The sequence below is a fragment of the Miscanthus floridulus genome, chromosome 17 (assembly GCF_019320115.1).
Source record: "Miscanthus floridulus cultivar M001 chromosome 17, ASM1932011v1, whole genome shotgun sequence".
NCBI classification, from domain to species: Eukaryota; Viridiplantae; Streptophyta; class Magnoliopsida; order Poales; family Poaceae; genus Miscanthus; species Miscanthus floridulus.
This window is the reverse complement of record NC_089596.1, coordinates 56,879,522-56,951,610: the sequence shown is the minus strand read 5'-3', so window position 1 is coordinate 56,951,610 and position 72,089 is coordinate 56,879,522. Positions and strand designations below refer to the sequence as shown.

Genomic DNA, 72,089 nt, shown 5'->3' with positions numbered 1-72,089 from the left:
CAACTCTCCCCTCCAACCTCCTTAATTTGAAGATAATGTGAGACGGACGGGACTGGACCGGCCTAGCATGTCATGCCAACCGACAAATCCGCCATACAGTAGAACCAACAGTGCTTTCTAGCTTATTACCAAGTATCAGCATAGCATATTCAGGTGTGAAAAAGACGCCATGATACTTGTCAGTTGGATCGGAGTTGCTAATAACTTGCTGTACGTACGTAGACCAAATCCAGTACACAAGTTAAGCTATGAACGAACGAACGAAGAGGAAGTCAGAGATGCAAGATACATATATATACGAGATAGATAGCATCGTCAATCGGTATATATGTTTAGCTTGCGAAGCGAGAACCGCTGGCTAATTAGGGATGAGAGCTAGCTATTAGGATTAGGATGAAGAGGAACTCAACTAGCTCGATCGATCGGCAGCGACGAGACGCCGGCGGTGAGGATTAATTAGGCAGTAGGCACGCACCACACCTGATGTCCTGAACTCCTGATGATGATAAGGTATGTAAGGCACGCCGCCGATTGAGACAGTTTGTGCTCGGTGGAGAAGATGGGCACATGAAGAACCATCCATCCACCCACCAACCCATGCATGCAGCCATGGTTGGCGAGCTGATGGAGCGAGCTAGCTCAGAGGAGGAGGAGCTTGGCGGCATTGGATGGTAATGCACGTGCCCTGCTTCTCCACCATGCACACCCACCATCTATCTATCTATCTATCGCTCTGTTAGTTATCTACATCTCTCTCAAGTGACAGAAAGGAGCTAGCCATGGATCGGATCGGGCACTTGTACTCAGCTTCTCAATCCTCAAATTGGTTCCATCCCCTTAGCCTGTATTTATAGCAGAGCAGCAATGGTGGTTTACTCCCGTCCCGTGGGTGCTACTACAGGACTACTACAGGAGTACCCAGTAATATGCATACACGCGTGCCAGTTTGTCACTTCACTGTTCATCTATAGCTGCGACTGCGACTGCGACTGCGAGGGGTTGTTGCGCGGTACTAGCAAGCAACTAATTTCCAACAGCGCTGCGGACTGCACGTACCACGTAGAGATGTCGTTGAAAAACGTAACTTGACTTGGGACCGCTGCTTAATTTCTACACAAATAGTATCTCTCTATATGAAGTCCAGTAATACATATAAAAAACTACCCTATGTCCACAAAAGGAAACAATTTTATCTTCCTACGATAAAACTAGTGATTAAGTAAAACAAACCTACCATATCATCCTTCCTCGCGGTCCACATGACTAAGTAAAACTAACTACCATATATATCACCCTTCCTCGCAATCCACCTTGTCTTAACCTCCATCCTCAAACCCCCTTTGTGCTGCCTGCACATATATCACTACTGCCACCTGACATCGACAACCCTAAATCCCCTATGTCCTCGAAGCTGCCGACACAAATGGAGAACTCGACGGGCGATGTCGTCTTCAAAGCTGCCCACACCGGCATCTGTGGCAGAATCGCCCGAAATAACATACCTTCGGAGGCGCTCGTCTTCCACCAGACACTAAACACCTCGAAAGCAAGCCACATCGGGTGGATTCCGTCGAGCACACCCCAAGAGAGAACTCGAATAATCCACGTTTTCCTCCAGGATCCAATAATGATAACGAGTTTACAATACTTAGTTCATTTTATACGACCAGAGTTCTTAGAAATACATTATTACAGTACTAAGTTCAGAGTGCGGAATTTAAACAGCGGAATTACAATAAACATCTAACGGTAGAATACAAGGATCCATCTGTGCCCACCAGAAGAATCCTCCACACAACAGCTACTCTTCAAGCTGCACCTGCAACAGGGTAAATAACCCCTGAGTACACAATGTACTTGCAAGACTTACCCAACTAGTGGGAATAACTTACCGACTCCAAAGGATATGATAAGTTTTATGGGTTGCTGGGTTTTCTTTTCGCAAAAAACATTACTAGTAGTGAGTCCTTATGTATGTTTCTTATTAGCAGTCATGATTAGTTCATTATCTAACCATTCTATGTAAGCACTTGTTCTACTTTCAAGCAAGAGTTGAGCAAACAGATCCATTTCACCATCTTTCATCTTTCAGTTCTTACTATAGTGCTAGACTGTAGACAAGTCATACCGGATTACCCGACGATTCGCGAATCAATGTGCCCAGCTGGGTACCTCAAAACACATGCCCCGCTTGTACCCCAGGCACAAGCAGGACTAACCCACCACTCTCCTGTCAAGGGGTCCAGGTCCCCGTCCAAACTTGGACTCCAAGCCCCTACACATGAGTCCCGGACTCAGTGCGGTGCTTAGACCTCCACCATCCCCACCTCCAATCAGTCGGTCTGGAAAGAGCCAGAACCCATGACAAGAGAGCAGTGAGCCTTCCCTGCTCCCATAAACAAGTATGTGCTCAGGATAATAAGTGTCGGGTTCATAAACCCGGGGTCCCTGGTGGACCGGCTTCCCAACAAAGGCTCGGCCCAACAGATAACGTTGCAAGCAACGCGCAACTCGTGGGCCAGCCCAAAAACCTAGATGGCAGGCCAGAAGGACAATCCAATCTCCGACCAGAAGGCCTGGCCGAGGAGGAATGGCACCCGCTTCCGACTCCAACCCACCTCTCCGACTGGAGCACTCTCTTCGGTCTCCAGCCCGCCTCCGGACGATCTCTCCGACCGGAAGGCCTGGCCAAAACGCCACTTCCGACTTTGGCCCGTTTCTTCGACCGGGAATGCATCGGACCCCTGCCTATGGCTCCTCTCCGACTGGCACAATCAGAGCCGACTAGGACCAACCGACCGGGGATGCCCGCTCGGTAAGGACTACGAAACAGACGGAGAAAGTAAGGCAGCACACTCAAGTCAACCGCAATACCAAGGACCATACCCTGTACACCTGCAGGACAGTACCCTACGACCTCCCTGGCATGACAGAACGCAAGCAGTGTTGTAGGCGCTGATATTTTCCCTATAGTGTTGTGGGCGCCATCAACTCCCATACCAGACAAATACGGTAAGGCTCCCCCCACGTGCCTCTAAGGCATTGATAGTGTTATGGGCGCCGGCATTTACCGTACCAGACGAACATGGTAAAACCCCCTGCATGCCTCTCGACATCAACAGTATAGCAGGTACCGACATCTGCCATACCTGAAGAAGACGACACAACCTCCCACTTGCATCTGACATTCAACGGTATTGTGGGCGCCTACCATCATCTTGTACCCGCCGGCGTGGGCAGCAAGACTTAGCAGCGAACATACTCCCTCCCTCTTACTTGTAAGGCCATCCCCTTCATCCATAAAAGGGGATGCACTCTCTTCCAACAGATAAGTTCATTTAGATCGATCAAGTTCACTAGTACACAACAGCAGAACCACCAGGTTCAAACCACGAGCACATGCTCGAACACTTAGCACATAACGGAGCTCCCGTCGCTCTCGATCCCTTTGACCAGAGTCCGACCGGACCTCTTATACCCCCCATCTTTCTCCTTCTTGTTTGTAACCCCACTACAAACTTTGAGCACCTGGGCTCAGGAATAAAGTCACCGACCGACTCAAACTGGACGTAGGGCACGTTGCCTGAACCAGTATAAACCCTATGTCATTGAGTGCTAGGCCACCTCCGATCACAACATATGATAAAACTATAAATATTTACATGTTGGTCACTTTCTGCACCGGTAGTTGGCGCCATCCGTGGGGAAGACACTGTACGTTCAACACTTTTGGTCATCGGATGGCCCACTTTTCCGCCACCTTCACCATGACGGGCTCAAGCGATACGACTCGCTTCAGCTCACTGGAGTTTCCCGCACTCCCACCTGTTGGGATGCGGGTTCCACCCGTCTTCGAGCCATTCCAGGCCTTCCTCTTTGGAAGCCTAGACTTCGTCGCCAACCGACTCGACATACTACACCTCCACAAGCAGGCACTCGTTCCGATGCCCGTCGAAGGGGCGCCCTCCATCAGCTCCGGGAAGCATGACGACTTCAATGATGAGGCGCTTGCGATTCATTCCGAGCAAACTCTCTGCTCAAACCCCACTGTAAGTAATGTACATGTTGTTATTTTCTTGCTATTCTCTATCTTCCGCCGATTATCCGAAGGAACCCCGTTGTCCCTGTCGTGATCTCCATGTGATCGGTTCCCCTATGGCCTCACATACCCCACAGATGCATACGTCCAGGGGTTCCAAAGGATGCCGGCGCCGCCCCGTCTCATGTTCGAATTCGTGGGGATGGTGAGCTATGCTCCCACCTGTTTCCTCGACCTCATGGATGACGATGTTGAGAGTGATGGCTCCAGCATCTGTGATGTGGCGTCTAGCCACCGTTCATCCTGGGAGTGCGCTATGGCGGACGCTCTGGGACAGCCACCGGTGGTAGCGGAGTCCTTGCAGACTCACAACCCTCCGGACCCTCGTGCGGAGACCCCCGCGCTCACATGGGAGCATGGCGAGGAGCTACGACAACAGCAGCTGAACCAACCACCGCTTGCGCCAGCGTGCTCGGCGCACCACACTGCGCCCCGTGCGCATAAACCGGTGAGCGGTGCCCGGGGTCATGCCCGTCGGGTATAGCGCAACACCATGGATAGGGGGAACGATCCCCCACAGTTCGCTCTAGCCGATCAGAACATCGCCGCTGCGGCAATGCTTCTACGCGGCCTTCCCGAGCCGAATGACGCCCAGGAACTAGCGATCCACCGGAACCTCCGGGCACTGGTGGAGACCGTCGTCATTCAACAGGCAGAGAGCTCCGCATCATGACACTGACCCGCGGCTTCTCTCCCCACTAGGGGAGTGGGGACACACCAGATGAATCACTCCACCCACTCACCGCTACAGCCTCCGAGCGTGGCACAGGAGGCTGCATTTGCGTCTCAGTCTGACCTGGCGCCCGCTCCACACCGACCGCCTATACACGAGTGGCTCGGGACGAACCAAGACGCTTGTAGCATCATCAGCGACCGGCGTCAGTCCCAACAGGATGATGGCATCCATCGAGCGGTATAATGGCAGGCGACATAGACCCTGACCGGACCATCGCGAGGAGTGGTGAAACACACCCCAGGCGCGGTCGCTGGCCGGACGACCGAAGTCCCAGCCCGGATAGTCCGGGACCATGGGCCTTTGCCCGATGCATCTAGAGAGCGCCGCTCCCGCAACGCTTCAACGGAGGCCGAGGTAAAGGCAAGGCCAAGCACGACGATCAGGACGAGGGCCCCTCCACGTAGAGGGGCAAAAAGAACAGAAAAGATCACCGCCGACCGACCAACTCCATGTTGGTCGCCACGACTGATCTCACAGGCAAGCAGCCCCAGTAGGGTCTTCTGGACCACTTCAACGAGCTCATGGAGAGCCCGTGCACCAACCACACCTACCCCGTCAAACACCTCTATAAGGACTGCAAGCTCCTCAAGCGCCTTCTACGACAGGCCAGCGGGCCAAAGGAAGAAACAGGCGAAGAAGCAGCGGCCAGGAAAGGGGGTGCAGCGGGCAAGGATCTGGACGACTGAAGGTCGAGGTGATCCGACCAGATGCCTACCGACTGAAGGAAGACAACAACAACGTTCTCACCAACACTTGGAACAACTATGTCATTTCTTCCCCTAAAATTTAGTCTTACCATTGTTTACTTAACGTTTGCTCCTATAAAAGAGCCCTGACCCGAACACTTTCGGCTCGGGTCGCTCGGGGGGCCCCACGAGGGTGCACTACCACCTCTCTTTTTTATTATCATATGGTAAAACTCCTTCCTACCCGAACGAAAGGGTACTTCGTTCCTTTAATTTACCTTACGTAGCTTTGCTTCAAATATTCTGACTGATCGCCACTGCCTATGGTTACGAGCAGCTGAGCCTCGTAGTCCACGCCTAGGCTCCTAAGGTTGCAGCCTACGGGATGAACGGGCAAGTGCGTAAAAGAAAGAATAAAAAACAAAATTATGCTAAGGTAAAACAAGGAACGAATGGGACAAGCTTCCCCGAATGGAGTGATTCCATCACAAAAAACGAAACTGATTCATTAAGTACACAAAAAATGTTTGCACGGGGGCTCCCCCACGAACTTAACTTTTTACATCTGCTACACTACTTCTACTCTAGAAAATTCCATTGTGGCTCCCCGGCGACATTGGCTGTCGGTGCGACCGGCAAGGACACGGACTGCTCACTCTCCGGCGGGACGACACTCCGCTCTATCGGAAGTGGGGCAATGTTCATCTCCAACCCGGGCTCCACTCCATCTGCAGGATGGGCGATGTCCTCTTGATGCGCGCCATCGGCCAGGTCTGCACGGCGGGCATGCATCACCCACTACGTGGAGACTTGCTCTGCCACCAACCTTGCGTGCAGCAGCAAGCTCTCCCCGAGCGATTGGATGTCCTTCATGCTCAAGCCATCGGCATACCCGCTGTAGATGGTGGCCAAGTCCAGGTCTGGGTGGTACGTCGCCACCAAAGTCAACACCACTGATGCTCCATAGAACAGCCCGTGTGTAATGAGGGCCCCGACCTCATCCAGAACCTCCGCCTACCCGATGGCGGGCACACTGGTACTTGGCGCCGACCCGAAGACCTCCGAGACAACGAGGTGGGAAACATTGTGTATCTGGTCAAGTTCCCCCTCAAGAGCATGTCGCTCTTCAAGGGCCTTGGTCAGCGCCTCCACATTCCAGCCAGTCATCACCTTGGCTATCTCTAGGTCCCGCTCCAATGACTCCACCTTTCCACCTAGCTCTAGAAAAAGGATGACAAGCTCAGAATCAAGCTAAAGGAAGAAACCAACACGTCGAAAGCAAAAAAGGTACTTACCAAGGTGGGTGTTCTTGAGGACAGAGAGTCCCTCCACCTATCGGGTCACCTACTCATGCAGCCGGGCATTCACCTGCTCTGTCCCCATCACTCGGCCCCAAAGCGCGAGCACTTCCTGGTCTGCCTCTGACCGAGCCTTTTGCTCCGACTCTAAGGCATTCCGCTCTGACTCTAGGGCATTCTGCTCTGACTCAAGGGTCTCTAGGGATTTTTGGAGCACCACCTCGGTGTCCACTAGGGACTTCCGCAGCTCTGCCTCGGTCTCTGCCTGATGGGCCTTCGCCGCCTCAAGCCCATGCTCGACGGCGGTCGCCCGCTCTACCATGAGCTACTCCACCGTCCGTGCCTCGGTCGTCTCCGCCACCCAGTCCTAGGACTCATGGCGGGCGGACTCCAGCTGACGCTCAAGCTTGACCATTCGGGCATGCTCCATCCGGAGGAAATGGGACTTGCGGCTTGACATCTCCTACAGACCCTACAAAAACAAAAAGCAAACATGCTGAGGCAACCAACGAGAGACCAAGGGGTCAAGGACAAGCGCGGGAAACTCACCTCCGCGGCATGCTGCAGGTTGACCTTGACCAACCGCTAGACAGACTTAACCCGCTCCTGGGCATCCTCAAGCTTCACCGATAGCTTGGCAAGATTGGACTCCATGGCAAGTCCTCTCCCCTCGAGGATGTCCTAGAGCTGGCACTCCTACGAATCCCGAAGGATGAACTAGACCTTCATCGGGTCCTCAGGATAGGGCCACACCAGGTCAGTCTCCTCCAGCCCACTGGAGGGTCTAGGCTCTGACCAGACAACCGCCAGCTCCCGCGACGGCACCGACAGCTCCACCACATCATCCGCTTTGTCGTCGGAGGGGATCTCCACCACCTCGTCTTCGTAGGCCACCAGTAGATGTTCCGGTTCTGGCCCGGCCGCATCTCCCGACGCCTCCAGCGCTGACCGGGAAGGTGAGCCTTGCAGCCCTCCACCCAGCGAGGCAGGGAACCCGATCTCCCTCTCCTCTTCCACCACAGCTAGCGGAGGAGGGGCCACAAGGGTTACCTCTGACGCAACCTCTACCGTCACCATCAGGATCGCCGCCAACACCGTCGTCGCTGCTGCCGCCATGCTAGCAACTGACCCAGGGAGCACCACCCTCGGAATGGAAGGACCCGCCGCCACCACCCTGCTCTCCCCGCCGCTTGCCGTGGCATGCTGCAAGGTGGGCCTCCAAACCTCCTGCACAGGAGTTGGGGCGATGCTCAACCCCGTCAGCATCCGGCCATTGTCAAAAAGTACAGGTTAGTCATACTCCAAAAAGGACTCAACAGCAAGATCAAAGAGAAATAAAGAAAAACATACCAGGAGGTAAGCGGTACGACTCTGAAACCAAGACCCAACATCGATGGGCCCGCAGGGCGAGGACCTCCCCCTCACTTCAGTCGAAGGCGGAGTCAACCCAACCGGCTCCTGCCTGGCTTGTGAGTCACCATGACCTTCGGCTTGGGGCATGCTGATCGGAGCAGCAGGTGGGGCATCCTCCTGTTGTGAGTCACGTGCGGGCACCGACCCTGGCGATGCATGGGTGCAAGCCCACTCCTCTAATCGCCTGGCTTGCTCGGCCACGCCCATGGCAGGTGGGGACAAGACCAGTGATGCCACCAAAGGGCGCGGTGATCGCGTCCGCTTTGCCTCCCATTCACCAGCGGCATCTGCGCTCGCAGCATGCTTCCTCGGCATAGGAACATAGCCACACCTCTCCGCCTCCTGCTCACCGCTAGTGGACACGGCTGTAGGATCATGATGCTTCGCAGAGGTCACAATGACCTCCTGGCTTTCCTCCTCCTCGAAGAAAATCATGTCATCCACCTCTGTGGGATCCTCCGACTCGAGCTCTGACTCAACGTCACTCCTATTTTCCCCGGCCTTCATGTGCCAGGTGATCTCCTTCTCATTCTCATACTTCCACCGAGCCTCCTCAGCTTTCTTCTTCTTCTTGGCATCCACCGCCTCCTTCTAGGCGACCTACCGAGCCATGCCCTCCGACCCCTTCGGAAGGTGCAACCGAGACTTATAAGCTTCAAGTCCCTACAAAACAAGCGACTCAAAATAAAAAAAGCAGGAAAGCAAAGGGGAAAAGAACACAGAGTAAAGAGAGGGGAGCATACCAGTTTGGACATCACCAAGGCATTAAGGGGTCCAGGCTTTCCATCGACCTTCTCTTTGGGCTTTAGCTGCAACACCTGGTCGAGGCGACTCTAGACCTCGTCGTTCGGTATCTCCTCCGGCAATGCACGATCAGGGTTCGTTGGGCCACCGTACTTCCACATCGGTAGCGCCCCCTCCGCCAATGGAGCAACCTGATGGCAGTAGAGGGTGTGGAACACCCACACCCCATCAAGGCCATGCCGCATGAGCTTCTAGAGCTCCGCCTCGATGATCTCCACCTTCTTCTTCTCTCGACTAGAAGGGCCCCATGACCAACTTTCCTGCCTCTCTGGCCTTTCACCGGTGAACATCGGGAATGGCGCCTCCACTGGGTTCCTCATATAGAACCACTCGCCGTGCCACCCCTAGTTGGAGTCACTGGGGATGTACGTGGGATATGAGCCCCCCACACTCGGTTTCTTCTGTAGGCCAAAGCTCCCCACCGGTGTAGCCTCAAGCGGATTCCCCACCAACAAAGTTCGCCCATAGAACAGCCACCGGAAGAAGTCTGCACGCGGCTCCATCTCGAGGAAGGCCTCATAGACGGTGACAAAGCCAGTGATATGCAGCACCCCAGTCGGATTGAGGTGTTGTGACTCCAAACCCCACTCATTGAGGAGCCCGTGCAGGAACTAGTGCGCGGGGTATCCTAACCCACGCTCGTGGAAGGTGAGGAAGGAAACGACCTCGCCAGGCCGAGGTTGCGGGAAATCCTCCCTCCCAGGAGCCCTCCAATGCACCACCTCCTTCGGTGGTAGAAACCCCTTCGTGGCGAAGGCCTCCAGCACTGACTTCCTCATAGTGGATGACCTCCAGCCCGACATTTCGCTTCGGTTGCGCGAATGAATTTGTGAGTTTTCTCCTCTCCCTCGCTCTCTCCCTTTTCTCTCCCAGGAACCGCCATGGCTCTCAAACGCTCTCGGCAAGAAGGATGATGAGACGAGGCGGCAGATGAGGAATAGGCAAAGGAATGGGGCAAAAAGCCTTCTCCCTTCTCCTACTTAAGGAAAAAGGATGCAATAGTTGGGGAAGGCGTGCCGATCGTGGAAAGGTGAAACGACGGTCGAAAAACCTTCTCCCTTCCCCATTTAATGCAGATGGGATACGATGGGGCGCGCCCTGACCGATGAGACACGCCCTGACCGATGGAACGGTGCCTGATTAGATGGGATGTGGTCTGGGTATGGCCCACCACTACCACACGCCGGGCATAAGAACCAAAGCGTCACCACGCGTAGGCAGCTCTCCACCTCCCCAAGCGGGACTTCAAAAAATCCAAACAACGGGATCTCCACTAGGAGAGACCATCGGGCTTCCTAAGTCGATCGAACGGCTCAGGAAAACACCGAGAGATAGGTAAGGAGCAAAGGGACGCCCCATGTAGGCCATGCCAACTCTGTCACGAACGACGAGCACAGGTCTCGGTCGGACATTTCTGATTAGAGCTCTTCAAACCCCGTCACTCGAGTCATCAAGGTAACACTACCAACCCCTACTATTTCTTTATATAATCATTCATACATTTGTACACGCATTCATTCCATACGCTCGTGCCCCCCGGACGATTCAGGCCCTAAATCACCCGAGGGCTCGGGAACTAAGGCATCGCACATGTGGCGAAATGCATCACAACGCTCCGTGTTGCATCATGAAGCAGCAGTTGCCTCATTTAACATGAGCAACGACCGACCGGGTTCGAAGGCCAGCCCACGAAGGGCTCGAGGCCACCTCATGTCGAACAGAGCCAGGGGAGAAAACATAGATGAGCCTCATGCGGCCCTCACCCAGTTTGCCCCAAAGCAACAGGGTTATCTCAACCTTGTCGTTCGATCCTAAACCTCTCGCCAAACCCACAGAATCTCCATCAAGGGGAGGCTAGTGGGCCACCCCAGTCGGTCTTTAGAATGACCTAGGCATCTACCGGGTTATAGGTAAAGGAGCAGTGGAATGCCACAAGAGGGCTATGCCGACCTCGTCACGAATGATGGACCTAGATTCCATTCGATCATACCCGTGAGTGAGCTCACCGAGTGCGTCACTCAAGCCCGAGCGATCGAGGCAAGTGACAAAACTTAGCCCCTCTGGTTGTGAGAAACCGAGGACGGGGTAACGCACAAAACTCAAATCGACCCCTACCAAGCCCAACGGGGCTCGAGGGCTCAAGACACCTAAAACTAATAGCCTTGGCTGCGCGGGCTGCACCAACGCTAGGATCCGCAAGCTCTGTCTCGCCCAATCCCTAAACTAACTGCCTTGGCTATGCGGGCTGCACCGAGGCCAGGATCCACGACTCTGACTCGCCCGATCCCACAACGCGCACAGACACCAGGACCCACGAGCTCCGTCTCGTCCGATCCCTAAACTAACTGCCTTGGCTACGCGGGCTGCACCGATGCTAGGATCCACGAGTCCATCTCGCACGATCCCTAAAACTAACTACCTTGGCTGCGTGGACTGCATCGAGGCCAGGATCCATGAGCTTCGACTCGCCTGATCCCTAAACTAACTGCCTCGGCTGCGCGGGTTGCACCGAGGCCAGGATCCATGACTACGACTCGCCCGATACCACGGCGCGCATTGACGCCAGGACCCACGAGCTCCGTCTCGTCTGATCCCTAAACTACATTGCCTCAGCTATGCGGGCTGCACCAATGTCAGGATCCACGACTCTGACTCGCCCAATCCCACGGCGCGCACCGACGCCAAGATCCACGAGCTCCACCTCGCCCGATCCCAAAACTAATCGCCGACTCTGTCTCGACTAAAATAAACATGCACACACCCGCTAACAAAACCCCCAGGCGATTCTGTCTGAATCACCCGGGGGCTCGGGGGCTACACCCATGGGTGCGCTCGCGCGCACCCACTAACAAAACGAAAACTTCCCCCGCAGACAACACGAAAAAACCCCCAGACGATTCTGCCTAAATCGCCCAGGGCTCGGGGGCTACACCCGTGGGTGCGCTCGCGCGCACCTACCGTCAAGACAAAAATCGCCCAAACGATTCTACCCGAATCGCCCGAGGGCTTAGGGGCTCCTGCCGGGTTCATAAACCCGAGGTCCCTCATGGACCGACTTCCCAACAAAGGCTCGGCCCAACAGACAACATTGCAAGCAACACGCAACTCATGGGCTGGCCCAAAAACCTAGACGACAGGCCAGAAGGACGATCCAATCTCCGACCGGAAGGCCTGGCCGAGGAGGAACGGCACCCGCTTTCAACTCCGACCCACCTCTCCGACCGGAGCACTCTCTTCGGTCTCTAGCCCACCTCCAGACGATCTCTCCGACTGAAAGGCCTGGCCAAAACGCCACTTCCGACTCCGACCTATTTCTCCGATCGGGAATGCGCCGAATCCCTGCCTACAGCTCCTCTCCGACTGGCGCAATCAGAGCCGACTAGGACCAACCGACCGGGGATGCCCACTCGATAAGGACCAGGAAACAAACAGAGAAAGTAAGGCAGCACACTCAAGTCAACCGCAATACCAAGGGCCATACCCTATACACCTGTAGGACAGTACCCTACGACCTCCCTGACATGATAGAACGCAAGCAGTGTTGTAGGCACCGATATTTCTCCTACAGTGTTGTGGGCGCCATCAACTCCCATACCATACAAATATAGTAAGGCTCCCCCACGTGTCTCTGAGGCATCGACAGTGTTGTGGGTGCCGACATTTACCGTGCTAGGTGAACATGGTAAAACCCCCTGCATGCCTCTCGGCATCAATAGTATAGCAGGTACCGACATCTGCCATACCTGAAGAAGACGACGCAACCTCCCACGTACATCTGACATTCAACAGTATTGTGGGCGCCTACCATCATCTTGTACCTACCGGTGTGGGCAGCAAGACTTAGTAGCGAACATACTCCCTCCCTCTCACTTGTAAGGCCATCCCCTTCATCTATAAAAGGGGATGTGCTATCTTCCAACAGATAAGTTCATTCAAATCGATCAAGTTCACTAGTACACAATAGCAAAGCCACCAGGTTTAAACCACGAGCACATGCTCGAACACTTAGCACATAGTGGAGCTCCTATCGCTCTCGGCCCCTGTGACTAGAGTCCGATCGGACCTCTTGTACCCCACATCTTTCTCCTTCTCGTTTGTAACCCCACTACAAACTTTAAGCACCTGGGCTCAGGAATGAAGTCACCGATCGACTCAAACTGGACGTAGGGCACGTTGTCTGAACTAGTATAAACCCTGTGTCATTGAGTGCTAGGCCACTTCCGATCATAACGTACGGCAAACCTACAAATATTTATATGTTGGTCACATTCTGCACCGACAATAAGTCTATGACTTGCCTAGAACCCAATGCAACGGCCGGTCCTTAACCGACACAGATAGAGAAAATAGTGTAACCAAGCTATGCCCCATTGGCCACGGGACACAACCTCTTACACCCATCAATACCCGTACCATATCCCTGCCCGGTCTCTATTTTTCCTTTCACCATTTTATCATGAGAGTGGTAATAATAATCACCTATTGTGAGTAACGGCAGGTTACTCACGCTACCAAAAAACCTAAGCATAGCAGCTACTCGACCTAAGCTAGTAGGACTCATAGGTAGATATATCTATGCATGTAGTTTCAATATAACTCCTATAACGTAAATGCACATCATATATATATTTCCAGTGATTATTAAAAATAAGGGTTATGCACCGGGGCTTGCCTTGGGCAAGTGGGGTGTTAGCTCAGTTAGTTCGTGGTGGCTCTGGGACCTCCTCCTGCATGAGGATCTCCTCATCGTACTCTTCAATCACCTCCTCGTACTCCTGCTCACCCTCGGTCACAAACTCCACCAACTCGTTTTCTACATGCTTGCAATGACGATGCAATGCTCAATATTAAGGCAACAACAGTTCTTAAAATAAGAATGCATCTACTAAGCCACTAAGCTAGCTCTAATGATGAAGATACCAAGCTAATCATTATTCCCATCAAACCAACAGGGTTTTGCCTACAAGTGCTACTTAGCAACTAAAATATATTCTTACTCTTATTAATGATTTCCTATATACTACAACAAGGAGTACTTAGCTACCATATTTCTCAACATATTCTAAGGCTACAAAAATTACAGTGAGCACATAATAATACAATGAACCTACTGTAAAAATTTCATGGACAAAACAATTACCCATTTGCCACAAAAATTCCTACAAATATTAACCTAATAGTACTAAGCTCTTTCAAATGAATTAATATACCTAAGCATCAAGTCAAACATGTATCCACTAATCATACCATCAGATAGACAATATTTTTAGGAACTAAACATAATTTATTTCATCATTTTTGGACGTCTATGTGAATTGATATGATTTTTCAAAGCCTAGCTCATAATCTAAAAATAAAACCTATTTCTATTTTCTAGAAAAAGGAAAAATGAATTCAACCCGCGCGGCCCACTAACGAATGGCGCGGCCCACACACACGCGAAGGCGGCCCGCAGCGGGGGAGCCCGCGCGCATCGACTAACTTGTAAAAATGCCCTCACGTTCTCCAATAATACTACTAACACTATGTGCATTATTTCAATAGACTACAACTTTGCAACAAAACACTCGCCCCTTCTCTCCTTCGCAACAGAGAGGTCCACGCCCTGGCCGCACACGCCGATGTGGCGGCTGATGACACTGGCGACCTTCGTTGGCTAACCGACACCTTCCCCGCCCTATCTACCAGACCGATGCTCACCTAGGTGCAGACGTGAATCAATGGGCGGTGAAGAGATGAGCAGGGGCACGCCCAGGAGCTCCCTTTGCGGCGACGGCCAACCTGCGATGGCAGCAACCCCGTTCAAGCGAGCTCTACCACCGGAGAGGAAATATGGACAGCGGATGAGCGTTAGGGTCTCACAGTGATCCTCACCGAAGTGGTGGTGCGGCCAGAGACCGAACCAGTCAAGCTGGCCATGTGCGCGCGGCGAGGGAAGCAGTGAGGGTGCGGCTTAGGTGCGAACATCGAGAAGGATTGCGAGGCAGGGCTGGGGGTGCACCAATTTGGCTTGGGATGGCAAGGTGGGGTCTTGCCCACGGCAACGGTGGCTTAGCCTATAATGGCGCGGTGGCGGAAGCAAGGTTCCAAATTAGAGCTTGTCACGGCGTGGTTGGACACGGTGCGGGGTCGGTTGGCTAGCAGGCTCGAAGGTGGAGTCGGGAGCGCAGCGAATTGAATGGACGTGGCCCTTCCATGTCGGATTGATGGCGCAGCTCAGCCGGCCCGGGCGGTAGAGGAGGGAGGGGGAAAAGGGAATGGGTCTGGCTGGCTTGCCCGAGCTTTGGTGGGACGTGGCTAGGCGCACACGTGCAGGCACTGTGAGCCAACGCAGCCCGGAGGGAACATGCACGCGCGTAGGCGGTGGTTGCGCGGCAGGGCGGCCGTAGTGCCGTTAATGGCGAAACGATGCGCGGTAGCCATGGCAAGCCCACGTGCACAAAGACGAGTCTGGCAGTGGCGTAGAGGCATAGGCGGATGCGACGACAGCGTGCTGTGGCGTGGCAGGCAACAGCGTGGTGCAGTGAGCTAGTGGCAGGACAGCGCAGCAGAGCGAACACGTGCAGCCCCACTGGCACCGACAGTGGGGCCAGCGGTAGCACACGACGGGACTACGGCGACGGCAGCGCGGTAGTGCGGTGGGGCAGCTACGCGGCAGGGCTAGGCCACAGCGGCCAGCCGAGCACGACTAGGCGGGCGTGCGCACAGCCAGCGCGCCGACGTTGGCTCAGCGGCGCGGTGACCGCACCTACGCGAGGAAACCAACCAAGGACGTGCCATGCACACTTTTTAAAGCGTCCAAATCAACTAATCGATTGGCCAAACACCCAAACCATCTTCACCATACTTTAGAGGGTACATCAGGCCACCAAAACAACCTGTAACACTACCCTACTTCTTAACCAGATTGCCGTACAAAAATTACCAAACATCACAGTGTCTAGCTCACCAAAAGTTCATGAAATCTTCTATGTGTTGAATGACTTTCTATTTCTAGTTGCATTTCCAAACACTTAGAAATATAAGCTAGCAACGTTATTTATCAACACCAATTATTTCATTGTCATCTACAAAGTTTGTACTTTCAACTTTATTTAAGTGTTGCATATATGTTCTATATTGTTTTTGTTTGATAAAAATTGGTTTACAACCCTACTTGATAATTACGCGAATCATGAAATAACTTTCCGATTAACATTCTATTGATCCTTCTACGTTATGACACTGCATCTACTCATTTCACCACATGCATTAACACACAAATATGATGCTCATGGCATGTTTTAGTAAATGATTATAGAGTAACACCGAGGGTGTTACAGCATCCACACCCAACTCACACCTCGCTTCCATGTTGGCCTTCGGCTACTATAGCAAACTGCCGCATGCGTCCACCCACACGCTAACCTCGCCCTCCACCTCCTCCCCACCTCTCCTGCCACTCCAAATCCAACCTTGCTCCCTCATCCTCCACATCCTCCATAGCAACACCAAATTCAACCTTGCCCATGCCCTTTGCCTCCTCCCTCGACAGCGGCCCAATCTCCTCGCCTAGATCTATGCGCACCCCATCACGCTCCTCTTCACCGTGCTATTGACCTAGAGCGGTGGAGTGTAAGGAGGGTCGGCAGGGCAAGGGTGCTAGTGGTAGCTACTGGACGGGCGACCTAGTGCCATCCACAAGGCCAGATGATCTTGTCCTTCATCATCGATGCCGCAGGGGTGACGAGCGTCGAAGATCTCATCATCACAGGGTACCTCCCTTGGGAGCTTGGTCTGTTGTCCATCTATACAGTTGGTCATAGTTGTGTAGAGAAGAGTGGTCACGTGGGGGAGTCATCTGGATGGGGAGGGAAGAGGATAAGTGTCGAAATTGTGTGGATAGTAGATTATTTTTATAATGAAGTCTAGTGCACCCTCTATTTTTTATTTGAGAGCTCCTCCTATTTTGAGGACTCAATTTTTACATCTACCCTAGCAGTAGCCCTAAAATCTATTCTAGCAGATAATGACACACAGGACACACTCGATATTCTCATAACTCTAGATAACTGAGCTATAAACGATGCAGAGAGTTGGCTCACCGTTCACAGTCGTCTCGAGTGGCATCGGGAAGAGGAGCCCAGTCACGGGAGTATGAAGCAGCGTCAGGGAGAGCGCTCGGCAGGTCAAGCTCTCCGCGCGGCAACGAGAGAGGATATAAATAAAGGTTCTATTGGAGCTGTGTTTTTTACCCAAGCTCTCACATTTGAGTTTGAGAACCTAGATATGTCTCTGTTGGAGTTGCTCTTAGCGCACAGCTACGTATCTACCAGCTCTATGGACTATGGAATTATAGTTAGTTAATGTGCATGCTTCGATCAGCTAATTGACCAAGTAATTTATGAGCGCAGCTACATGCATCCGTACTGTGCTAGCTAGTATAGTTGGCCATGCAGCCCGAGCCCGTCGGCCTGGCCCAAAGCCCGTTTTTTTGGCCTGGCCCCCAAGCACGGCCAGGCCTGGCGGCCAGCGGGCCCGGATTGGCCTGGTCTGGAGGAACAGGCCGTGCTTGGGCCTTACCCCAGGCACGTGGGCCGGCACGGCACGGCCTGCTACAGAGCAGCCGGCCCGCTGCGGCCCGGCCTGCCGCCTCCCCGCGCCCCTCCCCGCCGGCCCGTAAAATGGCCAAAGACCCAACAAACGGCCCAGCAGGCCAACCCTAACCCCACCGCCTACCCTCTCTCCCTGTCGCCGCACTCTGCTCTCTCTCGGCTCTCGCCCAGTCCCTCGCCTCGCCTCCTCCCCGCTCTCGCTCGCTCCCTCTCTTCTTGTGACTCGCCGGCGGGGTGCGCCGCCGCGGGCTCCTCTCCTCCTGCCGCCACCTCCCAGTCTCCCACCTCCACTCCAACCCGCCGCCGCACTCACTACCGCTCGCGGCCACGGTCACGAGTCGGCGTCGCAACTCGCTCGCCATGTCGCCTCCCCGCCCCACTCTCTCTCCCGCACGACTCGCCTCCCTGCCGGCCACCGCACTCTCCCGACTCGCCTCCGCGGCCCCCAGCGGCGAGCAGCCGACGGTGGCTACCGCCCTGCACTGCCGCCGACGGTGGCCACCTCCTCCTCACCGCCACGCGCTGCTGCTCCTTCCTATGCCTCCTCTACGCGGATCCGACCTCCTCATCGCTCATCCTCCGCGGATCTAGCCAAGTCGAGGTGCAGAGAGGTCGGGGATGGAGAGGTCGCGTTGTCCACGGCATTTGCAACGACGGCAGCCTGGCCTCCCCCTCTCTGGCTCTCTCTCTGTCGGTGACTCGGTGTAGTGGGCCTTGGGCTGGCCCAGCACGCTGGAATAGCTGTGCTTCTCGGGCCGGCCCGGCACAAAAAACGGCCCAGCAGGCCGTGCCTGGGCCGTCGGCCAGGCACGAAGCCCATGGCGGCACGACCCGCAGGGCACGTCGTGCCTTGTCGGCCCAACCCCCATCGGGCCATGCCGTGCCGGCCCGGGCCGGCCCGTTGGACATCTATATAGCTAGCTAGCTAGCGTGACTGGTCGTGCAGATCGGTCCTGGTCTGAATGTACGACTACGTAGGAGTAAGTGGCCAATAATCAGTGGCGTATTGTACGCGCTTCCTTAGCCTCTCCCATCAGACGTTACGTTGATACCCGCCGGCCGATGGGCCTTCTGTCGATCTCCCTGCTCCGCCAGGCCAGTCAAGCAGGGAGCCACCGGGCCGAGGGCAGGCACGCGAATGGAATCATCGATTAGTGCCTGGAGCCTGGAGGAGGATAGAATGGCATCGTTGGCTAGCTGTGTGGCTGTGGCTGTGGCGTGACGATGGAGCATGATCACCGCTGCGCTAGCTAGTAGCTGGGGGCCAGGCGCGATGGTGGTGCCGTTGGTTCGGGGGACACCAGCTAGACGACCTCGGCGAGTCGGCTGAGGCCGGGCCCCGTCGCTGCCCGTGTCCGGAGAGCAAATAATTAGCAAATCCAGCCATTTCTCAATCAGATCCTTCATCCTCTCCTCCGTGATGCAGCGCAGCGCGCGCTTCCGAATTCCGATCCGTTCAAAGTCACCGCGTGCCGTGACAACCCCAAATGGTCGGAAGCGTTCTCTCTCGCTGTTCATTGAAGATGAATAGGATCATCGGAGATCACGCCGGCTGCCGGCCGGCCGCCATCATCTGATGACTGATGAGTGATGACCTTCTTCCCAGAGCAACAGCCAACAACATGATCTATTGTGTTGTTGTGTGAAACCCCCAACTGGCTGCCTTGGCACTTCCGGCGATTAAAAGCGGCTTTCGGCAAAAACAGTTTGGCCCATACGCTTTGACCGACAAAATTCAGTATCAATAATGTATATACACGATGAATGACGGTATACATCTTCCATTAATTCCGCTACAGACAGCCGATCCACACGTACGCCTGAGCCATATAAAACCATATCTTCCACGGCTCTCGATTCACGGATTAGCAGCAACTTGCACATGCGTGCTCTCCATCCTCTCCACCACTCTCCATCCGCGCGCTGCTTCCTGCAAATGATGCTTTGCTTTTAATTTGTTTGTGTGCATCGCTATTACTTCCTTTATTTTTATTTTTTTTGCCAATGTGTGCATCGATCGCTACTACCTATTCTAAGTTTACAAAAAGTTTCTGCATACATTGCCAAAAAAGAGGTCAATATGGACGGGACATCCACAAAAAAGAGTTCAACTATGTAGTCAACCTCCAGCTCAATGAACGTCTCTTCAGTCGCTTCGGTTCCTAGTTCCTACACAAATGCAATGTTGCATAAGGAAACATGATGCTTACGATTTGCAATTCTTGTGCAGGAAAGAGGAAGAAATGCTTTAGACATGACTTAAAACAAAAGTAGGGACAATAGAGTAACACTACCTACTCAAGATTAAAAAAGGAGACGTTGTTAAAAATCAAATCTGTAATAGTGTAGAGTTTCTACAAAATCCTGCACTGAGGTGTAGAACCGATTCAAAATAATGGCCCTGTTCGCTTCTCTTATAATCCGTCTTTTTCAGCTTGTTTTTTCAGCTGGAACAGTGTTTTTCTCTCATAACAAATCAGCTGGAACAGTGTTTCGGCTTATTTTTTCAACGAAGAGAACATGGCCAATAACTAGTTGGGCAATGGGGACCTTCATAACACTACTGGAGGCCGCGGCTTTGCCGAGTGTTTTTACACTCGGCAAAGAGCCCTTTGCACTCGGCAAAGGCTTTGCCGAGTGTAGCACTCGGCAAAGTCCGCTCGGCAATTTTTTTCTCGGCAAAGGGTCTTTGCCGAGTGCTTTTTATCGGGGCACTCGGCAAAATAAAAAACAATTTTACCGAGTGCTTGGGGCGGCACTCGGCAAAATATTTTCGGCCGTTCCACATTGACCGTTAACGGTTGTTTTGCCGAGGGGCTGACCCAGCACTCGGCAAAAAAAAAATTATTTTTTTTAAAAATTACTTTGCCGAGTGCCCAAGTCTAGGCACTCGGCAAAGTTTTTTAATTATTTTTTTAAAAATTACTTTGCCGAGTGCCCCTGTCCAGGCACTCGGCAAATTTTTTTTTATTTTTTTTAAAAAAATACTTTGCCGAGTGCCCCAGCCCAGGCACTCGGCAAAGAATTTCTGGATTTTTTTTAAAAAATTCTTTGCCGAGTGCCCCTGCCCGGGCACTCGGCAAAGTTTTTTTTTATTTTTTTAAAAAATTACTTTGCCGAGTGCCCCAGCCCAGGCACTCGGCAAAGAATTTCTGGATTTTTTTTAAAAAATACTTTGCCGAGTGCCCCTGCCCGGGCACTCAGCAAAGAATTTATGGAATTTTTTTGGAAAAAACTTTGCCGAGTGCCTTGTCCATGGCACTCGGCAAAGACCCCGAGAATTGTAATTTTTTTTTACATTCCATTGTAACAAACAATATATATATATATATATATATATATATATATATATATATATATATATATATATATATACATCAATCATCACATCTATATCACCAACATGCATTATATATCACAAGCACACGCATATTTAATAAATCCATCACAAATTCACCAAAGTTCAACATCACAAGTTTATTATTACAAGTTCGACATCACAAAGTTCAACATCTCTACTGCGGCGACGGAAACTGCAGGTGTGGCCCCCTGGACAGCGGTGAAGGACCGGACTGCGGCGAAGGGTTGACGTGATCAGCCGTCGGTGACACGCTAGCGGGATTGTTTGAACCCGCCGATGGAGGCTGCACAAAAGAGAAGAGATTGCATGTGTTAGACTAAAAATTAAAAATTTCGGTAGCACCTCCCCTGCACGGGGAGGTTTCCAACCTGCAAGAAACAACGGCACGAAGGCCGACAATCACAACGGCACGAAGGCCGACAATCCCAACGGCACGAAGGCCGAAAATCACAATGGCACGAAAGCCGACAATCCCAACGGCACGAACGCATTAAACTTCCATACTCACAGGAGTGAAGTGTCGAACCGGAGCTGGAGCTGGCAACTGCACTTGGACACCCGATGCTTGCCCGATGGTTTGCATGATCTGATACATGTCCGCCATCTGCTTCTTCGTGGCCTCCAGCTCTTGACGTCTTCTCTGAATGGATGGTCAAGAGGGAGGAATTGACGATGTTTGTCGAACGACGAATACTTGCCACCCTTCTTCAACCATATGAACCTCACAGCTTCCTTGCATATTGGGCATGGGAACTTCCCCTGAACACACCAGGCGCACATTAACCCGTACGCCAGGAAGTCGTGCAGGGAGTAGTGGTACCAGACGTGCATTTTGAAGCTAGTCTTCGTAGCTCGGTCGTATGTCCACATCCCTTTGACCCAAGCATCGATCAACTCATCTATCACAGGCTCCATGAAGACACCCATATTACTCCCTGGGTGTCCAGGGATTATCAATGACAGGAACACGGTATGTCGTTGAAAGGAGACACCGGGGGGGAGATTCAGGGGGATGACGAACACGGGCCAACATGTGTATGGTGCAGCCATCATGCCATATGGATTGAACCCATCTGTTGCCAGCGCGACACGTACATTACGAGCCTCCTCTGCTTTGAGAGGATGCTGCAAATTGAAGTACTTCCATGCATCAGCATCGGATGGATGTACCATCTTCTCAGGATTGTATCGTGTGCCGTTTTTATGCCATGTCATCTGTTTCGCGGATTCCTCGGTCATGAATAGCCGTTGGAGCCTCGGCAGGAACGGAAGGTGTCGTAGGACTCTCATGGGGATCTTAAGCTGCCTCTTCTGGCCATCGCCTGAGTCTACCTCCACGTACCTGGAGGATTTACACTTCGGGCAGTACTTTGCATCCGCGTGTTCTTTCCTAAATAGGATGCACCCCTTCGGACACACATGTATCTTGTCATACGGCATCTTAAGTGCAAGAAGAAGCTTCTCTGACTCGTACAAGTTCTTTGGCATAATGTGTGTCTTCGGTAGCATATCGCTCCACACGGCCACCATCTTGTCGAAGCCTTCTCGACTTAGGTTTAACTCGGCCTTCAACCCCATTACGCGACCAATGGCATCCAGCTGAGAAACATTAGTATGATCATGAAGGGGTCTCTGTGCCGAGTCCAACATCAGGTAGAAGGCATCTGCGGCAGCCTCCATCTCCTCCTTGTCACGTCCTTCAGCGAACTGAGCTTGGTGCGTGTCATCCAGCATGTCTGCTACCCCGGCATCATCATCGAAAGCCTCGAGCCGTGGTCTCACCACCTCCTCCCTGATACGATCGGCTTCACCATGGTGGATCCACCGGTGGTAGCCCGGAGTAAATCCAAACTTCACAATATGTTTACCCATGGTTAACCTATCTTTCCTTCTTCTGTTGTCACAACCGCTGCACGGACAAACCACTAGAGAATGGCCTCCGGCACTCTCACCAAATGCATGTTGTAAGAATTCTTCGACCTTGACTATAAACAGCAAGTCGTAATCGTGCTCGTCTCTCCGGAGCGTGTACATCCACTCACGGTCCTCCATCCTTTAACAGACGTATCAGCACATATGAGTCACCATCAATTGCATCTACGCGGTGTCCCTACTCTCTAATAGGTGAGGATAGGTCCTAATCCCACCCGTGGATCCATAGATGAGGTTAGTTTCCATGCTCCGCTCCTATCCGAGACGGAATTTCGGCAGCACCTCCCTGCTGTTCTCCCGATACACGTCCTGCAAGGGAGAGTGTGTATCCAGAGAACAACAGGGGGTGATGCCGAAACACCGTCTCGGACCGGAGCGGACCATGAAAACTAACCCATCTACGCATCCGCGGGCTGTCCAAAAAACGTGGACAATCCGAAACAGAAATGCTCGCAGATATGCAAAGATCTGCATACCTCCAAAGATATCTCTTTCGGACGGGAGACGCCTAACTAGGCTACACCGATCTACGACGACAGACAAGCGGAAAAAGAGATGATTTATACCTAGGGTGTCGGTGAAGTCAGGCTAGCGAGGCAGTGGCGAGTCGACGCAGTGGCGAGGCGACGTAGTGTAGGCAGACCCGCGACGCCGACAAAAACGATCGGGGACCTCCGGGTCACCTCCGATAGGTCCTGCTCTACGAAAGAAGAAACACGACACTATAAGTTCAAAATTTTGGCAGCACCTCCCTTGCACGGGGAGGTTTCCAAAACCTGCAAAAAACAACGGCACGAAGGCCGACAATCACAAACGGCACGAAGGCCGATAAGAACAGCGGCACGAAGGCCGACATCACAACGGCACGAAGGTCGACAAACGGAGAAAGGGTGGATATACCTTGCCCACGCTCGTAGGCGGTTCGGTGACGGTAGGGGCGTCGACGGGACGGGCACACGGAGAAGACGACCGAGGCACCTCCTCCTCCCCTCTACCTCGGCTTCCTCCCCCTCTCCCCTTCTCCTCCTCCTTCCTCTCCTCCTCCTTCTTCCTTTTTCTTCTCTTTTTTCCTTCTCCTTTTCTTCCTTTTCCTTTTCTTTCTTTCTCTTCTTTTTTCTCCTTCTTCTTCCTTCTTTCCTTACTGCTGCTTCCTCCTCCTTCTTCCAAGCCGGCGGCAAGAGCAGGGGCGCACGGGGCCGGCGCGTGCAGGGAGGACAGCCGCGCGCGCCGGCGGTGGCAGCACGCGCGGACGTCGGCGGCGGGCAGCGCTGACGGCGGGGCGCGGCCGGGGGGGGGTCTCGGGGGTGGGGGCGCGCGGTGGGGGGGCTCGCCGGCGTGGGGCGCGCCCGGGAGCCGGGGCTGGCTGGGCTAGGGGGGCTCGGGGGCGGGGGCGTGCTCTGGCGGGGGCCGGCCGGCGTGGGCGCGCTGGGGAGCCGCGCGGCAGCAGCGCGGACGATGGGGGCGGGGAGGGGCGGGGGGGCAGCGCCGAGAGACGCGCGGCGGGGCTGGGGGGGCGGGGGCGGGCGGCCGCGTGGCGTGTGGGGCGCGGGAGCAGCGCGACCGGAAGGGGTGGGGGTGAGACGAGGGAGGGGGGAACGAGGGGGAGGGGGAGAGCAGGTTGGAGCGGCGGAGAGTGCCGGAGGGTGTGCTAGGGGGAGAGGTCTCGACGGCACGTGGGGAGCTGCTGGGAGAAGAGCGGAGACGGGCTGGGGGCGCTAGGGGGAGGGGGCGCGCGGGTGGGGGCGGGGGCCGCCGGCGGGGGGCGCGGCGGCGCGCGGAAGCGGCCAGCGGGCGGCGCTGGCCGGCAGGTGGAGGCGCGGCGGGCGTCGGGACAGAGCAGGGCGGCTAGGGTACTGGGGGTGGGGGGATTTTGGGCCGGCGTTTTTATTTAAAAAAAAAAATTTGCCGAGTGTAAGCCCCTTGACCACTCGGCAAAATTTTTTTTTAATTTTTTAAAACTTATTTTGCCAAGTGCCAAAAGTCCATTATTCCATGTACCTGCAGTTTAAATTTGAAATATCCCAAACAATTAGACGAAACGAAATAAACTTATGAAATATATCAAAAAAAGTCAAATTGCCCCAAATTTTAAATAGAGTTTTAAATACTGTCACAAGGCCACAGAAAAAAATTTGGGCCCAAAATCAAAAAAAAAAAATTGCCGAGTGCCATGGGGGGGCACTCGGCAAAGTGGGCTTTGCCGAGTGCCGGCCCAGAAGGCACTCGGCAAAGCTGATTTTCAAAAATAATTTTTTTTCCCGAGTGTCTGACGCTGGCACTCGGCAAAATAAGTTTTAAAAAATAAAAAAAAAATTTTGCCGAGTGCCCAAGGTTTACACTCGGCAAAATAAGTTTTTAAAAAAAATAAAAAAAAATTTTGCCGAGTGCCATCCGTTAGGCACTCGGCAAAGTCTGACGGCAGATGCCCGCCGTCACGGGCCGGCCACCTTTTGCCGAGTGGGACTTTTGCCGAGTGCCGCGGCACTCGGCAAAGCCTAGATTTGCCGAGAGCCAGGCTTTGCCGAGTGCATGGCGCTCGGCAAAGCCACCTTTGCCGAGTGCTTGATTTTGCCGAGTGCGGCACTCGGCAAAATTTTTCTTTGCCGAGTGTCCCGATAAAAAGCACTCGGCAAAGTCTCAGCCACTCGGCAAAGTACAGTTTTCCAGTAGTGTAAGTTGTTGTGATGGTCATCTGAGATCATAACTGATTTGTGGCACAAATCATCCTTTGTGTTTGATAGTACCGCAACTGGTTCTCGACCATCCAGACCTTTAGGGATGCTACCATCGCTAATACTTAAGAATGGGGGGTTCTAAACAAAAGTTACCCAAATATAAACTAAAACTTTAAAATATTTTTCTAATTCAAACATGCAATCTAGTTAAGAAAAGAAACTACCATTTATTTGTCTATTGAAAATATATAGTTTTGTTATTTCAAAAAGATGCTTGTGAGCATAAGTCAGGGAAGAGATATGGGAAAGGGGGAGCACTTTTGCCTAAAACAGGTGGTCCTTGCCATGCCTGGTCTGACCTGCCCAGTCCTGTATGTTGCACGGAATGCCCGGAGGACCGGAGGTAGTCATGAGATGCCATTCAGGAATTTACGGCGCATAGTGATCTTTTCACCATCAAGCCGAGTCCCACTAGCCGTTCTCTTTTTTTTTTTTGTGACGATTGGCCGTTCTTTAGTAAATAGTATTATTCCAACTAGGTTTAGTAAAGAACACAATTTAGTACTACCTCCTCACAAAAAGATGTGACTATATAATTTTTACAAACCAAACTAGCTTAATTTTGATCAAATTTATAGTAAATAGTATTATTCTAACTTGGTTTACATAAAAATATATTTTATAATTAATTTACTGATACTTATCTTATATCATAAATGCTAGCGTTTTTTTATATAACTTCGGTTAAAAGATTAAAATTGTTTGGCTCCTCAAAAATGAGAATTGTGGATACTTTTGTGGACATAGGGAATATAGAATAGCCCAGCTTGTTTGGTTGCCTGTATAAGGCCGAGACAGACTGACATGACGTAGTTTTCAATTGTTTGGTTGTCTAAACAATGCATGAGGCTATCCCATGAGATGCAGAAGAGCTCCCTCAGCTGGCTTATGAGAAACGAGTTTTATTTTCGCTTCACAGGCCTCGCTCGCTGGATCTTAGCAGCTGAAAACGTGGAACATGGTTACATCCCTCGTTCTAGGAACGTCCACGTTCCCGATTCGGGAACAGCTTATGTTCCCACATTATAAAATAACATCCCAAGTTCTCATTCCCGTTTCACGTTCCTGTTATCTTGAGGGAACGTGGCTGCCAAGCGCTGGATACGAGGTAGCTCCCAGCTAATATGTGTTTAGTTTATAATTAGTATATATTAAACAATATTAGTACATAAATATAACAACTACTTTTGTCTTACACATTTTATCTAATGCGACATATTCTCATGCGGATAACCAAACACCATATCTACTGAGCCAGGATGGCTAAATACGAGCAACCAAACAAAGCGACCTTGTATGAGTTCAGCCTGGCTCAACTGAGCCGGCTAAGCTCACGCGAGCCAGATTAGGTGATACAAAAAAAAAAAACCAAACATGCCCTAAACTACTCCTTATATTAGAAGGACAATAACTACTGCATTCTCTGTCATGTTTTTAACCCCCTTCGTAATGCCATATACGACTTTGATCGCTACTTACCTGTAAAATTTTGCATCATGCTACTAAAGATATATTTCTATAATGTCATTTTCATACACAAGTTATCAGTAGTATAACAATTTCCATATCGATACAATGCTACGTCAAACAAAAAAGAAGGGTGCGCATAGCCGGTTAATTTTGTGTTCCACGCTTGCTTTCGCTGTCCGTCCCATCACATAACATGGATTACTGTGCTCCGCCCTAGTATACTAGTAGTATATATTTACAGGTCCAAAAATACAATGTGAAAGTACCCCGTCCTACTTTTCAAAAGTGTTGATGCCGAGGGACAGGAGTTGGTGGACGTGATATATTAATATCGCGGTGTCGCTTGGACATTAGATCTTCATCATTACAAGAAATCTCAAGATTAGGCAGCTTTGGGAGCTCTTGAACAAGGGTGCCGTCACTAGTCGTCCGTGTTAGGAGAGAGGAATCTCCCATGGGTGCAGGCAGACAAAAGCAGCCCTGAAGACTACGCGTGCCAAAAGATGAAAGCATGATGCCTGCCTTTGCGCGTGACGGACGGGAGCGTAATGAGAATGTGCGTGATTACTCGATGATCCAACAATTGGATGTTACACAACTTACACTGTGGTAGCACAGTGAGTGTTTTAATTGATTGCAGTCCCATTTCCTGGCATTGCCACAGTGGACGCAAAGGCCGTGGGGTACGCGATATAGCGCACTGAGCAGGGGCCTCTTTCACAATGAGCACATGTGTGATAGGGTTGAGATGGAATCCAAGATCTACAGAGACAACAAAGAACAGTAGCCCTAAGATCCATAGCAATATATTACTGTCTGATAGAGCCACCAACTAGTAGTGATACGGATGATCACTGTCGTGTTGGGCCACAACCCGGCAATGATATGCTAATGACTTGATAGCAGCATAAGGGCATAACTGTCGGATTTTGGATTGACTCGATAGTGTTTTGGATATATTGTTGGATCCACGCACCTACCACCGAATTACTTGGTGCCCTGCCATCGGATCCAGCTACCACCATTGCTTTTGGTTATAAATCATGCGTCTGAATAACTGAGGTCTCCTTGTAGTCCCACGTATCCGGTATCACATACGTATCCGGTATCACATATCCATTGCTTTAGCATTTGTAGTCTAAGATGCGCTCTCTATAGGAGGAACCATCTCTCTAAGAGAAAACCATCCGCATACAGCTTCCCTTTGTATTTAAGATGGTGCACAGGTGTACCCGAAGAAAACTAAAGACAGAGCCACGCTGGATCTAAGACACTCTGCAGCCAATGCTAGTGTAATCCTGTTGGTTCTTGGGCTATGTGGATTGAGGTTCTTGGGCTATGTAGATTGAGGAAGAGGCACTAGCCCATTCTCTTTTCCTAGCCCAATGGCACCTTTGAGACCCCCTCAGGGTAGCAGAAGAAGGTTTATTAGGTGATTATTCGAATGTCGCTTCAACCGTATATGACTGATATTCTGCGGTTATGTTGTAATATATCTATAGACTTTGATGGTAATATTGGTCTAGTGAAGGTTCTGAAAAGGTATTTGTTATTGTATATGTAATTTTTAAGATCTTGGTTATTATATAAAACTTTTGTCTTATATAGCCTAAAACTATCATCACATGCAATAGATGACATATGTTGTTGTCTAGGAGTTAAATTTTTTGAAAATGGTTCACTATTTTTTATAGTTAAAATGATTTTTGCGTTCTATAAAAAAATCAAAATTAAATTGCATGTACCCTAATAAGGTAAAAAAAATCGGCCCTGTTTGTTTCGCTGAAATTTAGCTGCTGCTGATTTGTTGTGAGAGAAAAATATTGTTTCTTCGCTGAAAAGTACTGCTGAAGTAGTACTGAAAAACAGGGCGCATATTTGGGCTCATATGGTCCATTCAGCCATTTTTCCTAGAGATAGATGAAAATTCTAATTATTTTGTAGGGATGATTTGATCTTCTATCTCTAAATCATCACAATAATTCTAATAATATCTAAAAGTGTTTAGAAAAAACTAAAAATTTGCATTGAAGCATAATTTTTGGTGTGTGTGTGTGTGTGTGTGTGTGTGTGTGTATATATATATATATATATATATATATATATATATATATATATATATATATATATATATATATATATATATATATACACACACACTTGGCATATAATTTTCAAACGATTATAGAGAGCGCAGGCTGCAAAGCCGGGTCCTCCAATAGAGAGCGCATCTCAAGACTACAAATGCCTTTGCCATTTTCAACAGCCGTTTAAACAACGCCACTTTGGAAAACCCGTGGCAAAGGCAGGCTGCAAGGACTATGATTTCAACCCAGGTAATTCATTTGTCTAGCTTTACACAACAGTTCTGTAAACATGACATTGAAATCAGCATAGTAAGACCTTGGTACTTTTGAAACAAGTTGTCTTCGTTCCCTGTTATCTCAAAACATAAACAACTTGTCTGTATAATGTTCTTGAGTTTTTTTTTTTTTTGCCACAATTGAATCTGCAGCAACTTGTCTTTGTTCCCTATTAAGCTTATCATTTTCATAGTAATTTGGTATAAATACTGCTGGGAGGACAAATTCTACATAGTAATTCCTTGATATTTTTGACTTGCAGAACCATGGTGGGGGAATTATGGAACACAAGTTCCAACTTTGCAAAGGATGGCTATAAGGATTCTATCTTTAACTTCTAGTTCTTCAGCTTGTGAAAGGAATTGGACCTATTTCTAAGAGGTAAGCCTCCCAACTCTTTGTATGTCTAAACTTTAATTATGTCTATATAACTTGTCATTTCAGATTTGTTATTAAACCTAAATTTGCATATGTAGAATCATACCAAGAAAAGAAACAAGCTGACTTGTGAGCGCCTCAGCCAACTTGTTTTTGTTCAATACAATACAAAGATGAATGTGAAAAAAAAAGAGGGCCAAGCAGAACCAGAAAATGGATCCTCTTTTGGGAACTCAAGAAACTCGAGCTCAGGGATGGCTCATTGAAGGTGGAGATGAAGAGGATGGTGAGCATGTTTCTGGGTCGACATGGAAATTAATTGAAGGGGCCTGTGGGGATGAAGAATGTGGAAAACTTCCTAGGAATGCAAGGCTGGCCCAAATGAGAGATTTTAGTGAAGATGAATTTGAGTCTGAAAAAGAAGAACCAATCAATGAGGATGAGATTGAATTTGAATCTGACCAAGAGGATGTCGCCCCAATTGTTGGGGATGATGTGGAGGAGAATGATGAGTAGTCACTCACAGCTACATACCGAGCTGTTCAATTTTGCATGGTTGGCTGCTGGTGCTAGCTGATCTTCATGTCTTGTTGCTGATGACTTTTGAGTTAAATTGCCTGTGTTCTTGTTTTTTTTACAACACCAAAACGTTAGTGGGAGCCTGGATCCACAATGGAGCTGCTATACGGTGGATCTTGGTGAAGCTAGATTTTGAAATCTGTTTTTCAGAGCCGGGCTCTCCCAAACAGGCCCTAAACAGTAGTTGTTGGTCTCAAGGATCCAAACAGGGCCCAATTGTGGGACTAGCTCTGTTGGGCTGTCGACCTGTCAAGATTTTTGATAAGTGGGCCGAGCAATCAAAGATAAAGCCCATCATGGCCTAATTTGTGATATAATAGACATTGAATAAAACGTGCTCATTCTTGTTATGAATAAAATAGACTTCACATGAAAATCACTGCAGCACTTAACTGTATAAAACTATTTTTCTCCACCATATTCAGGAAAATCTATAAGCCATACTGTAAAAGTGTGCAATAGGCATTGGCTTCATCTCAAGTTCACTATTCGTGACTGAACTGTTACATTGACAGAAATCTATGGGTTGAAGCATTTACCTGACCTAAAAGCTCATCAACCATAATACTCTTCTATAGCAACAGGGAGTAACTGCCCCCAAATAGTCCAGCGCTGATTTGATGTATGATTTTGCGTCTTTACAAATAGCATGAAGGTTTTTACAATGTTATACCTGCAATATCATTATGAGCAACACTTAGGTGGGGGTTCTTTCTCAGGCTCGTCATCGACAATCAGGATTCCCTTCTTTGGCTGAGGTGGTGACAAGGCATCAGCGCTGTTTTTTCTCTTCTCTAGTAATCCTGCATATCGAGGCAGTCAAGTATGTAGCAATTTACCAAGATAAACATAAACAGTTAAAAGTAAAACACTCAATATAGTTTTGCAATCCCTAAAATATATGAAATTGTTGTAAGAAAATGTTTTACTACAGAGTTCATTGTGCCTATACCAACAATAAAAATGCGCATTTTGAGTGGAAACTATTTGATTTCCCTTGTTAAAAGTCCTGACGATCAGGAATAAATCAAGGCATGTACAATGATACACATTAAAATAAAACAGATTCAATGACTAAAGTACCTTATTGCAAAATATACATGTAACTAGTATACACTAGAAACAAAGCAATAAACAGAGGCATTTAGCATATCAAGGACTGCCATGGCCTGAAGGCAGGTTGGGTTTATGCATAAGTAGTTGCATCAGCTGCATATACTGTATGTGACAGGCCAACAGCCTTAAGAAACATGAAACAATTGAAATCACTAAATAAATACTAGTGGTCATTATCATATTATAATTCAGTAAATAGTTTATTACAACTTATGGAAGAACAGTAGTGCGGTGCCTGATACAGCTAACATTGAAAGGCAATTATATGTGCCTACAAAAAACAGAACCTACGTTTGGCTATATCACTGAAGACATCATCGATTCCAGTCCCTGCTTTGGCAGATGTAACAAAGAGATTTGTCGCAATACTTTCTGCATAACTGTAGGCAGAAATAACAATTGATTAGATAAAATGTTACAGTTCCATGACAGAAATATCAGGACTATGAAAGGCCAAATAAATTTTAAAATAGAGATAGTACTTTTGCCGATTGTGATATGCTGCAATTATGTTAACATATCAGATTGTTAAACTGATGTGCAAAGTAAAGGACAATGCATTAGTTCTCTTCTATTTAAGGGCAGAAAATTTCTGTTCCAGATACGGCATCCCTCTCTTGCTCAGAGACTTATAATCGTGTCCATGTTAAAGAGGCAACATTCTAGCTAACGGCTTCACATAGACCCCAAATTATCAAAATAAGGAAACAGATCATTCCTTGGCATTCATTTTCTTTTCCATTTGCTTCTTTTTGAATTGAGCACCAAGATGTCAAGAACTAATAGCACAAGCAAATTAAAGCGGCAGCGACCTAACAAACTTCTCTACATCCAAAAAATTCAATGATTAAGGACCTTGTCTGCACAGTCCCTAAAGCAAGAAACAAAGTTCCTAGTTCTTTACATTACCACTGGTTCATATTGGCATAGATATCTCATAGAGGAGTCAGGCTTCCAAAAGGGCATACCAGAGAGCTCCCGCTCTGTGCGGGGTCTGGGGAAGGGTGTCAGTGGCAAGCCTTACCCTCGCCTGTGCAATGCGAGGAGACCGCGACTCGAACCCGGGACCTTCCGGTCACAGGCGGTAAGACTCTACCGCTTGCACCAGGCCCGCCCTTCAGGAGTCAGGCTTCCAATTGTCAAGAAAAAATTACTGATATGGAACCTGCTTAGTTTAAATATAGCATAACAAAGAGCAATACCTTACAGCATCTTGAGTGTCTATGTTCTTCAATCTGACCAAATCACTTTTATTCGCTGCAATGGCCATAACAATATCTTTACTTGCCATTTGTTTTAGCTCTTTCACCCATTTCGTGACACGAAGAAAACTATCACTATCTGTGATGTCATACACTAATAGAGCAGCTGCAATGATATAAATGGTGAGAAAATGGGGATATGTATAGATCACTTTACTGCTAAAAACAAGTAGGTTGTACCATCTGCATCACGATAGTATATAGGACCGAGTGCATGAAACTTTTCTTGTCCAGCTGTGTCCTGAAAGCAACAAATATACTTACTAACAGAGCTTGAAGTAGAAACTTAAAAGTACATTGTAAGGTATCATTCCAGTGTTAACAAACATCAAATGCATTGCATGAAATAAAAGAACAACAGTAACTGGTAGCTACAGAATCTTTTGTTGACTCTACAAGCTAGAAAGACTGAGGACCTAGGATTCTTAACTCAGCATTCTTGTAAAATACTTCAGATGTCGGAGAAGGATACTCTGTAGTTCTAATACAGTTCTCCTGCATGTTCGAGAAAAGAAAAAGTACATGCAAAAACCTAAGCATCTTTACAAAAAGTACTCTAAAACATGTATGTGTAAATATGAACAAATCAATTAAATTAATGAACTGAATAAGAAAAACATTTTTTGTAACGAAATAATACAAATATTTCAATGTAGATGGATGGGATGTAGAATTTTTACATAACTTTAATCAAGGTATAGCTGAAAGCATAAGCCCTGTGTTTATCTACCTATGATACTTATCTAGAGTAGTTGGTGGCTGTGTCAGCCCTACCTTTATCCTTATCTTGCTTTAGCATATCTAGAATATGTTGTAGCTTTCTTAAGTTGCAAGCAAGCTATCCTATATGTATCCCCAACCTGCCATAGTTGCGGCAAGGCTAATGAAATCACAAATTCAGCCCCAAACCTGTGTTTTGGTTCTAACAAATGGCATCTAGAGCCTAAGTTCATCTGGGTTTTACCCTTACCCCATCCCAATCCGTCGCCATGTCCCTCCACTCCTCAACCTCTTCCTCCAACCGTTCCACCACCTCCAGCACACGTGCTGCAGCAGCTGCAGCAGCCAGGCGCGAGGAGGACGCGGCCGAGCGTGCGGAAACAGCGGAGCGGGCGGCTCGCATCGCCCAGGCGGAGCTTGCTGCGGCGCGTGCGGCTGAAGCCGCCCACCAGGCAGCAGCGGCTGCGCTCCGTGCGGAGGCGGACGCGGGCAAGCAGGAGGACTATGGCGCCCAGGCGGATGCAGAAGCGGCGGCTGCGGTGGCTATGCGCCGCGGAGCGGACGCACGGCAACGGACGCGGACGCGGATCGGGACTGGGCGCGCACGGGCGGACACGGCGACTTCGAGCGGGCCCGGGACGCGCGAGACCGCGAGCGGGCGGATGCGGACCTGCGTGGACGCGATTTCCGTGCCCCAGGCGGACGTGGCCTCGACGGCGCTCCAGGCGGACGCAGCCTCGACGGTGCTACAGGCGGACGGGACCACTGGCGGGATCCGCGAATCGACCGCGCAATGGAGTCCCAGCGACTGCGGGAGCAGGCGGCAGAGCTGGAGGCACAGCTGGACTTAGACCGGGAGCAAGGCGGACGGGACGCTGGCGCGTGGAGCCCTCGCAGGCGTAGCGCCTCCCCTTCCCGGACCGGCATCGTGGTCGTCATGGTCGGCCCGACTCCCCTCCCGTCGTGCAGACCGTCGTCAAGGACGCCGGCGGCGGATGGCCCATGCTCACCAAGACCAACTACGCCGAGTGGTCCATGGTGATGAAGGTGAAGATGTAGGCGTGGCACATGTGGGACGCGGTACGGTACGGCAACGCCGACTTCGACGAGGATCGACGGGCGCTGGAGACGCTTCTTGCTGCTGTTCCGACGGAGATGCACTCCTCCCTCGCGAACAAGCGGACCACCAAGGATGCCTGGGATGCCATCGCCGCGGCACACATCGGCAGCGACCGCGCCCGCAGGTCCACGCTTCAGAAGCTGCGTCAAGAGTGGGAGAACCTGGTTTTCAAGCCGGGTGAGGACGTCGACGACTTCGCTCTCCACCTCAACACCCTGATGCAGCAGTTAGCGCGGTACGGCGACAACAACATCGACGAGGAGAGAGCTATCGAGAAGTTCCTCCGCGTCGTCCGCAAGAAGTACTCGTAGGTCGCCATCGCGATCGAGATGTTGCTGGACTTCTCCGAGCTGAAAATCGAGGAGGTGACGGGTTGCCTCAAGGCCGTCGACAACCGCGAGCAGCTACCTCCCTCAGAGCCGAACACCATCGGTGGCAAGCTTCTCTTCACCGAGGAGCAGTGGTTCGCCCGCTGGCGGGAGCGGAAGAAGGGGGAGGCCTCGGGTTCGTCGAGCAGCCGCAAGCGTTGGCCGCACAAGCGGGACAAGGCGCGTGGTGGCGCTCCTGACAGCGCCAACAGCGAGCGCAAGGCTACCCGCGACGACACCTGCAAGAACTACGGGAGGACCGGCCATTGGGCCAAGGACTGCCGGCAGGCGAAGCGCGGCGGTCAGGCACACGTCGCGCAAGCGCAGGAGGGTGACGAGGCGGCTCTGTTCTTCATGCACGGGAGCATCGAGCTGCACTCACCTCCCACGTCGCCTGCCGCCGCGCTCCTCCACCTCGACGAGCCGCGGGCCCACGTCTTCCTCGGCAACGGGTCCAGCCACGACAAGATCAACGGCTGGTACCTCGACACCGGCGCCACCCACCACATGACCAAGCGGCGGGAGTTCTTTTCCGAGCTCGACACTGGCGTTCGAGGCTCCATCAAGTTCGGGGACGCCTCCGCCGTGAAGATCAAGATTGTAGGCTCTGTCATCTTCACCGCCAAGACCGACGAGCATCGGCTGCTCACCGGTGTCTACTACATCCCCGCGCTGAGGAACTCCATCATCAGCTTGGGACAGCTGGATGAGAACGGCTCGCGCGTGGAGATCGAGCACGGGATCCTGCGCATCTGGGATCGCCATCGTCGCCTTCTCGCCAAGGTGAACAGAGGCATCAACCGCCTCTACGTCCTCCATGTGCAGGTGGCGTAGCCAGTGTGTCTTGCAGCCCGCCGCGACGACGACGCCAGGCGGTGGCACGAGCGCTTTGGGCACCTCAACTTCGAGGCCCTGAAGCAGCTCAGCAACAAGGAGATGGTGCAGGGCATGCCGCGAGTCGAGCACGTGGAGCAGTTCTGCAACACCTGCGTCCTCACCAAGCAGCGGCGGCTCCCTTTCCCCCGCCAGATGAGCTTCCACGCCAAGGAGAAGCTGGAGCTCGTGCACGTTGACCTTTGCGGCCTCGTGACACCGGCCACACCTGGAGGCCAGCGCTTCTTCCTGCTCCACGTCGACGACGTGTCCCGCTACATGTGGGCGGTCCTGCTCGACACCAAGGCGGCAGCTGCGGACGCCATCAAGCTGTTGCGGAGGAGTGCGGCCGCAAGCTTTGGGTGCTACGCACCGACAACGGCGATGAGTTCACGGCGGCCGAGTTCGCGACGTACTGCGCCGACGAGGGGATCCAGCGCCACTTCTCCGACCCGTACACCCCGTAGCAGAACGGCCTCGTTGAGCGCCGCAATCAGACCATAGTGGCCACACCCGCGCCCTCCTCAAGCAGAGAGGGATGCCGGCAATCTACCGGGGGGAGGCGGTGATGACTGCCGGCCATCTCCTCAACCGCTCACCCACCAAGGCCCTTGACGGCAAGACGCCGTACGAGGCCGGGCACGGGCGCAAACCAACGGTCAGCCACCTCCGCGTCTTCGGCAGCCTCGCGTTCGCCAAGGAGCTCAACCACGTCGGCAAGCTCGACGACCGGAGCACGCCGGAAGTCTTCATCGGCTACGCAGAGGGCGTCAAGGCCTACCGCATCCTCGACCCTGCGACAGAGCGCGTCCGCATCTCCCGGAACATTGTGTTCGACGAAGGGCGAGGCTGGGCTTGGGTCAAGGCGGTGGACGACGGCTCGACTTCGACTCTCAGAGACTTCATCGTCGACTACATCCACTTCGAGCGAGCCAGGGGAGCTAGCAGCTCATCTTCACCGAGCTCGTCCACCTCGGCACCCGGCTCGCCATCAGCTCCGGCGAGTCCTCCACCACCTGTACCACCGGCTACGCCCCGCTCTCCTACAACGGCTCCCCAATCTCCTGCATCGGCGCCCACACCTCTGAGATTGGCACCAGCAGCTTTGGCCCGTGACGAGTAGCGCACGGTGGAGTTCGCCACTCCGCTATCCGACGATGAGGATCGCGTCGATGCCTACCACGACGATGAGCCACTACGCTACCGCACCTTGGATAACATCTTCGGTGATCAGCCCGTCCCTGGACTGGCGATGCACGACTTCAAGGCGGAGCTGCACCTGGCGCACGAGGACGGTGAGCCCCGCTCCCTCGCTGAGGCGGAGGGAGACGCGACATGGCGCGCCGCGATGTAGCAGGAGATGGACGCGGTCGAGCGGAACCGGACGTGGGAGCTGGCGGATCTTCCTGCCGACCACCGCGCCATCACCCTTAAGTGGGTCTACAAGCTCAAGAAGGATGAGGCCGGGGCGGTGATCAAGCACAAGCCGCGTCTAGTGGCGCGCGGGTTCGTCTAGCAGGAGGGAGTTGACTTCGACGACGCCTTCGCGCCCGTTGTGCGGATGGAGTCTGTTCGTCTCCTCGCACTGGCGACCCAGGAGGGTTGGAGTTGTTAGTCGCTGAATTCTCACTCTTGGTAGTAGCAGAATTCTTACTCTCATCGAGAGAAGATGACACTAGGAGTTGAGACAATTTTCTGGTTTATTTCTCAGTGCCATGCCAACCTGAGAGGTTAGGGATACATATTTATAGGCTGCTAGCCAGCCAAGCATATGCCGAGATGCTATCCTAGATGCTGTCCTAGATGCTAGTCCTAAATGCTAAGATGCCCGTCAAGGATGCTGTTGCTGCTGTCCTAGTCAAGGATGCTGCTGCTGCTGTCCCAGTCAAGGATGCTGCTGCTGCTGTCCTCTGTCCCAGTCAAGGATGCTGTCCTTGATGGCAGCAAAAACCACAAAGACCACAAAGACTTATCCATCATTCTCCCCCTAAGTCTTGTACGTCGTCTTGTGGGGAAGTTGAACCATCCCGGTCTTGGAGCAGAGCTCAAGGAACTTGATCCTCCCAAGAGGCTTGGTAAGCAGGTCCGCAAGCTGGTCCTTGGTGTTGATGTAGCTCGCCTTGATGCTCCCGTCCTCCAAACAGCCCCAGATGAAGTGGTACCTCACCCGGATGTGCTTACTCCGTTCATAGAAAACGGGGTTCTTTGCCAGGGCTAGAGCGGACTTGCTGTCCACCCTGAGCTCCACCGCTCTAGTGTCTCTGCCGAGGAGATCACCAAGCAGTCGGACGAGTCAGAGCGCCTGAGTCGAAGCGGTGGAGGCCGCTATGTACTCGGCCTCACAGCTGCACTTGCCGAGGAAGAAGAGAATCCCGCTCGTGCTCTTGCTGGTGTCGATGTCGCCGGCGTGGTCGCTGTCCCTGTACCCGACGAAGTGTGCCGCCCCAGGGCACCTTGGGTAGTAGAGGCCGTGGTCGAGAGTCCCCGCAACGTAGCGGATGATCCTCTTCACAGCCTGCTGGTGCTCCGTCGTCGGTCGCTGCATGAACCGACTAACGTAGCCGACGGAGAATGCCAAGTCTGGCCGTGTGTGGGCGAGATAGCGAAGGCTCCCCACAAGACGCCGGTACTGTGTAGCGTCCACCTCCTCCGTCGTGCTGTCGCGGCTCAGCTTCAGCCTCTCCTCCATCGGAGTGAGAGCTGGGTTGCAGTCGGTGAGCCCAGCTAGCTCAACGACGCGCTTGGCGTAGGCGGTCTGTCGAAGCGTGATCCCGGAGTCATCCTGGTGCACCTCGATTTCCAGGTAGAAGAAGAGAGGCCCCAGGTCACTCATCTGGAAGGTGGCCTTCATCTCTTCCTTGAATGCCGCCACCTCAGCATCCTTGGTGCCGGTGATCACCAAGTCGTCGACGTAGACACCCACCAGCAGAGCATTTCCTCCACTGCCCCGCCGGTAGATGGCCGCCTTGTGCGGGCTTTGCTCGAAGCCCATCCCCTTTAGCGTGGAATCCAACTTGGCATTCCACGCCCTCGGTGCCTGCCGCAAGCCATAGAGGGCCTTGCGCAGGCGGAGCACCTTGCCCTCCTTGTCGGGGATCGCAAATCCCGGCGGCTGGTGCACGTAGACCTCCTTCAAGTCGCCGTTAAGGAACGTCAACTTGACGTCCATGTGATGAACACGCCAGCCCTCCTGGGCGGCTAGCGCAAGGAGTCGTACGGACTCCATCCGTGCCACGGGAGCAAAGGCGTCGACCCCCTCCTGCTGCACGAAATCTCGTGCCACCAAGCGAGCCTTGTGCTTGACGATGGTGCCGGCTTCATCCCTCTTCAGATTGTACACCCACTTAAGGGTGATCGCGCGGTGACCACGAGGAAGGTCAGCAAGCTCCCAGGTGCGGTTCTTCTCAACCGCATCCATCTCCAACTGCATCGCGGCGCGCCATGCCGCGTGTCTCTCGGCCTCTGCAAACGACCGAGGCTCGCCGTCGTCACACGCAAGGTGCAACTACGCCTCCAGGTCGTGAGGCACCGGTCCCGGCACCGGCTGGTCGTCGAGAAGGTTCTCCATCGTGCGGTACCGCAACGGCTAGCCGTCGTGGTACGCATCGACGCGCTCCACATCGTGAGAGAGCGGAGTAGCGAGCTCAACCGGGCCGTGCTCGACACGAGCTGGTGGTGGAGTAGACGTGCCCGGAGTGGTGCCTGTCGGTGCTGGAGTGCGTGGCGTTGCCGGCTGTGGTGGAGCCGGCGAAGAACTCATCGCAGCCGAGGTCCTGACTGGAGAGCGTGGTGCTGTCGGAGTAGCAGGCGCCGGGGTCGGTGGAGGCTCGGGGACTGGGGTAGACGCGCTTGCCGAAGAAGAGCTGCCTACTCCCCCAGCTCCCTCGAAGTGGACGTACTCGACAGTGAAGTCGTCGTACGTCGGAGCCGAGCCGTCGTCCACCACCTTATCCCACGCCCATACTCGCCCTTCGTCGAACACAACGTCGCGCGCCGTGCGCACATGTTGTGTCTTCGGGTCGAGGATGCAGTAGGCCTTCGAGCCCTCCGCGTAGCCAATGAACACTCCCGGAGTGCTCCTGTCGTCGAGCTTGCTGATGTGGCCAAGCTCCTTAGCGAATGCGAGGCAGCCAAAGACCCGCAAGTGGGAGACCGCTGGCTTGCGCCCATGCCAAGCCTCGTACGACGTCCTGCCGTCGAGCGTCTTGGTAGGCGAGCGATTGAGGATGTAGACGGCCGTCACCACCGCCTCTCCCCAGAAGACAGCCGACATCCCCCTCTGCTTGAGGAGGGCCCGAGCCATCCCCACAACCGTCTGGTTGTGCCGCTCGACGACGCCGTTCTGCTGCGGGTTGTACGGCGCGGAGTAGTGGCGCTGAATGCCCTCGTCAGCGCAGTACGACGCGAATTCAGCCGCCGTGAATTCGCCGCCGTTGTCGGTGCGCAGCACGCGCAGCTTGCGGCCGCACTCCGCCTCCGCAGCAGCCTACGCGCGCCTGATGGCGTCCGCAGCCTCTCCCTTGCTGCCGAGGACCATCACCCACATGTAGCGGGAGAGGTCGTCGACGAGCAGCAGGAAGTAGCGTCGTCCTCCCGGTGTGGCCGATGTCACCGGGCCACACAAGTCCCCGTACACAAGCTCGAGCCTCTCCTTGGCTCGAAAGCTCGCCCGCTGGGGAAAGGGGAGTCGCCTCTGCTTCGTCAACACGCAGAGCAGCTCCACATGGTCGAGGCACGGCAGGCCTCGCACCATCTCCGTGGCACTGAGCCGCTTTAGGGCCTCGAAGTGAAGGTGCCCGAAACGCTCGTGCCACTGCCACGCCTCGTCGTCCCGACGAGCAGCGAGACAGAGGGGTTGTGCCACCTGCACGTTGAGGACGTAGAGTCGATTTGCGCTTCTGGTTACCTTGGCAAGAAGGCGACGATGGCGATCCCAAATCCTCTTGACTCCATCCTCAACCACCACGCGCGAACCGTTCTCATCCAGCTGCCCCAAGCTGATGATGGAGTTCCTCAACGCGGGGATGTAGTAGACTCCGGTGAGCAGCCTGTGCTCACCAGACACGATGGTGAAGATGACGGAGCCGACGCCCTTGATCTCCACGCCGGAGGCATCCCCAAACTTGACGGAGCCTCGGACGCTAGAGTCAAGCTCGGTGAAGAACTCCCGTCGACCGGACATGTGATGGGTGGCGCCGGTGTCGAGGCACCACCCGTTAGTCTTGTCGTTGCCGGAGCTGTCGCCGAGGAGGGCGTGTGCTTTTGGCTCGTCAAGGTGGAGGAGAGCCGCTGCGGCCGATGCCGCTGGAGGTAGCTCGATGCTTGCATGTGCCATGAACAGAGCCGGCTCCTCCTCCGCCTGTGCGACGTGGGCCTAGCCGCGTCGTGGCTGTCGACAGTCCTTGGCCCAATGGCCAAGCTGGCCGTAGTTGCGGCAAGTGTCGTCTCGTGCCGGCTTGTGCCTGCCGGCGGCGCCGCCCTGGGCGCCTCCGCGGGCATCACCCTCGGCACGTCCTCGCGCCCCGGACTAGGCGTCTCTGCGCGCCTTGCGCGGCTTGCCACGCTTGCGGCCGCCTGTCGCGGAAGAAGGCTCCCCTTTCTTCCGGTCACCTTGGCTGGCAAGCCACTGCTCCCGAGTGAGAAGGAGCTTCCCGCCAGTGGTGATGGGCCCCGAGAGAGACTGTGGCTCATCGCTATCGACGACCTTGAGGCGACCTATCGCCTCCTCGATCGACATCGTGGAGAGATCCAGCAGGGACTCGATCGAGCGAGCCATCTGCTTGTACTTCTCGGGGACGCAGCGAATGAGCTTTTCGACAGCTCTCTCCTCGCCGTAGGTGTCATCGCCGAACTGCACCATCTTCTGCAACAGAGTGTTGAGACGGAGAGCAAAGTCATCAACGTCCTCACCTGGCTTGAAGGCCAGGTTCTCCCACTCCTTGCGAAGTGCCTGCAGTGTGGACTTGCGGACGCGGTCGCTGCCGATGCGTGCCGCAGCGATGGCGTCCCAAGCCTCCTTGGCAGTCCGCTTGTTGGTAAGCGAGAACTGCATCTCAGGCGAGACTGCAGCGATGAGGACATCCAGCGCCCGTCGATCTAGGTCGTAGTCGATGTCGCCGTATCAGACTGCCTCCCACATGTGCCGCACCTGGAGCTTTACCCTCATCACCGCAGCCCACTCGACGTAGTTGGTCTTGGTGAGGGTAGGCCACCCACCGTCGGGACCGACGTCCCTAACAACAGCCTGGAGCCCGTGGTAACCACGGTACCGATCCGGGGAGAGAGAGCCACGCTGCCTGTGAAGGCCGCGCTCTCCATCGACCCGTCCGCCACCGTTGCCGTGCGCGCCTCCTCCAGGAGCGCCGCCGCCGTGCGCGCCTCCTCCAGGAGCGCCGCCGGCGCGTCCGCGCCTGTCTGGGCTGCCGCCGCGCTCGTGGGCTTGCGCGGCTGCCCCAGGAGCGCCACCGCCGTGCGCGCCTCCTCCAGGAGCGCCGCCAGCGCGTCCGCGCCTGTCTGGACTGCCGCCACGCTCGTGGGCGTGCGCGGCTGCCCACTGCGCCGCCCGCGCTCGCGTTGCCTCCCTCTCTAGCAGCTCGAGGTCCGCGTCGGCGGTGTCGTCAGCGGAAATGGAGCTGCCGATGCTGCCGCGCAGAGCCTCGACCTCCGCTGCCGCCGCACGCGCTGCATTCGCCGCCGCCGCTGCTTCCGCCTCCGCTCTGGCTGCTGCCAGCTCCGCCGCTGCCAGCCTCGACGCCCTTGCCGCCGCTCGCTCGCGTTCCTCTGCCGCGGCAAGTTCGGCCTCCTGCCGACGCCGCGTGCTCGAGGCGACCGAGCGCTGAGACTGCCCTGCGGACATGACGCGCTACCGGCGGGCTGCTGCGTGGGGAAAGGGCTACTTCAGACGCGGGGAAGGAGTGAGCAGGAGCGGCCGGAGCTGCTGCTCGCAGCTGGGGCTGTTGTGTGGCTGGGAGGGGAGATGAGCAGGAGATGCTCAGGCTACAGGATAATACGGCCCTGATACCAGTTGTTAGTCGTTGAATTCTCACTCTTGGTAGTAGCAGAATTCTTACTCTCATCGAGAGAGGATGACATTAGGAGTTGGGACAATTTTCTGGTTTATTTCTCAATGCCATGTCAACCTGAGGGGTTGGGGATACATATTTATAGGCTGCTAGCCAGCCAAGCATATGCCTAGATGCTATCCTAGATGCTGTCCTAGATGCTAGTCCTAGATGCTAAGATGCCAGTCAAGGATGCTGCTGCTGCTGTCCTCTGTCCCAGTAGGATGCTGTCCTCGATGGCAGCAAAAACCACAAAGACCACAGAGACTTATCCATCAGGCGTGTGCACCGCATGGACGTCAAGTCCGCCTTCCTCAACGGTGACCTGAAGGAGGTCTACGTCCACCAGCCGCCGGGATTCGTCATCCCCGGCAAGGAGAACAAGGTTCTTCGCCTACGCAAGGCACTCTATAGCTTGCGGCAAGCACCCCGAGCTTGGAACGCCAAGCTGGACTCCACTCTCAAGCAAATGGGGTTCCAGCAAAGTCCTCACGAGGCTGCAGTCTACCGGCGGGGCAAGGAAGGCAATGCCCTGTTGGTAGGCGTCTACGTCGACGTCTTGGTGATCTCCGACACCAAGGAGGCCAAGGTGGAGTCGTTCAAGGAGGAGATGAAGGCGACCTTCCAGATGAGCGACTTGGGCCTTTTCTCCTTCTACCTGGGGATCGAGGTCCACCAAGACAGCTCTAGCATCTTTGGGCGGGCTCACCGGTTGCAACCCAGCACACACTCCCATGGAGGAGAGGCTGAAGCTGAGTCGCGACAGCACGGCGAAGGAGGTCGACGCCACGCGGTACCGGCGCATTGTGGGCAGCCTTCGCTACCTCGTCCACACGCGGCCGGACCTGGCGTTCGCCGTTGGCTACGTTAGTCAGTTCATGCAGCGACCGAGGACGGAGCACAAGCAGGCCGTCAAGAGGATCCTCCGCTACGTCGCGGGCACTTTCGACTACGGCTTGCACTACCCGAGGTGTCCCGGTGCGGAGCACTTCATCGGGTACAGTGACAACGACCTCGCCGGCGACATCGACACAAGCAAGAGCACCAGCAAGACGCTATTCTTCCTCGGCAAGTGTCTGATCAGCTGGCAATCGGTCAAGCAGCAAGTGGTGGGTCTGTCCAGTTGTGAGGCGGAGTACATCGCTGCCACAACCGCTTCGACTCAAGCTCTCTGGTTGGCTCGGCTACTGGGCGATCTCCTGGGCAGAGGCGCAGAAACAGTGGAGCTCAGGGTGGACAACAAGTCCGCCTTGGCCTTGGCGAAGAACCCCATCTTCCATGAGCGTAGCAAGCATATCCGCATCAAATACCACTTCATCAGGAGCTGTTTGGATGAGGGGAGCATCAAGGCCGGCTACATCAACACCCAGGATCAGCTCGCCGACCTTCTCACCAAGTCCCTTCGGCGGGTCAAGTTCCAGGAGCTTCGCGCCAGGATTGGGATGGTTCAAATTCCCCAAAAGGCGCCACACAAGACTTAGGGGGAGAATGAAAGCATAGGCCTTTGTGTTTATCTACCTAGGATACTTATCTAGAGTAGTTGGTGGCTGTGTCAGCCCTTATCTTTATCCTTATCTTGCTTTAGCATCTACTTTTAGCATCTCTAGAATATGTTGTAGCTTTCTTAAGTTGCAAGCAAGCTATCCTATATGTATCCCCAACCTGCCATAGTTGTGGCAAGGCTAATGAAATAACAAATTCAGCCCCAAACCTGTGTTTTGGTTCTAACAATAGCAATATCTTTAAATAAAAAAAAAGTATGATATTGTAGCAAAAATACACTAATACAGTACAAATTCATTCCCAACTCGAAATTAGAAACAATTCTTGCTAATGGATATTCAACCAAAATTAATACATATCAAAGAGATGACAACGCACCCATATAGAGAGCGTAATAGGCACACCTTCAACAACAAGGCGCTTTGTCAAATAAGAGGCTTGTACTGTTGCTTCCTGTTTGTCTGAGAAGGCATTATTCACATACCGCAGCACAAGAGATGTTTTTCCCACTCGTCCTACAAGGGAAAAATGGTATAACAAAAAGAGTAAAGGGCACAGAATTATTTTGGAAAAAGAAAAGTTAAACATGTTGCGCTGTACAAAACACGAAAGTATATAGTCAAGCAAGTGACCACGTGCCATTTGTCCTAAATCCTAAGTTTACATTACATCCATCACCAAGAAAACGTAAACAAAGGGTCAATTACTCAGCTTGTTATCAACATACTTAGAGCAACCCTACTGGTGGTGTGAACTGAAAACTGATGGTTCGATGAGGCAGATCACGGTGCAACAGATCAAGTGTCATGTTCGGATTTTGAGCCCAGAGCCCCAGACAAAGATGGAGGTAGTGAAGGACTTAGAGGCAGTGTGTTGCCCTGGTTCATGAAGAACACCCCCAGCCCCCCCCCCCCCCCCCCCCCCCTCCACAGCTCCATTGACACAACCAAAGTTTTATTTGTTTGAGCAGCTTCAGTTCATATTAAGTAGAAGCGTTGAACAGAAGAATCTTCGGTCCATGCCGATAGTGTGAAAATCGAACTGTGCGACTCTCACATCGATTTACAACACTGGAGCTGCTCGAACAGCTTATAGGGCTGGAAGCTTACAAAATAAGCATTATGATTTGGCACATACCATATCCAGTTAGGAGCATTTCTCCTTTTTAGTATAATCAGTAGTTCTCCTACCTGATTCTTTTTCAAATCCAGTTATGCATCACAGAGCAGGCAGTTCTATACCCATTCATTGCTGCCTTACGTTTTTCAGTCAGAATTCCTTTTCCCATTGATATATGTAATTTCACGCCTATAATAACAGCACCGGTAAGGTCTAACCCTAGCTAAGCCTTGGGCACGCACCATAGCCGAGAGAGAGAGAGCAATATAATCGATAGGATTGGCGCGATTCGACGAGATTCCGCTTTGATCCGCACCCCCTTAACTACTCTGTACTGGGAGAGTTGGAATTAAAGGGGACTGCGCACGATTGTGGCGAAGGGAAAGGGCTCCGGGTTGGGGAACGGAAAGGAGCCGTACCGTCGCCGAGTAGGACGAGCTTGAAGGAGACGCCAGGTGGCCTCGAGCCCATTGGCGACAACGAGGCGGATGCTTTTCACGACAGTGGAAGCTTAGCTTCCAGAATCCTCTGCCGGGAGCCGGAGCCGGGGACGGGGCCGCGCCGGTGAGACGGGAAGGTTGGAGACGGGAGAGTGAGACGTTAATGAATACAGAGGCTTTTACGTGAATTAAAAAAATTTGTAATTACACGTAGATCATTAAAAAAATTGACCGCACATATATTCCACCGTTCTGAACTTCTTTCTCTTCAAGTCATTTCATCCACATTCCATTCATTTTTCACCATTTAGGAGTCCTGACAAGTGGGTTAGGTCAATCAAAAAAATCCATAATACCCCTCGCATCCCTATCCTCTCTCTCTCAAACTCGACCTCATCTCTCTTCTCCGCGCGCCCCCCGGCGGAGCTCGCCCGCGCCCGCTGCTGGCCGGGGCGGAGCTCCCCCGCGCCCGCGCCCGCACCTGCTCCCGCAGCGGCTGGCCGAGGCGGAGCTCGCCCTCACGCGCCCGCGGCGGCCGGAGCTCACCTCCACGCGCGCTGCGGCAGATCCACGGCGAGGACCGGCTGCAGCAGCTCCACGCGCGCCTCCTCTTGGCTCTCGCCGCCGCCGTTGGGGACGAGGCCGCCTCCCTGCACACCGGGGCCCTCGTCGTCGCCGTCGGGGCTCGTGTCGGTGTGCGCTGGGGAGCTTCGCCCGCGGCTGCTGCAGCTCCCCTTTGCTCACCCTGTCCATCCCCGCCATCTCCTTCTTGGCCGCGGCGGCGCGGGAGGCGCGCCTGCACCTCGCCTGGGCGCGGAGCGCGCAGCGGCACGCCCACGGCCGCGAGCACGACGGGCTCCACCACCACGAAGGGGGAGCAGCAGCACACCGCCTGCGCCGCGACAGAGTTTGGATGGCTGACAAACGGATCCCACCATAGGTAAAATGGTCATTTCACCTGTCGGTTTAACACCGTTAAGTAGAAAAATAGACGGAATGGCTTGGAGAGCAAATACATTCAGAACGGTGGCATATGTGTGCGGTCAACTTTTTTAATAACCTATGTGTAATTATAAACTTTTTTAATGACACATGTAAAAGCCTCCGCAATAACTGTGGAGATGCAAAAGTGCCGACTTGCTTGCACGTTTGCAACGTTTGCGTTTTTGGCATTCTCTTGGCAAAGCCATCTGTGAAGGCCCATATACGCAGCTCAAATAGGCCGGGCTGGCCCAGGCATCTTAACTTAGGACTGAGATGGTTACTCAGCCCCAAATTCAAAGAAAGATCATTTTTGTTAAATTATTAGAGCATCTTCAGCGGTAAATACTCTCAAAAACAGGTTTTCCAACCTTTGCAAAATATATCATAAGAAAGCTACAACTTCAATAGTTTCCAAAATCTCGCGCCTTAAAGATAGAAGGTAATTTTACATCAGAAATCCTAAACTATTTCTAAATTACACTAACCACTTTTGTACATTTGCATCAGGAACTCTGTGTTACTTTTTTTCTTCCCCACGTCATTCCACCTCTAGATTGGGGCGACGATACACGCGCGTAACTTTACACGTGTGGGGGTGGTTTTTTTCAAGTACTAAAAGTTGGGAGGTGGGTTTGGGGGTTGTTGGAGATGAGTTTTTTAAAAAAAAATTGCCAAAATTCCTAGATTGGGAGACTCTTTTGGGTACTCTTAGGTCCCGTTCGCTTCGCTGAAAAAACAAGTCCAAACACTATTCTGACCGATTTGTTGTGAGAGAAAGATACTGTTCCGACTGAAAAAACAAGCTGAAAAGTACGGATTATAAAACAAGCGAACAGAGCCTTAGAGATGCTCTTAGACCCATAAAAAACTCAAGTATAGGGTAAGACATGTGCTGACATTTATGCTTGAGATAAAAGATAATTTTCTCACATAGATTCACAAAACTCTTAAACCCCTACCCCACTCATACACAATGTCGCCATTTGGTCCTTAGACCTATTCTTTTGCGTGGGATAGATGAAGGGATTTTTAACCCATCCTGGCATTTGCTTCCGCAAGGAGCCGGGTAGATCGCGCACAATCGGTTGTACGGACCAAGTACATGGGAGGTGGGACGATGATGAAAGAAGTCGACGAAGGTGTTCCGATCTATGGTGCCTATGATGAACTGGCGATGTAGACGTGCGGATGGGATGACCGAGAAGCAACACATGAACGCATCCCCCTCGATATTGCATGTTCGGCCAGGCTGCATAGTCAAAGATGTAGATGTCGTTGTAGTCGATGCCAAAGTAGGTACGCGTGAGGTCGACGGGCGGTGGGTGACTCAATCCTAATCAATGATTGGGAAAATAAAAGATAAGGTAGCAGCTAGGGGCGCAAAGGGTCGAATAACTATGGATACGAATACAGATAGTTATAGTGTTTCTCGAATTTGGATTCGAATACAGATAGTGTCAGCTATGTCGGATAAGATATGAATGGATATAGACATCATAAATATATGTTTTGAGTAATCGGATATGGATACATTAGCAGATATTGAATATCCGGACTCGGATACGGACATATGAACTCCTCTAAACAGATTCATACTTGGATATGGTCAAAAAATATCCATACCGTGCTATGCCTAGTGGAGATCAGTCTCTCCCTGGAGGCACACGATGTGGAAGCTGGCAGCGGCTAGGTTTAGAATCTAAAACCTAGACTCGTGATATCATGAAGGAGAATAGAATTGGTGTAATTAGATGGATATATTGCATTGAGGCCATAGGCACTTTATATAGAGTACAAGACTTGGGAGGCAAGGTGTCGGGTATCGATATTAGGGATACCCGGAGGAAGGAAGTGAACGGCTACGAACGTTAATTCGCCCGGATGGTCCAAGACGTATTTAAGGTCCCGCCCGACCCGGAGGACGCGGGCTCTGTCTCGCTAGACCCCTTGGGCACGGGATCCATGTCGCCCGATCCCGAGGACACGGGCTTCGCCTCGCCAGACCCCTTGAGCATAGGCTCTGTCTCGCCCGATGAGGATCTATACCGCCTCCAACCACTACGAGTCTAAGAGTATGACTCCAGGTCAAACTTTTGACACCCGGTGGGAAGCAGGCACGTCTCGACGTGACCCGTGGCCATGACTGTAACACCCCGGTGTTATGCCAGCATTTAAGCACTACAAATCATGCATATCATGCATCATCAAGCATCCTAATCATACATGCCTAATCATGTAAATAATAACTGAAACCCTGCTTCGAAACATACGAAACATGCTTGTGAAACATGAATGTTGCATACACTTGTTTAGAGTTATTTTGCCCTAGTTATGCTTGCTAGGTTAGTAAAACATATTTGGCTATGATTGTAAATCATCTAGAATTATTTAGCACAATTTTTGGAGCAAAGTTTGTATTCAAATTATTGACAAATCTTGCTTTAAAAATAATTCTCTAAAATTAGGGTTTTGAGTTAAAATTGACTTTAATTTTATAATTCAAAATCTAGCAAGAATTGGACTTTGGTCATAAAATCAAAGTTGTAGAGGATTAAATTTTAAACAACTTTTATTTTTGGGCCATTTTCAAAAGAAGTCATTTTCTTACTCAAAAGGGTATTTGAAAACTGATGTTTGAAATTTCCTTGAAAATCAAAAATTAAAAAAATGCTTTTCTCCTTTCACGGGCCGCCGCCTCGCTTCTCGGCCCACGGTCGAAGCCGGCCCGGCCTGCAGCAGCGCCCGCCTCCCGCGCGCCCCGCGTTCGGCCCAGCCCAGCGCCGTGTCCAGCCTGCCCAGCGCTGCGCCACACCCGTTCCCGCGCGTCGCGTCTCGACCACGCCAGAGCACGCCTGCCGCGTCCGGTCTGCCTCGCCCTTCCACACGCACGCCTACACCTGCCGAGCAGCGCTGCGCTCTCCACTCTGCTCGCCTCCCCACATAGCCAGCCGCAGCAGCCTCAGCTCCCGCGCGCAGCGAGCTCTGCCACCGAGCGCCGTAGTCTCTCCGCCGGCGACATGCTCCTCCTCCCGCGCCTCATTCCTCGATTTTGCCCGCCAGCAGCTCCGCCTCACTCTCCGGCACCTGGTGCTCGCGGTTGTGACGCCTTTGAGCCAAGGTAGAGCCTTTGTGCGCGCTTCGCCGCCGTCAGCCATGGCGCCGCCGTGCTCGACCGCCGTGGAACGCATCCTTCCTCCCCTCCTCCACCCTTCCTAGTTGCCTGCTCGGGTTCTCCACCTCCTTGCAAACCCCGCGCGCTCGCCCGCTTGCTGAACCTGGCCGGCAATGGCCGCCGTCCCGCTGGCAGAGTCCGCGCCGGCGTGGCGTCTCGACGCCGGCGTGGCTCCTTGCCTCGGCCGAGCTGGGCCAGGCTGGCTTGGGCCAAAGCCCCGAGCCAGGCCGCCGCCCGCCCCTTCGCTCGGTCTGAGCAGGCCGAGTGTGGCCGTGGGCCAGTTGGTTCCCACGGGCCGGCCCAGTAGGAATAGGAAGTTTTCGTTTTTAGTTTTCTTTATTATTTGGAAAGAGAAATGATTTGGAAAATGTTTGTATACTCAAATTTGCTCCAAATCTGTTGAAACAAATTTTGCTAGGTTCCTTGTCACCAGATCTACATGATAAAAATATTGCATGTCATTTTTGAGATACTTTTATGTAGAGCTTTATTTAATCTTTGATATTGCTGATAACTTGAAAAATGTGTATAAAAACCTATAGGCTTCAGAAAAATATGATTCCAAGTTTGTTAATCTTCTTATATAATGTACTTCCTAGGAAAAATATGTGTCTTGCATGTACTGTAGAAAAATTATGAGGTGTAGTTCAAGTGCCTTTAATGGCTGATTTTTGTTATTTTTGCGAGAGAGCAAAATTTGTATAAAACATGCATGTGATAATTTTTGTACAGTGATTGTATGCTATGAAGATCATAGGAAAAATACTAACTCTGTTGTTTGACACTTTTCACAGTACAAAGTATTTTCATGTTCATAATCATGCCATAGCTTGTTATTTTTGTGTAGACTAATCCACTTATTCAAATACCATGAAAATCTGATGGTAGACTACTTAGGATAGTACTGTGCAATGGTAATTTTCTAAGATTTTTCTAAGCAATAAAAATAGGTGTTGCTATTCAAACCTATTATTAATTAGGGTTTAATCAAATGTTGTTTTATGTATGATTAAGAAATTAGTGAAGCTTTGGTGTATCTTTGAAGCATTTAATGAGATGTGTTAACTTAGCATATTAGTAGTAGAAGAGAATGCAGTAGATGACATATGCTTGTAGTATATGTTCTTGGATGATGTTGACTACCTTGCATTCAAGCATACCCATTGTGTTCATCTCATCCGATGCACCTTTTGCATAAGCACTTACGCACATGCATCATATAGGATCGCAAACCGAGAACCCAGTCATCATACCCGAGGAGCTCGAGGAGCAGCTCGAGGTGCAGCCGCAGGAAGTGACCGAAGCCGACGAGGAGGACGTTGAGGAACTTCCGGAGTGCCCCGATCACCGCCCAAGCTCCTTCGAGAGAGGCAAGCCCCAGAGCATTTTCTCCCCGATTTGCAATTATTAATTCAATGCTTTACTTTAATTGATGCATTACGTTCAGGAGTTGTTTGCAACCGTTGCTGCATTATACCTTGTCTACCTTTGTTATACTATATCCTTGTTACCCTGGTATCCGCAGTCGAGTCAATGCTTAGCTGGCTTAGACCGGTAGAAGTCGGGTGATTTCCTGTCACCTGCGAGCTATAGGTGGTTACCTAGATCTGCTTGGATAACTATGTAGTCATGGTATAACTAAGTGTTAAATGAAGTTGAGACCGGACGGAGACTTACAGAGTTTTAAACTGTAGTGCTTTCCGTCTGTGTCGATTAAGGACTGACCGTTGTTGGGCCTCGAGTCATGTTGAACGCATGCCTTACATTTAGCTGGCCAGATAAAGTACCTTCCGACCGCGAAGCTGGGAGATTATTTGGGCCGAGTAGATTGCCCACAGCGCACAGTGCCGGAGCAGGTGTGGTAGGACATGGGGGCGAGATGATAAGACCAAAGTGCAGTCGGTCGGCCCCCGGGTACATGTGGTTCCTGGCAAACTCGAGATACCTGGATAGTTGACTCGGTGATCAATACCTCACTTTAGCGGGTGAGTGAGGTTTGTGTAAGGAATAAATCACCAGCTGGTTAGGAATCGATTCGAATCGCCATCACTCCTGGATAGTGAGCACTTGACTTGAGTTACTTCATCGTAGTAATGTTAATGGAACACTTGGACAGTTATAATGAATATGACAATATGGAAGTTGTTAATGATCATTGGTTATCATTATTGGCTTAATCATATGTTTGCTCTAGTATAGGTGCAAATCTAGTCGACAGGTTAATAATAATTAACTTAACAATAATGCTTTTGGAAAGGTTCTTGAAATGCTAAAAATGCTTCTTTTTGCAAATGAGTCAGCTACCCTACTATAAAGCCCTTCATAATCCTTGGTGTCACTTATTTTTGGTTATGTTGGGTAAGTCTAGCTGAGTACCTTCTCGTACTCAGGGTTTTATTCCCACTTGTTGCAGATGGGCAGATGTATTATGGCTACTGTATCAACTGCCTTTATCCTGCGATGGGTGATGCTTAGGACCATGGGCATGGTCATTCCTTACGTCTCGTCTGATGCTTTTGTTGGAGATGATCATTAGCTGGCACTGTATTTGAACTCCGTGTGAGTGTGTGTGGTTTTGAACAAATGGCTTCCGCTACTTTTATTTGAACTCATTTTGTAATAACTATGTTTAAACTCTGATGTATCTGAGATGCGAACTTTTATGTAATATGTGATGGTGACCGCTAAACTTATTATGATCTTGGCTAGTATGTAAGTTGGTTTCGAGTGAACTTGATAGTTATGCCTGGACTAGTTTTGGATGCCATTATAGGGATGAATTGGATGAAGGATTGGGGAGCAGTCATAGATACTAGAAGTCGGGTACTTGCCCTTAAGGATCCCCTGGGTGAGGGTACTTTCAAAGTACCATTGCCTCAGAGAACAGACCTTATAAGTGTGACATGTGCTACGGCAGTCATTCCTATTCATCAGATTCTGGTAGTGTGTGAGTTTCCGGATGTATTCCTGGATGAACTACCTGGTCTTCCGCCAGATAGGGATATTGAGTTTAGAATTGAGTTAATCCCCGGAACAGCTCTGATTTTAAGGAGACCCTATTGGATGCCTCTAGATGAATTAGCTGAGCTGAAGAAGCAACTAGAAGATTTATCGAAAAAGGGGTTTATCCAGCCAAGCAAGTCTAAATGGGGATGTCCCGCTTTGTTTGTGAAGAAGAAGAAAGAGGGCACCTTGAGAATGTGCGTAGATTACAGGCCACTTAACACTGTAACCATCAAGAATAAGTATCCCTTGCCTCACATTGATGTTCTGTTTGACCAGTTAGCCAAGGCTAAGGTGTTCTCAAAAATAGATTTGAGATCCGGTTATCATCAGATCAAGATTAGGCCACAAGATATACCAAAAACTGCATTTTCCACCAGATACGGGTTGTATGAGTATCTTGTTATGTCCTTTGGCTTGACAAATGCTCCTGCATACTTTATGTTTTTGATGAATACAGTTTTCATGCCAGAATTAGATAAGTTCGTGGTTGTGTTCATTGATGACATTCTGGTGTACTCCGAGAACGAGAAGGATCATGAAGAGCATCTGAGAATTATCTTGACCAGACTTAGAGATCATAAGCTGTATGCTAAGTTTAGCAAATGCGAATTCTGATTGAAGAAAGTTCCTTTCCTTGGTCACATTCTATCACAAAATGGAGTTTCAGTCGATCCAAGTAAGGTGCAAGAGGTTATGGATTGGAAGGCACCGACCACAGTTCCTAAGATTAGAAGTTTCTTAGGACTAGCCGGTTACTACCATCGTTTCATACCAGACTTCTCGAAGATTGCCAAGCCTATGACAAGTCTGCTACAGAAGGATCACAAGTTTGTGTGGACAGAGGAGTGTGAAGCAGCTTTCCACACTTTGCAGAAACTGTTGACCACTGCTCCTATTCTCGCACAACCAGACATTGAGAAACCATTTGATGTGTTTTGCGACGCATCGAAAACTAGTTTGGGCTGTGTTCTTATGCAAGAAAGGAGAGTCATTGCTTATGCCTCACGTCAATTGAGAAAGCACGAGGTCAACTATCCAACACATGATCTTGAACTTGCTGCAGTTGTGCATGCCCTAAAAATTTGGAGACATTATCTACTTGGTAATGTGTGCAACATTTTCACAGATCACAAGAGTCTCAAGTACATCTTTACCCAACCCGAGCTGAACATGAGACAACGCAGATGGTTGGAATTGATCAAGGATTACAACTTGAATGTGCAATATCATCCTGGAAAGGCCAATGTAGTGGCAGATGCTTTAAGCAGAAAGTCACATTACTTGAATGTGCGGCCATTACTTGAAGAAGGGTTCGATCTGATGCATCCTGCTGTGTTACATAGTATTCAGATTAGTTGCTCTTTGGAGAGTAAGATAATAGAAGGCCAGAAAACTGACAAGGGAATATTCCACATCAAAAAGAAAATAAAAGAAAAGCCGTCTCAGCACTTTAAAGTGGATGAACAGGGCGTGTTGTGGTTTGACGACCGTCTTGTGGTTCCCAAGGATCGAGAGCTTAGGAATAAACTCATGGATGAAGCTCATCTTTCTAAGCTATCTATCCATCCTGGAAGTAGTAAGATGTATCAAGAACTAAGACCTCGTTATTGGTGGACCAAAATGAAGAAAGAAGTTACAGCATATGTCGCCAGATGTGACACATGTTGTAGAGTGAAAGCTATTCATATGAAACCTACCGGTTTATTGCAACCTTTGTCAGTCCCTAGTTGGAAGTGGGATGATATAAGTATGGATTTTATCTCGGGTTTGCCCACTACTCAAAAGGGACATGATTCGATTTGGGTAATTGTGGACCGTCTTACTAAGACCGCTCATTTCCTACCTGTCAAGACAGAATATCGACCACCTCAATATGCCGAGAAGTATATCGCAGAAATTGTGAGGTTGCATGGTATACCAAAGACTATAGTATCTGATAGAGGGTCACAGTTCACGGCTCACTTTTGGGAACATTTACACAAAGGCTTAGGAACTAGTTTGATTCGTAGTACCGCTTATCATCCTCAGACAGATGGTCAGACTGAACGAGTGAATGCTGTTTTGGAGGATATGTTAAGAGCCTATGTATTGTCTTCTAAGGGATCATGGGAGTCATGGTTACCATTAGCTGAGTTTTCTTATAATAATAGTTATCAAGAAAGCATCAAGATGGCTCCATTCGAAGCTTTGTATGGCAGAAAATGTAGAACACCATTGAATTGGGTCGAGCCTGGAGATAGAAGGTATTATGGCATTGACTTTGTAGAAGAAGCCGAGAAGAAAGTTCATATTATTCAACAAAATATGAAGGTGGCCCAATCGCGCCAGAAAAGTTATGCAGACAGAAGAAGGAGACCTCTTATGTTTGAAGTTGGTGACTATGTTTATCTGAAGGTCACGCCAATGAAGAAGAAAAGGTTTGGAGTCCGAAGAAAGCTTGCCGCTAGATTCGTAGGACCATACAAGATCTTGGAAAAAAGAGGTCCAGTAGCTTATAAGTTAGAGTTACCTGAGACAATGAGTACCGTCTTCCTAGTTTTCCATGTATCACATCTCAAGAAGTGTTTGCGTGTTCCGGAGGAAAGAATAGAACCTCGAGGCATCCAACTCAAATCAGATTTGGTGTATCATGAGCAACCGGTCCATGTGTTAGACACTAAAGAACGTGCTACTTGGAATAGTGTGGTGAAAACATACAAGATCTAGTGGAATCATCATGATGAGGGAGATGCAACTTGGGAAACGGGAGAATATCTACAAAAAGCTTATGAAGATTTTTATAATAAATTGTTTGTAACCCAAATCTCGGGACGAGATTTTTATAAGGGGGAAGGGCTGTAACACCCCGGTGTTATGCCAGCATTTAGGCACTACAAATCATGCATGTCATGCATCATCAAGCATCCTAATCATACATGCCTAATCATGTAAATAATAACTGAAACCCTGCTTTGAAACATACGAAACATGCTTGTGAAACATGAATGTTGCATACACTTGTTTAGAGTTATTTTGCCCTAGTTATGCTTGCTAGGTTAGTAAAACATGTTTGGCTATGATTGTAAATCATCTAGAATTATTTAGCACAATTTTTGGAGCAAAGTTTGTATTCAAATTATTGCCAAATCTTGCTTTAAAAATAATTCTCCAAAATTAGGGTTTTGAGTTAAAATTGACTTTAATTTTATAATTCAAAATCTAGCAAGAATTGGATTTTGGTCATAAAATCAAAGTTGTAGAGGATTAAATTTTAAACAACTTTTATTTTTGGGCCATTTTCAAAAGAAGTCATTTTCTTGCTCAAAAGGGTATTTGAAAACTGATGTTTGAAATTTCCATGAAAATCAAAAATTAAAAAAATGCTTTTCTCCTTTCACGGGCCGCCGCCTCGCTTCTCGGCCCACGGCCAAAGCCGGCCCGGCCTGTAGCAGCGCCCGCCTCCCGCGCGCCCCACGTTCGGCCCAGCCCAGCGCCGTGTCTGGCCTGCCCAGCGCTGCACCGCGCTCGTTCCCGCGCGTCGCGTCCCGACCACGCCAGAGCACGCCCGCCACGTGGCGGCCATGCGCCGGCGACGCCCGCCGCTCGTTGTAGCCGGTCTGCCTCGCCCTTCCACGCACGCGCCTACACCTGCCGAGCAGCGCTGTGCTCTCCACTCTGCTCGCCTCCCCACTCAGCCAGCCGCAGCAGCCTTAGCTCCCGCGCGCAGCGAGCTCTGCCATCGAGCGCCACAGTCGCTCCATCGACGACGTGCTCCTCCTCCCGCGCCTCATTCCTCGATTCCTCCCGCCAGTAGCTCCGCCTCACTCTCCGGCACCTGGTGCTCGTGGTTGTGACGCCTTTGAGCCAAGGTAGAGCCTTTGTGCACGCTTCGCCGCCGTCAGCCATGGCGCCGCCGTGCTCGGCCGCCGTGGAACGCATCCTTCCTCCCCTCCTCCACCCTTCCTAGTTGCCTGCTTGGGTTTGCCACCTCCTTGCGAACCTCGCGCGCTCGCCCGCTTGCCGAACCCGGCCGACAATGGCCGCTGTCCGCGCCGCCGTGGCGTCTCGACGCCGGCGTGGCTCCTTGCCTCGGTCGTGCTGGGCCAGGCTGGCTTGGGCCGAAGCCCCGAGCCAGGCCGCCGCCCGCCCCTTCGCTCGGTCTGAGCAGGCCAAGTGTGGGCGTGGGCCAGTTGGTTCCCACGGGTCGTCCTAGTAGGAATAGGAAGTTTTCATTTTCAGTTTTCTTTATTATTTGGAAAGAGAAATGATTTGGAAAATGTTTGTATACTCAAATTTGCTCCAAATCTGTTGAAACAAATTTTGCTAGGTTCCTTGTCACCAGATCTACATGATAAAAATATTGCATGTCATTTTTGAGATACTTTTATGTAGAGCTTTATTTAATCTTTGATATTGCTGATAACTTGAAAAATGTGTAGAAAAACCTATAGGTTTCAGAAAAATATGATTCCAAGTTTGTTAATCTTCTTATGTAATGTACTTCCTAGGAAAAATATGTGTCATGCATGTACTGTAGAAAAATTATGAGGTGTAGTTCAAGTGGCTTTAATGGCTGATTTTTGTTATTTTTGCTAGAGAGCAAAATTTGTATAAAACATGCATGTGATAATTTTTGTACAGTGATTGTATGCTATGAAGATCATAGGAAAAATACTAACTCTATTGTTTGACACTTTTCACAGTACAAAGTATTTTCATGTTCATAATCATGCCATAGCTTGTTATTTTTGTGTAGACTAATCCACTTATTCAAATACCATGAAAATATGATGGTAGACTACTTAGGGTAGTACTGTGCTATGGTAATTTTCTAAGATTTTTCTAAGAAATAAAAATAGGTGTTGCTATTCAAACCTATTATTAATTAGGGTTTAATCAAATGTTGTTTTATGTATGATTAAGAAATTAGTGAAGCTTTGGTGTATCTTTGAAGCATTTAATGAGATGTGTTAACTTAGCATATTAGTAGTAGAAGAGAATGCAGTAGATGACATGTGCTTGTAGTATATGTTCTTGGATGATGTTGACTACCTTGCATTCAAGCATACCCATTGTGTTCATCTCATCCGATGCACCTTTTGCATAAGCACTTACGCACATGCATCATACAGGATCGCAAACCAAGAACCCAGTCATCATACCCGAGGAGCCCAAGGAGCAGCTCGAGGTGTAGCCGCAGGAAGTGACCGAAGCCGACGAGGAGGACGTTGAGGAACTTCCGGAGTGCCCCGATCACCGCTCGAGCTCCTTCGAGAGAGGCAAGCCCCGGAGCATTTTCTCCCTGGTTTGCAATTATTAATTCAATGCTTTACTTTAATTGATGCATTACGTTCAGGAGTTGTTTGCAACCGTTGCTGCATTATACCTTGTCTACCTTTGTTATACTATATCCTTGTTACCCTGGTATCCGCAGTTGAGTCAATGCTTAGCTGGCTTAGACCAGTAGAAGTCAAGTGATTTCCTGTCACCTACGAGCTATAGGTGGTTACCTGGATCTGCTTGGATAACTATGTAGTCATGGTATAACTAAGTGTTAAATGAAGTTGAGACCGGACGGAGACTTACAGAGTTTTAAACTGTAGTGCTTTCCGTCTGTGTCGATTAAGGACCGACCGTTGTTGGGCCTCGAGTCATGTTGAATGCATGCCTTACATTTAGCTGGCCGGATAAAGTACCTTCTGACCACGAAGCTGGGAGATTATTCGGGCCGAGTAGATTACCCGTAGTGCACTGTGCCGAAGCAGGTGTGGTAGGACATGGGGGCGAGATGATAAGACCAAAGTGCAGTCGGTCGACCCCCGGGTACATGTGGTTCCTGGCAAACTCGAGATACCTGGATAGTTGACTCGGTGATCAATACCTCACTTTAGCAGGTGACTGAGGTTTGTGTAAGGAATAAATCACCAGCTGGTTAGGAATCAATTCGAATCGCCATCGCTCCTGGATAGTGAGCACTTGACTTGAGTTACTTTATCATAGTAATGTTAATGGAACACTTGGACAGTTATAATGAATATGACAATATGGAAGTTGTTAATGATCATTGGTTATCATTATTGGCTTAATCACATGTTTGCTCTAGTATAGGTGCAAATCTAGTCGATAGGTTAATAATAATTAACTTGACAATAATGCTTTTGGAAAGGTTCTTGGAATGCTAAAAATGCTTCTTTTTGCAAATGAGTCAGCTACCCTACTAGAAAGCCCTTCATAATCCTTGGTGTCACTTATTTTTGGTTATGTCGGGTAAGTCTAGCTAAGTACCTTCTCGTACTCAGGGTTTTATTCCCACTTGTTGCAGATGGGTAGATGTATTACGGCTACTGTATCAACTGCCTTTATCCTACGATGGGTGATGCTTAGGACCATGGGCATGGTCATTCCTTACGTCTCGTCTGATGCTTTTGTTGGAGATGATCATTAGCTGGCACTATATTTGAACTCCGTGTGAGTGTGTGTGGTTTTGAACAAATGGCTTCCGCTACTTTTATTTGAACTCATTTTGTAATAACTATGTTTAAACTCTGATGTATCTGAGATGCGAACTTTTATGTAATATGTGATGGTGACCGCTAAACTTATTACGATCTTGGCTGGTATGTAAGTTGGTTTGAAATCCTTCATTATTTCACGGACTATCGGGTTATACGGGCTTAAGTTTGCTAAATCGTCTGCTCTGGCGGATGATTTTCTTACTTAATTTCGTATAATTGGTCGGTTCTGTTACAATGACAGACCATACCTAGGGGCTCACATCGCCAACAGTGTCGGACGTGCCGGCGCTGTGCTGCCTAATCCCCGTACGACTTCTAACAGGAGTACCTGTTAACCACTCTATCCGGGCCCGATGTGTAGATACAAAATTACTAGCTGGTGGTTCAAAACACCAATAGTTGGCATGCCATTTAGGGGCTTTTTGTGCTTCTTGATGTCCACATCAGGTCTCGGATGGCTAGTCACGACGTCAGCTGGGTCCCGGGCGTGCACGTGCACTTTGGGAGCCTAGACTTCGTCTTCACGATGGAGGGAGAGGTTGCACAGGCTCCCACCACCGTCTAGCCTCTCCACTCCATCGGCCTCGACGTGATCATCGAGGCACTTGAGGAGCTACAGCTGCACGCGCCAGAGGCCCGTGTCCTTGGGAGCGACCGACTCCTCGGCTTTGACTACGGGAGGCTGGAGCGCCAACTCGACGCCTTCCTAGGACCCCGACCATCCCAAGAGGAGCTGCGCTGCCTTACTTTCTCCTTTGCCAATGCCATGATGCTACTCGCCGGAGGGGACCCACTCTCCTCAGAACACCTCATCTGGGGCGCCCCGATAGCGTTCCTGTTCGGTCTATGCAATGCTGCCAGGACCGTTGGCCACCTCGCGGCGCAGTGCATGCACCCATCCCCTATGAACGACGAGTTCATGGGGATGACCGAATATGTCATGGAATCTTTCCACAACCTTCTCATAGGAGATTCAGAGTCGCTCTCCAGCTCTGACTCTAGTAGGGGGAGCTATCACCCCTTGCGAGAATGTTTTATGGTAGGTACCCCCAAGGGACGCGTCAAAAGCATCCATGAGGGAGGGCTACCTATCGATGTTTGACCACCGATAGCCTGCCATGGGGGTCCCTGGGCAGTATGTTCAGGCTTCAGCGTATGTAGAACTCGACGGTTAACGCAAGAGACAGTCGATTTATCCTAGTTCGGACCCTCGATCTCTGATCAAGTAATAGCCCTACATCTAGTCGGCGTTAGCCTTTGCGTTGGATTGATCATAAAGTGTTGTGTTGTACAATTGTTCTCTTCAACCCTCGATCCAAGGAGCCATGCCCTCCTTTATATAGTCAGGAGGCCAGAGTCCTAGTCGGTTTACAATAAGAGTTCCTAGTAGGATTCCAAAGTAATACTGCTACTAAGATTACAGGGGAAGAATCCTAATTAGACTAGGTCTTCTCCCTTCCTTGCGGGGTATCCCATGGGTCCCGCACCGACACTACCCCACCAAACGACCTCGACGATGAGGTCGAGGAAGACGCAGGGGCCCTTCCTCGCATGCAGGTGGAATAGCTAAGGGCATGGCACTAGGAGCTCGAGGATGCATGGCTCCAACTCGAGCAGGAGAGCATTGAGCTCGAGCGAGAGATCGAGCACTGCAGAGACGGTGGGTGTGTGTGCGCCATGGCCTACGACATGAACCGGAGGATCATCAAAGATGATGGAGCCCTCTCACACTTCGCCCGGGCAAGCTAGAACATCGCTGCCACGTCGGCCTTGCTCTGAGGGCTCCCAGAGGCCGTGACACCTGAGGATCGTCGGGCCCATTGCGAGATCCATAGCTACTCGAGCACGGTGCGGTGCAGCAGGCGGAGAGCTTGTTGTCTCAGTGACGCGAGATCAACGCTAGTCAACGCGCGCCCTTAGGATGACATGTTAGGGACATGTCTGTCCACTAGGCACTGCGTAGTGGAGGGGGGCATGCCACGGCCCCGGTGCATGAGCGTCTCGGCCTCTACCATGACGCACATAACCCCTGGATGCCCGTAGGTGTGGACGAAGCAACAAGAGAGAGGAAGCCATCTGTGGCTACCACCCTTGTCACAATGGACACTACGACAGCAGTGAGGACCAGTGCTTGAGCCCTGACCTGCTGGGACCTTAGGCCTTTGGTCGACACATCCTCGATGCTGCCTTCCCACCATGGTACTGACTGCCGACCAACATCTCGAAATACTTTGGAGAAATGAACCCTAGACTGTGATTCGAGGATTATCGGCTTGCTTGTCAAGCCGGTGGAGTAGATAGTGATAGTTTCATTATGCACAACCTCCCATTGTTTCTAGCCGATTTGGCGCGAACATGGTTGGAGCACCTTCCGCCCAACCGGGTTCAAAGTTGGGCGGACCTAAAGGAGATTTTTGTGGGAAACTTCCAGGGCACCTACATGCATCCTAAGAACCTGAGGGATCTCAAAAACTACCAACAGAAGTCCTGAAAAACTCTTTGTGAGTACATCCGAGGCTTCTCCTAGCGGTGCAACAAGTTGCCCGACATCACCAATGCCGATGTTATAGGAGCCTTCCGGTCTGGGACCACCTACGAGTCCCTGGTTCACAAGCTAGGACGCAACGGCCCACGAACCACCAAGGAGCTCTTTGACATCGCCACCAGCCACACCTCAGGCGAGGAGGTAATTAGTGCAATTTTCGATTGTACCAAGGGTAAGGCGAAGTGGGACGAGGACGCCGGCGAAGGCGCCTCCAACCACCCCAACAAGAAGAAGAACAAGCAGCGCCTCGGTTCGCTATGAGGAGCCAGAATGAACTGGTGATAGGCCACCGACCCTGAGCTTAGGGGCTAACCAACCCTCAGCACCCCTGACCTTGAGGTCATGGAACTTGATGCAGACCTAGTGGCAGAGCCCAACCCTCTTGCTGACTGGAGGACACCTTACCTTGATTACCTCCTCTATGAGGTGTTACCGTCGGACAAAATGGAGGCTCGGTGGCTCACATGTCGCGCCAAGTCCTTCGTCGTTATTGAGGGGGAGCTCTACAAGTGAAGCCACACTAGGATCCTATAGCACTGCATGCCCATCGAACAAGGGAAGCAGTTGTTGAGAGATATCCATGGTGGGGTCTACGGGCACCATGCCGCACCTAGGACCCTAGTTAGAAATGAGTTCTGATAGGGCTTCTACTGGCCAACTGCAGTAGCCGACGTAGAACAGATTATGCGCACCTATGAAGGGCGTCAATACTACGCTTGGCAGACCTACCTGCCAGCCCAAGCACTCTAAATGATCCCCCATCACGTGGTCGTTCATGGTTTGGGGGCTCGATATGGTCGGACCTCTCAAGAGAGCACCTAGGGGCTATACGCACTTGCTTGTCGGTGTAGACAAGTTTACAAAGTGGATAGAGGCTCGGCCGATCTCCATGATCAAGTCTGAGCAAGCTGTGATGTTCTTCCTTGACATCGTCCATCGCTTTGGAGTCCTGAACTCCATTATCATGGACAAGGGCACGTAGTTCACTAGAAAAAAGTTCCTCTGATTCTACAATGAATACCATATCCACGTCGATTGGGCCACCGTGGCGTACCCCTGCACGAATAGGTAGGTTGAGCCTGTGAATGGCATGGTTCTACAAGGCCTCAAGCCTAGGATCTTCAACCAATTGAACAAGTTTGGTGGACGATAGGTCACGGAGCTCCCCGCGGTGCTCTAGAGCCTAAGGACGACCCCTAGTCGGGCCATCGGCTACATGCCCTTCTTCATGGTCTATGGTTCCAAGGCTATCCTCCCGATCGACCTCGACTACAGAGTGCCAAGGGTTAGGGCATACAATGAGTATGGAGCCAAGGTGTCCCTCAAGGACACCATGGATCAGCTCGATGAAGCGCGCGACATTGCCCTCCTCCGCTCGGCCAAGTACCAGTAAGCATTGCGCCGGTACCACAGCTATCGGGTGCGGGGTTAGGCCTTCAACGTCGGGGACCTGGTGCTCTGACCCGGCACCTACAAGCTCAAGGCCATTGATGGCAAGGTCTTCGTCAACACATGGAGCACCAAACAACTACGTCATTTTTACCCTTAGCATATGCATATACCCATGAAAACTAAGAACGGTGTTTCTGAAATACAAAAATGCTTTCTTTTTTGCTATCTCGTCCTCGATCCTTAGTGACACCCAACCCCTGCAATGGCACAGGGCTGGGCCTCACTCAGGGGGCTGATAAGAGTATACCTATTCAGAAACAATCATTGTGCCCGACCTGTTCTCACATTAAGATCTAAAAGTGAGAGCTGTGGAAATGAACACTGAGTAAAGTTGGTCGGACTGCAAGGAACCTACGCCCTAGCGGCTATGGCGTTCTTGCTCACCAGCGTGATCATGTTTCTTTCTCCCGTGCCTTAAGGTTTATAGCCTTAACAACCGAAAAGGGTCAGAATGTAGTAACCTTTTTATAACACAAAAGAACTAAGAACTTGTCCACTTATTACAAGTTCGCCGCCTGGCCTATCTAACTAACTAACCCCTCAAGGGATGACCTCATCCTCGATCTTGGAAGATAGGTCCTATGCCAGGGGGCCACCGTCTCCTTGATATCCTCCAGCTTGGCCTCGGATTAACTGGGCACAAAGCCTTGGCCGCCACCTCGAAGGACGCGTCGGATGACGGTTCGCCCCATTCGATGGGCGAGAACCACCACAGGTAAGGAGGGATACGGAGCTAAAAACACTCCCACAGCCCATTCAGGCCTAGGAGTTCGAAGGTTGGCCCACCGATGGGTTCACAACCGCTCTGGGGCACCTTTAGAGTGAGGGGTGGAAAGGGATGGGCATGCTAGCGGCCAGTACCCGGGCGCATGAGCGTCGTAGGCATCCCGGCCCATGTTCAAGTCTTGGTCGATTCACAATCCATGGTTTTTCCTCAAAGAAAGGCAGCGAACCCTTAGGACCGGTCTAACGGACACAAGAACTATATGGATTGGCCGCCAAGAATCTAGAGTTAGTCACCTACTGACCCATGCTGGACCCCCATGAATAGGAAGCCAGGGCCCCACTCGGACTAGCCTATTAATAGCTCACCTAGCACCATGATTCATCCATTCAGGAAAACATGGCATGGCTCAGCTCCTCCATTTTATCGAATGAAATGCTTGAGGGATGATGATCACAAGACGAGCTGACCCCTGCTATGTGTGGGGGCTCGATGGAAGTTGGACTCATAAGGAGACCAAATACGCGGTCGCATGATGATGGTGGATCAATCGGATCCTAGGGAGAGATCAGAATCAAGAGAAATCTTTTCTGCCCCCCCCCCCCGAATCCCATAGCTACATGTTCCCAAGGAGTCTGATTGCGACAAAAGAGAATCGCAACCCCATGAAGACACCTCACGGGCTACAAAGGGAGACCAACGCTCTTAGAGTCCTCCTGCCTAAAAAAGCCACTGTCGATAGAATATCGTCGGCAGTCCTCCGAGGGGTATCCCACGAAGGTAGATTGATCGGTAGAGGAGCGTGAGATCAAGAACAAGAAGGCAACAGAGACAACGAGTTAGATAGGTTCAGGCTGTCAGTATGACATAAAACCTTTACTCCTGTGGTCTGTTGGTTTGTGTGGGGGTATTAACCCCTATACCCTTACGGCTAAGCTTGGGCCGGCCCGGATTGGTGGGTCCGGTCCACCAAAAGATGACGTGCGGCCCAGCCAACCTGATTGGAGTCCCGCACAAGGAGTCAAGGCGGATTTGGCGATCAAGCAAGATCCTGGTCGGTTAGAATATGAATCCTTATCCGACCACATATGGCAATTGTAACTGGCTAGGATTAGTTTCCAGATCTGTAACCCTGCCCCTCGGACTATATAAGGCGGGCAGGGGATCCCTCTAAAAAACATCTCTCATTGACATACAGCAATACAAATCAGACGTAGGACGTAGGTATTACGCCTTCTTGGCGACCGAACCTGGATAAAACCTCATGTGTGTCTTGCGTCACCGTCTTGTTTAGGGCTTGCGCATCTGTCTGCCGACAATCTACTACCTTGGGTATACCCCTAGATAGACTGCCGACCATATTTCGTCGACAGTGGCATGCCATGTAGGGGGTGTGCGTACTACTCTCCAAGCAAACAAGATGGTCATCATCTCTGGCTCCATGGCTACGCCGAACGGCCTCACGTTCACCGTCGGCCAGATCACCTGGACCACCGGCTCCGATGACTTCATCGCCATGACCGCGGAGGAGGCGTGGATTCAGTCTGCGCCAACCACTACTTCACCTGCATCGGCTACGGCTCCGACCACGACGGATACGGCTCCGACCACGATGGATACTGCTCCGACCATGATGGATACGGCTCCGACCATGACGGATACGGCTCCAACCACAGTACATCTGGCTCCGACCCGCCTACATCATCTTCAGCCACGCCGACAACCCGTCATCCGCTTCCCCGCTACAAAGGGAAGAAGATCGACAACACCGATCTGCTCGACTCCATCGATCAGGTCGGCACTAAACTCGCTGAAACCCTAGCTCTGGTAAGTATGATTCAAAGTCAACCTAATGAGCAGGTAATCGCTCCCCACAATAGATCTACCTGACCAGCTCGGACTAGTTGTCCTACATGACTTGGTACAGATCTCGTGGTCATATCTACTCCTGAGGGGCGCTCCGCTCGTCGCCGGCCAGCCTTCACGATAGGTCTCCGACTCTCCGAGTACGAAGCCTCGATGGAGAACCACCAGGTCCAGCCCTACGGCCTGTGAGAAGCTGCCTCCAGCTACGTGAACAACCTACAACGCCGCTCAGATCTGTGTTTTATGCACCGACCTTGGCCGAAGCCACGCAACTTCATCAACATGATCTGGATTGAAGATTATCAAGAAGGATCCGTCCACACGGTCCAAGAGGGTGACTCCAGCTCCTCGTCTGGCACCGCATCTGATGCCTCCGTCCACACCAAGCTCCAGCATCATGACGATGAAGGCATCGAATACGATCTGGATATCCCAGATCACGCCCCAGGGTTCCTGCAATTCCCGTCTTTCCCGCCAAGGCGAGGGGGTTTGATCAACGTTGTCAGCAATGACGAACCACCGGCAGTTGGCAAAACAGAACAAGAAAGGACTGCACGCGAAGCGCGCAACATTGACCGGTTTAATCGTCGGCAAATCGAAGCCGAAGCAGACCAGGAGGCACGATGCATAAGGGTCTAGCCATGCGACCTTAACAATGCTTTCGACAGGGTCGGGGACAAATAGGTCTTCAGGACCCCAAGTGCCAATGCAGTCGTCGCCATGGCGACAATGCAACGGCTACCCAACACCCCGGAAACCCAAGCAGTTCACGATGAAATACAAGCCTATCTGACGACTGCTATGGCCCAGACCACGGAGATTGTAAACCAAGCTCGGGCTCTATCCGTCTCAGTCGAGTCAAGCCACAGTCACCAGCACCCAAGTCGCTCACAGCCACTCAACCAACGTGGCTCGCGCAACAACGACCCATCAGACAACCATCAAGGCGGAAATGGTGGCCACGATGGCGCCCAGGATGACAACCGCCGTTGGGATGATAACCGCCACCGGGACGACAACCACCGCCGGGACAACCACGACAATCGCCGTGATAACCACGATCGCAGGGCTAATCCAGATGGCAACCGAGATCGCCGTGACGGCAATAACGATCTCCGCCATTACCTCAGTGGACACGATCTACGTGCTCGCATCAACTAGAGAGCCGACGATCGAGCATCCCACAAAAGTTATCACCGTATGGAATATGACACTGCCCACGACCCGCCGGGTTTGAAGCAGTTTACTCCACACCTTCGCCAAGTCATATGGCCTAAGAATTTCAAGCTCGAAAAACTTTAGAAGTACGACGGCAAGGAAAACCCCGAATTATGGGTCATGCTCTACGAGACTGCGTGCAGATTAGCCATGGCTAACGAACACGTCATGTCTAACTATTTCCCAGTCGCTATTGGCCATGCAGGTCACTAATGGCTGGTCAGCTTGCCGGTGAACTACTTTGACTCTTGGCAGGAGGTCAAGCAAGCCTTCATCGACAACTTCATTGCTACTTGTGAACAGCCAGGCAACAAATACGATCTGCAACGGATTCAAGATCAAAAGGATGAGCCACTACGCGAGTACGTCCAGCGCTTCTCGGAGATGCGCATCAAGGTCCCATCAATCTCTGACAATAAGGCAATCGAGGCTTTCGTCACTGGCCTCCGCTTCCACAACGCCCTAAAGGACAAGCTCCTCCGCAAGAGACCTAAATCAGTCACAGCGCTCTTGGCCACCGCTAAGAAATATGCGGATGCCGACGACGCTAAAAAGATAATTGTTGAAGAAGCAGCAAGGGTTCCACGTTCCGACCACCCCCCACACCGCGACGATTACCGCGGCAATCGTGGTCGGAACGACAATTTTGACCGCCGCAACCAGCGCAACGACTCCCGCGACCACCGTGACCAACGTAATCAGCGGCGTAACCACCGTGATGATTACAGGAGCAAGCGTGCTCGAGAAGACGACGGCGAGGTCAATACCGTTAAAAAGGGGGGCGGACATCGTAACTACGAAGACAACTACACCAAAGCATTGAAGGGGCCCTGCCAGCTCCATCCTAAGTCAAACCATACCATGGAGAATTGCCGCGTCCTCAAGACTATCTACACGCGCCAACAGGCTCCGGATATGTCCGACAAGCCTAACGACGCAGGGGAACAGCGCAACGAGGATAACGACGACGACGATGCAGACCCTCATCATAAATACGTCAAGCCAACTGATTGCGTGCACACCATCATCAGCGACAAGGTGTCCATTGAGACCAAACAAGAACGCAAGCTGCTCGCCCGTGCTTGCTTGAACGTGGCAAACACCGACAACCTTCTCACCGATCCGTGGCTCCCCCTGTGGTCTCACCACGAAATCTACTTCAGCAGGAAGGACCAATGGGCTGCAATACCTGAGCGAGGGCATTTTCCTCTGGTCCTCGATCCTTGTATCAACAAGGTTCAGTTCAACAGGGTACTGATCGACGGCGACAGCTCCATCGATATACTGTTCAAGAAAAGCCTGCCCGCCCTGAAAATAGCCCAGGCGGATCTTAAGCCGTACGAGGCACAGTTCTAGGGTGTTCTCCCTGGACAGAGTTCTACACCTCTCGGGCAGATCACGTTACCTGTGCAATTTGGAACCCCGGACCACTTCCGCACTGACTATGTCAACTTCGTGGTCGCTGACTTCGACGGCACCTACCATGCTATTCTTGGTCGACCGTCGCTCACCAAGTTCATGGCCATACCTCATTACAGGTATCTGGTGCTCAAGATGCCTACAGAGAAAGGAGTTCTAACCCTCAGGGGCAATGTATACGCAGCTTATACCTGTGAGGACGACAGCTTCAAGATAGCAGAGGCCCACGACCTCTCTATTCGCATGACCGAGACCATGCTCGACGCTAAGAAGACCTCAGCCAACCACCTAGAGATCCCAGAGCTCGAGGCTCCACGCAAGAACATCAAGTCCAAGGAGCACAAGGTGATCCAGCTGGTCGACGGCGATCCCAGCAAAACGGCCCTTATCAGGGCCAACCTGGATCCTAAATAGGAAGACGCGCTCGTCAGGTTCTTGAGGAGCAACGTGGATGTGTTCGCATGGAAACCTGCCGACATGCCTAGTGTACCTCGGAACTTGATCGAGCACTCCTTAAATGTCAACAGCAAGGCCAAACCAATCAAGCAGAAGCTACGACGATTTGCTCGCGACAAAAAGGAGGCGATTAGGGTAGAAGTTACACGGCTTTTGGCAGCCGGATTTATCAAAGAAGTGTATCATCCGGAGTGGCTAGCCAACCCGGTTCTTGTATGCAAAAAGAACAATGAATAGAGAATGTGCGTTGATTACATTGATCTCAACAAACACTACCCTAAGGACCCCTTTGGCTTACCTCGCATAGACGAGGTCGTAGATTCAACTGCTGGTTGCGAACTGCTTTCCTTTCTCGATTGCTACTCTAGTTATCACTAGATCGCTCTCAAAAAGGACGATCAGATCAAGACATCTTTTATTACGCCTTTCGGCGCCAACTGCTACATGACTATGTCATTCGTGCTCAAGAACACCGGGGCTACCTACCAACACGCTATACAGGCCTGCCTCAACGATGAGATAAAAGACGGCCTCGTCGAGGCTTATGTAGATGATGTAGTTGTCAAAACCAAGGAAGCATATACCCTTGTTGACAACCTAGAACTCACCTTCGCAGCCCTCAATACATTCCAATGGAAATTAAACCCAAAGAAGTGCATCTTTGGTGTTCCTTCTGGTATACTGCTTGGCAATGTCGTCAGTTATGATGGCATACGCCCTAACCCAGAGAAAGTCAAAGCTGTCTTAGACATGAAGCCCCCAAAAAAAGTGAAGGATGTCTAGAAGCTCACCGGATGCATGGCTGCTCTAAGCCGTTTCATATCAAGATTAGGAGAAAAAGGACTACCATTTTTCAAACTGCTCAAAACATCTAAGAAGTTTGAGTGGTCGGAGGAAGCAGACGCCGCCTTCACGCAGCTAAAACAATACCTTACATCACCTCCGGTCCTCACTGCTCCCAGAGAAGATGAAACTCTCCTACTTTACATTGCGACAACCAATCGGGTGGTCTCCACTACCATGGTGGTCGAGCGTGACGAGCCGGGCCACGCCTACAAGGTACATCGACCAATTTATTTCATCAGTGAGGTACTTAATGAATCCAAGACCAGGTACCCACAGATTCAGAAACTGCTCTATGCCATACTAATAACATCCCAAAAGTTGAGACATTACTTCGACGGATATCGTGTGGTGGTCATGACCGAGTATCCTTTGAGGGACATCATTCGCAATAAGGATGCGAACGGGCGCATCGTCAAATGGGCAATGGAGCTATGCCCCTTCTCCTTGGAATTTGCAAGCCGTACTACAATCAAGTCTCAGGCACTCGTCGATTTCATCGTCGAGTGGACAGACTTAAGTACGCCTGCCTCTCCGGGATCCGATGAATATTGGACGATGTACTTCGATGGTTCTCTCAACATTGACGGTGCGGGAGCAGGAGTTCTTTTCGTGTCACCATCCAAGGAGCAGCTCCGGTACGTCCTCAGGATTTATTTCCCAGCATCTAATAATGCCACCGAGTACGAAGCATGCCTGCATGGTTTACGCATTGCGGTTGAGCTTGGTGTTAAACGTCTCTATGTCTATGGAGACTCGGCTCTAGTCATCAACCAACTCAACAAGGACTAGGACACGACCAGCAAAAAGATGGATGCATACTGCAAATTGATCAGAAAGCTGGAAGGCAGGTTCTATGGCATCGAGTACATACACGTGGTCTAGGACAAGAACCAAGCAGCGGATGCGCTGTCAAAGTTAGGATCATCCCGAGCCAAAATCCCACATGGCGTATTCGTCCAAGACCTGCTCATGCCTTCCATCGAAGCGGAAGATTCCACGGTCGACAAAGCTCCAGACCAGCAATTGGTGGCTACGGTTCCGGCGTCGAGCACCACCGAGCCACCTCCGACCACTCATGAGCCAGACTGGAGAATACCTTTCATCAAGTACTTAACAAATGGCAGCGGTTATACTGATCGGACAGAAAATGAGCGCCTGATGCGTCGCAGTAAGCAGTATCTGCTCGTCGATGGCAAGTTATGGCGCAAAAACGCAAAGGAGGAAATCTTGATGAAGTGTATAACCTAGGAGGAAGGCGAACATCTCCTGGACCAAATCCACTCTGGCTCCTGCGGCAACCACGTGGCCTCAAGAACACTGGTCGGTAAGGCTTTCCGAGCAGGGTTCTATTGGCCGTCAGTAGTAGCCGACACAAAGAAGCTAGTCCACCACTATGAGGGTTGTCAGTTCTTCGCCAAGAGAATCCATGTACCAGCACATGAGATCCAGATGATACCAGCCTCTTGGCCCTTCGCATGCTGGGGATTGGATATGATCGGGCCCTTCAAACCGGCTCCTAGGAAATTTACATGCGTCTTTGTGCTGATCGACAAATTTTCTAAGTGGATAGAATACATGCCTTTGATACATGCATCTTCAGAAAAGGCTGTCATGTTCCTCGACCAGGTCATCCACCATTTCGGCATACCCAACAGCATCATCACTGATCTAGGTACTCAGTTCACCGGGAACGCTTTTTGGGACTTCTGCGATGAAAGGAGCATAGTAGTAAAATACGTCTCGGTGGCGCACCCTAGAGCTAATGGACAAGTCGAGTGGGCAAATGGCATGATCTTGGAAGCATTGAAGAAGAGGATGTACAGAGAAAATGACAAAGCTCCCGGAAGATGGCTCAAAGAGTTACCAGCCGTGGTCTG

General features: G+C 51.2%; 1 protein-coding gene across 1 annotated transcript; it reads right to left on the bottom strand.

The window, feature by feature from the left end:
- Positions 1–30,812: 30,812 nt before the first annotated feature.
- Positions 30,813–46,190, bottom strand: LOC136517781 (uncharacterized). The gene is made up of 6 exons (XM_066511422.1): positions 46,010–46,190; positions 44,850–44,986; positions 33,007–33,067; positions 32,767–32,932; positions 31,856–31,944; positions 30,813–31,251 (listed from the first exon to the last, which is right to left on the bottom strand). The coding sequence occupies exons 1-6, from the start codon at positions 46,059–46,061 to the stop codon at positions 31,133–31,135; spliced, it is 624 nt and encodes a 207-aa protein (XP_066367519.1). The 5' UTR covers positions 46,062–46,190; the 3' UTR covers positions 30,813–31,132.
- Between the last annotated feature and the right edge of the window lie 25,899 nt (positions 46,191–72,089).

Bases quoted from the DNA above. Each gene is read 5' to 3' on its own strand.
- LOC136517781 (XM_066511422.1), bottom strand. From the start codon at position 46,061: ATGGGCTCGAGGCCACCTGGCGTCTCCTTCAAGCTCGTCCTACTCGGC. The intron at 33,068-44,849 runs GTGCGTTGTCAT...TGTTGCTTTCAG, and splicing joins CTATTACGCTCTCTATATGG to GACACAGCTGGACAAGAAAA. The intron at 32,933-33,006 runs GTACAACCTACT...ATATCATTGCAG, and splicing joins ATACTATCGTGATGCAGATG to CTGCTCTATTAGTGTATGAC.